Below are 72,089 nucleotides of genomic sequence, written 5' to 3'. Positions count from 1 at the left end.
TTACGTGGATTGCACCCATGAAAATTTTGGTGATTTATGTTTGCTCTTATTTTCTTGTTTGTTACCCTTTCCAGGACCAGCTCAGAACTTCTTCTCAATCCTGTAAGTTCATGTCATTATTGAGCATTCCGCCTTTACAATTTAGCTGGTTTTGGGGGGGGGGGGGGGGGTGGTAGTGGAGGGTGGAGGCATGTTGGGCAAAACTTGTGGAAAACATCAAGCACTTAATTTCTTCAATTTGCAGATTAGAATTGGGAAACTGTTAATGTCCCCATTGGAACGCATTTTATCTACTGTGGCATGTCAGCGCCAGCTCCTATGCATAATTTTCTAGTGATCCTTTTTTCCTTCCCTCGTTTTATTTTTTTCAATTGGAGATTCATGTTCATGCTAAAAGAGCATCCTTGGGAGTTGGGAGTAGTTGGGGAATGACTTTTATATATTTATTCAAGGACACATGTGATCTTGCTACATTATATTGCTCTTGCAGATCTTAATATGTAGAAATGAGTCAGAGAAGTGTTTGATTGAGACATCTATAAACTCTCTCCGTATCAGTCTCAAGGTAATTTTATTCTCTTTGTTTTAATTTGATGCATTACAGGCATATGTACTACATATAAGAGGGGGAGGTGTTCTTCCATAGACTGCCTGAAAAGGAGAGACTCCTAATGAACGCTGGTATGTTGTATTATACCAGTACTTCACCCAATGAATCCACTTGACCCATTCTCTCGGCCGTTCACCACAAAAACATCGCAAATAGGCTTCCATTGAATGGTTAACCACTTCAGTCTGCCCATCCGTTTGAGGATGGTAGGCTGTACTTCTGTTCCACTTTGTTCCAACCAACCGAAATAATTCTTTCCAGAAGTTGCTTAAAAATATTTTGTCCTCGTCTGAGACAATCGATTGTGGAAAACCATGTAATCTAACCACTTCCTTAACAAACAGTTCAGCCACAACCTTAGCATCAAAAAGATGTTTAAGAGTTAAGAAATGGGCATACTTACGAAAGCGATCCACAACCACAAGAATTACTTCGAACCCCGCAGATTTAGGCAGCCCTTCAATGAAGTCCACCGAAATATCATCCCATATTTTGGTTGGAATCTCCAAGGGAGTTAATAAGCTGGCTCGTGATAGTGACAAAGTCTTATTCCTTTGGCAAACAGTACATTCTTCAAAGTGTTTCTGTACATCACCCTTTATTCCATGCCAAAATAACTCTCTAGTCAGTCTTTTATATGACCGAAGGAACCCAGAATGTCGTCCAAAAATGGAATTGTGATAAGTATGCAGGATGGCTGATCAGGAACCCAGAATGTCGTCCAAAAATGGAATTGTGATAAGTATGCAGGATGGCTGGGATCAGCGTTGACTTGTTGGCAACTATCAACCTTCCCTTATACTTTAACATTTCTTGTTCCAAAGCATGATTCTGCATCTCTTCACCACTTTGTAGCTTCATCAAAATCTCTTTAAACTGTTCATCTTTTTCAACTTCTTCTTTAATGATTTTAAGATCAATAAGTGCTGGAGCTGTCAACTGATTGAGATAAACAGAGGAAGGCACCCTAGACAAAGCATCAGCTGCTTTATTCTCTAAACTAGGCTTGTAGACCACCTCAAATGAATACCCTACGAGTTTTGCAATCCACTTTTGATACTGTGGTTGAATAACTTTTTGTTCTAGCAGGAACTTAAGGGACTTTTGATCTGTTTTCACTACAAACTTCCTCCCTAACAAGTATGGCCTCCAACGTTGGACTGCTAACACCACTGCCATAAGTTCTCTCTCATTTACAGGCTTGGCACGATCTCTTAAAGCTAGTGTGTGACTGAAGAAGGCAATTGGCCTCTTGTTCTGCATTAACACAACCCCCACACCATATCCCGAAGCATCTGTCTCTACTTCAAATGGCATATCAAAATCAGGCAGTGTTAATACGGAAAGTGTCATCATAGTTCTTGCAACCGATTAAAAGCCAATTGAGCCTCATCATTCCACTTAAATGCTCCCAATTTCAGCATCTGAGTCAAAGGTGCTGCAATGGATCCATAGTTCTGCACAAATCTTCTATAATAACCGGTGAGCCCTAGGGATCCACGGACTTCTCCCGCATTCTTCAGCACAGGCCATTGCTTAATCGATCTGATCTTTTCAGGATCAACCTCCACACCTTTTCCTGAGACAATATGGCCGAGATATTCTACTTTCTGATAAGCAAAGTTGCACTTTTTCTTGTTTGCATATAGTTTATGTTCACGCAGCACTTCAAGCACAAGTTCTAAATGATATGCATGTTCCTCCATACCCCTACTGTATATCAATATATAATCAAAGAAAACCAGAACAAATTTTCTCAAATAAAATCGAAAAACAGAGTTCACGAGGGACTGAAATGTAGCTGGAGCATTCGTTAACCCAAAGGGCATTACTAAAAATTCGTAGTGTCCCTCATGGGTCCTGAAGGCTGTCTTTTCAATATCCTCCTTATGCATTCTAATCTGGTGATAACCAGCCTTTAAGTCGATCTTAGAAAATAGATTAGCTCCATTCAATTCATCAAATAATTCCTCAATAACAGGAATAGGAAACTTATCTGGCACAGTAGCATTATTGAGGGCACGATAGTTCATGCAGAATCTCCAGCTCCCATCTGTTTTCTTCACTAGTAACACTAGACTGGAGTATGGACTGTTATCGGGCTGTATGATTCCTGAAGACATCATCTCATCTACAAGTTTTTCCATCTCAGCTTTTTGTTGAAATGCATACCAGTAGGGTCTTACATTCACTGGTTCAGTCCCTGTCTTCAAGTGTATATGATGCTCTATAGCTCTCCTTGGAGGTAGTGTCTCCGACCATTCAAATACATCATTATACTTGGCCAATATCTTCTGTACTTCTTCGGGTGCATTGTTATTTTCTTCAACAGTTGTTTCTTCAAGCAATAGTACACCTGCTTCCAATGCTCTGCACTCCACCAAATACCCCTGATCAGAGTCAGTCCAAGATTTCATTAATGTTTTCTACCTTACTCGAGTCTTTGTTAAATTGGGATCACCCTTGATCGTCACCTTATTTTCTCCATGAAAGAAGGTCATCATCAAATTCTTCCAATCCATTTTCGTAACCCCCAATGAGTATGCCATTGCATACCCAATATTACATCAACTCCACCCAATTCCAGCGGTAAGAAATCAGTCGTAACATTCCAGTCATTCAATAGGAGCTCCACATTTTCGCAAACACCTTTTCCTTTAATTGCAATACTTGACCCTAGAATAACCCCATAATGAGAGGTCTCCTTGGTCGATAACTTCAAATCATTCACCACCTTATTGGATATGAAAGTGTGGGTAGCTCCACGATCTATCAACACAACCACTTCTTCTCCAAATATTTTGCCTCTCACCTTCCCACCACTGAGTTGATTGATAATTCTACCACGACATTCACCACCTTCCATCTCAAACATACTCAACTCTTTCTATTCATAATATTCTTCCTCTATGATCTCCTCTCTCACATTATCAGCACGTACCACAAACATCCTTAACTCTCTTTGTTCAAGTTCTTTACATTTATGCCCCGAGTAATACTTCTCATCACATTTAAAACATAGGCCCTTCTCCCTTTTCGCCTTAAACTCAGCATCAGATAGGCGTTTGCTCGACCCTTCCTTCTTCACTTCTCCACCAGCTGTGCTTCTTAATATAATTGTTCGCATTGGTGTAGTTGCTCTTGCCTTCCCTTCATTCGAATTTGCACCATTATTCGATTTGTTATAGTTAGCCGGATTATACAGATACTTCCCCCTTGAATATCCATAAAGATTGGCCTCCCTCCTGATTAGCTCCCTGACTTCTGCTTTTTGGGCCAAATGCATCGTTTGAGGTAATCCAACTAGTTTGGAAAATTCAACCTCATCTCCAATCCATGGAAACAAACCATTCATGAATGTTTCCTCCAAGACTTTATTCGAAAGATCGGTTAATGGCTTTACCAATCGATCAAACAAATTCATATATTCATCTACCGTGGAAGTCTGTTTAATCGCAAAAGTCTTCCATATATTGAGCCTTCTTGGATGGATCTAAACCGCTCTAACAACCTCCTTTTCAAATCCGCTCAACCAGTAAATTTTTCCCGCTCTTCTTGGGATCGATACCAGTCAAGTGCTGGTCCGTCGAAACTAATAACAGATATGGTCATTTTCTCTGATTCGGTCAGTTTGTGGATCTGAAAGTAACGATTGGCTCTAAACAACCACGAATCCAGATCATTTCCATTAAAAACAGGCATCTTAACTTTCTTAAATTTATTTTGTTCGACGATCTTATCTTCCTCTTCCTTCATGTTCGCTTTTGTTTCTTCTATCACATTATCACTTATCGTTATTCCTTCTACCTTTTTTCCTTCATTTTCCTTCGTTCTACTGGACGATCCTTCCGTATCGGAAGTCGTTACCGATTTTTCATTAACCATACTTTTAATGTATTTCATAAGTACTTGGTGCTGCTGTTATCGGCTTTCGAACTCAACCGATCCAAGTTTTTCATCAATGCTTGTTGATGTTGCTGTTGTTTTTCATTCTACACATTCAGGCGTTCGATGTTCTTCATAATCGTCGATAACTTCTCTTCCATCATCGGCAACTTCTATAAGACAACCTTTATCTTTGATACTTCCTGTTCCAGCGATTCGAATCTTTCCTCGTGCTTCTTGGCCATCTTCTTTGGTTCCCCAAGTTTGTACTCTGATACCAATATGTTGGATCTCAAATCCAACACAGAATTCTCAAAATCCAACACAGAATTCTCAAGAAGAGAATCAAAGAATCTTCATTAAATCTCAAAGAATCTATTACAATATAGAATGAAAATTGATTTGCAAGATGCAATTCGATAATGGAACTCTCTCTCCCTACCGTAACCCTATCTCTTCAGAGTTTACAGTGAAGACTTCAACAAAAAAACTAACTGACTACTTTCTCTCTCATTCTCCTATTTATATTCCTAATATGTGGTCCCCACTCCTAACCGACTTCACTCACAATTATATACATTCTATTCTTTTCTTTATTCTTCTCTCTCCTTCTATACTGAAGTATAACAGGGGGTCTAACATACTACCATAAATTTTTTCTGTTCATTCCTTTGATCCACTTACCGGATGAAACACTGCTGAATGTGTACGATTATTATCATAGATTGACATCCACTTGTTCACAATAATTTTATTTGAATTTTTTCTTGTGCTCAGGTTAGGCAGACAGATGAACTAGAGAATATCCTAACTAAAAAGTTCCTTCGATTTCTGTCAATGAGGGCAGAAGCTTTCCAGGTGTTGAGAAGAAAACCTGTACAGGTACCACGATAATGTCTAATCACGACGTTAGCTTTGTGCTTTAGTTTAAGATGATATATTACAGCGACTGTGAACTATTCTTCTAAAAACTTTCAACTATTGGAGATTATTTATGACTAATCACTTAAAAATACTTGGGAACTATACTACTAAGATGATTATGTCTTCTGAATCCTCAAGTTTCCACGAGGTCATATTTTATTTTTCTTGGAGGGCATGATACTGAAACTGGTCTACCTCCTATTGAGAGAGAACTGAAAGACGAGTTCTAGGTTCATTTGTCTTATTCATCTTTTTTGAAAAGATAAGAGACATTCGCCAATTTCATTTATTTTATTCTCTTATTGCCCGACTGAACAGTAAAAAAACTGAATCTATAGGCTATGAGATTGAGATGCTATTTAGCGACAACGATTTGTGTCTGCATAGCTAGTTTGTCTTGGTTTTGGGATGACCTAAAAATAATCTGATTAATTGATTTTGTACAGTTTACCTTATATTTTTTCTGGAGAATATATATATATATATATATCTTAACAAGCAATATATTATTCAAATGCAAGAAATTGGAAACGTTGACTAAGAAATGGTGACACAAAATAATGTTGTATGTGAAATTGCTGTGTCCAAATATATGTTGTCGTATTAAACCTTTATAACCATGCATGGCTTGTCTTGAAGAGTCAAGGATTCTGGATTAATTGTCTCCTGTTTTTTTCTCTTCCCCTTCCATATAACTAAAAATAATTATTATAAGCGACAAGCCTCTAATCGTAATCCATCCTGGTCCATTGTTTTTCTACAAAGGAACTAAGTTTTCTTTTCCGATATGAACTACTTCCTCCGTAATCTTTTATCTTTTTTACCTATTCTAGACAATATTCCAGATTTGCTATTTTGTTTGCAAAACATATGTAGTGTTCTTCAGAATTCATCTCTTATTTCTTTCTGGCTTCGTTTTACAGGGATACGACATTAGCTTTCTTATAACGAACTATCATTGTGAGGACATGCAGAAGCAAAAACTCATTGATTTTATTGTACAGTTTATGGAGGCAAGATAACACCACCTCAATCAATTTGTAGTTATTTACTTCATTTCATTCTCTTCTGCTTAATTATCTCTTTGCTTTTCTTTTCTCATCAACTGAGTTTTCTGTATGCTTTTATCTTATCAAGTCCAGCAATGAAGATACAGTATTTCAAAAACTTTCTTGAACTTGTCTAGGAGTTCATAATTGAATATTTCTTTTACCTAAAAATCCTTCTGTCAATTGACTTTCACAACTTCAAACTGTTCTGCACAAATTTAAGAGCTAACATTTCTAATTCCCTTTTGTGGAATTGTTTATGTAATTATCAAAGAGAAGTTTATTGAACCGAGAGCTTGTTGAATAATCCTTTTATTTCCCCACATTTGTGCAGGATATTGATAAAGAGATTAGTGAACTTAAAATGTCCGTGAACACTCGAGGAAGGCTTGTAGCAACAGAGTTTCTAAAGCAATTCCTATGATGTCTCTTTCTCTATCTAGGTAAATTCCCCTTTCTCCTAATTTTTCTTCGAGATTATTCTATTGCTGATTGTTAATTATATATAATATATATATATATATATATATAATTCCTTGTACCTCATTTAACAAGATTTGATCCTTTTATATTTTAATTTTATGCTACCTATTATTGGGTTTAGGATTTGATCCAAAATAAATCGTTGATGAATAAAGCTATATGGTCGGTAACACCAGAAAACTTGACCACAGTGTCATGAAAAATTTGTGCCTTCCTCAATTTCCAGTCCTTTTCAAATCAAGATTTGATCTTAACCTCTGTTTTCTGCTATTAATTATGATCACCAACCTTTTAAACTTCACCCCTTGGGCTTTTTGTACGTAAGTGCCATTTTCATTCATACAGGGTTGAGGAGAATTCAAGATCTATACTTGGGTTTGGCGTTGTAAATCCAATGTCCAAAAAAATTATCTAGAAGAGCTTTTTGAAGGATAAATGGATTCATACACGAGAGAACTAAAAACAGATAAAGCATAGGACCGCTTGTCTGGATAACTTCCCATAAAAAATTCTGATCTCTATTAGGGTGACCACCGACGGATTTAGTATAGGCCCAGAGACGAGCCTTCCCTCAACTTTGTCGTTTTGTATTATATATATAAATGAAAATTATTTAATTTTTAATATTTGTAGGTAGTTTAATGGTTACTCTATTTGTCAGCTCCGCCCAACCTAGACTTGAATCTTAACTAGGTAATTTATTTTCCAAATTTTTCTTTTTTTTCAAATTACAACTCTTCAATTTCTACCCAATAAATAATAATTATACACCATTGTTCACCTAAATTAAAGCTACTAGACTATCCAATTTCATTTATTTTTTTATTTTTACAAAACTTCAACTTAATTTTTTATAGCTTTTTTATCTTTTAACTTTTTCTGGTTCTTCAACATTTTCTTATAGGTTGTGAGGTAAATTTTTATTTATTTATTTATCTTTTTCTTTTTAAGTTTGTTATTTTATTTATATGTATTCGTTTTAATATTTAAAATCATTCTTATTTTCTGTTTTAGTTTTTAAAATTTATTCAACTTCTTCTTGACTTTTCTATCAACTTTATCTCCTAATTTAAAAAACAATTTGCATTTGGTTTTCATATTTTAAATCATTCTTATTTTTTTATTAGTTCATTTGTTTTATAACTATTTTATTGATTCTTGATATAATTTATGGATCTTAAGTAAATTTGTTGGGTTGTTTAAGTTATGATATTGTTGTTATATGTCAATATCTTTTTGATTTATTCTCATTACAATGTTATGTTATTGTAGATTTAATTTAAAATCTAAATGGAGAAATATTTTAAAAGAAAATTGATGGGGCCATCATCCATCTCCTTTGAAGAAAAATAATAATAGTTATGAGAGGTATAAAATTAGACGATTTACCAGCAAATCCTGGTCTAATAATTAGAATTCTTGATTACAATTGTAATATTCGAGACGAAGTTCATAGAGCATATCTATGAAAAGGACCATGCCAACCTCGAAATCCTACTTTTTCGTTGAAAAAATTTGGGTCACAGTCAAGAAGGTTTAATTCAACTTGGTTCAATGAATACCCTAATTGGTTGGGAATATAGGATTTCAAAAGATGCTGCTTATTATTTATGTTGTTATTTATTCGAACAAGATGTTGGAGAACAATCAGTACGTGATCATTTTGTTAGTGAAGGATTTTCAAATTGGAAGAAATAAGAGAAATTGAAAACTCATGTTGGAGGACCAAATAGTGCACGTAACCAAGCTTGGGGCAAATATGGAGCTCTTTTAAATCAAAAACAACAAATTGCAACATTCTTTAACAAAATGTTTGATTAAGCAAGAATTGACTATCGAATTCAATTAGGTGCAACAATTGATTGTATTCGGTTTTTGTTACAATAAGGTCTTCCATTTCGTGGGCATGATGAAACTGAAGTTCCAAAAAATCAAGGTAATTTTCTTGAACCCAACAATATCAAGAATTAATAAAATAGGTATAAAACAAATGAACTAATGCAAAAAAAAAAAAAAAAAGAATGACTTGAAATATGAAAACCAAATGCATAAAAATAAAATAAAAAACTTGAAAAGAGGAGAAAATAAATCACAAAATTTACCTCATAAATTAGGAGATAAAGTTGAAGAAGAAGCCAAGAAGAAGTTGAAGAAGAAATTTTAAAAACTAAAACAAAAAAATAAGAATGATTTTAAATATTAACATGAATACATATAAATAAAATAACAAACTTAAAAAGAAAAAATAAAAATAAAAACTTACCTCACAAGCTCTGAGAAGATGTCGAAGAAAAGAAAAAAAAATAGAAAACTAAAAGTAGAAAAAAATCAAAAATCTAAAAGAAATTAAGTTGAAGTTTTATAAAAATAAAAGAAAATAATAAAATGAATGAAGTTGAATAGTCTAGTAGTTTTAATTTCGGTGGGGAAGAGTGTATAATTATTATTTCTTGGGTGAAAATCGAGGGATTGTAATTTGGGAAAAAAGAAAAATCTGGAAAATAAATTACATAAGTAGATTTGAATTTGAGTTGGAAGGGGTTGACAAACGTAGAAGCACGGACACGAATATGATAGGACATGGCGATATGCCAATTTCCAAAATAATAGGATACGGACACGTTGAGGATACGTTATTTTTTAAAATTATTTTTTTTATATAATATATGTAAATTTGTCACAAAATACTAAATTTTCTTCATTTCCTCAACAAAAAAAAAAAAAACATATTAGGTATATTCAACATGGAAAGTGATTTTCTATACAAAAGAATAAAATATTAGAGACTAATGAAAAACTATCCTCTCAAATCTCAATTACATCTTCATCCTTATCAACACCATCCTCCTTAGTATTTTCAGCCTCCACTCTGGATCATCTAAAGATAAATTAGCTACTTCAAGCGAATCAAAAGCATTTTCCTCGATATCCCATGCTTTGGTTTCTCCTTTTGAATATTCTGGAGTTTTTCTAGACAAAAGACGAAGGTTGCTGTGGATAAATACCAAATCCTTTGCACGTTGAGACGTCATTTTATCCCTTTTGATGGAGTTAATAAAAGAATATGTGCTTCAATTTCTTTCTCAACATGAAGAGGATGATGGTTGTCTTAAAACTTTAAATGCAATCTTCTAAAGCGTTGGTGCATAAGTCCCATGAGTTGCCCACCAACTTATAGGATCTATGAATCTTTCGCATAGAATTATAATCATCAAAATCTCCAATTTTTGTAGAAAATTGAGCAAATTCTACACTCACTTTTGCACAATCCTCAGGGCTACTAAAATACCTCTTCATACCGTTCATTCTCTCTCTAGTTAGTTCCACGTCTTGATGTGGAGCAACTCGTTTAGGATCTTTTGTAAGCTATTCTTCACTATAGTATTTATATAAAAAGTTTTAAAAACTGTTAAACTTGAAAAGATTAATTCAGAATCAGCACAGAATGTTATGTACTATAATAAAATTAATTAAATACCTTGGATTCAAAGAATGTGCTAAAGAGTGAAGTGGAGTACTATTCTTATTCCAACGATCAATGAGAATGTTATACACCACGTCATAGAAAGAAGAGAATTCAGTTGGTCGCAATCCTTCATGTTTATATATCGACATCTTCACCCTTTCAATCATTGTATCCCACATGTCATACACCAAATGTAAACAAGGTATGTTTGTATCACAAGCTCTTAGCATGTCGTATATATGGGTGAAGTGAATGACAAAATATAATTAATTTTGTCCCACCAAATGTCATCGAGCACCAACTCCTTTACTTGCCTTGCCTTGACCACATCATCTTCTCTATAATTTTCCCATTTATCACTGATGACCATACTTGTAAGTCGCTTTTAATAAGCTTAAACCTATTGAGCATGATAATAACTGATGCAAAACAAGTTTCAGCTATTGAAAGGAATTTAAGAGGCACAAATTCATTAAATATCACGAGTCTCATGGAATGGTTCATGACAAAAATTTTCAATACCATGACATCCCTAGCAATATCAGAAATCCAACTGCACTCTCCATAAATGATTTGATTATTTTCAACATTCTTGGCAGCACAAATGGTTTTCAAGTTAAGATTTAGTGTATGAACTACGCATGGTGTCCATATAATCGTTGGAAATTGTGCTTCAATAATTTGTCCTGCCCTTTGCAATTGGGAGCATTATTCGTTATCCTTGAACAACATTCTCATGACCGACTTCATTAATCACTTCCTTCATCAAACTTGCTATGGAGTACTTATCCTTAATCTCACCGGAGCAATCCACCGATTTTAGAAACATTGACTTACCTCTAGAAATGGCCATGAAGTTTATCAACGACTTTCTTTGTGAGTCACTCCAACCATCACTCACAATGCTCACTCCATTTTTATGCCATTCACCTTTAATAGGTATCAATAGTCTTTTAATATTGTCTTTTCCTTTACAGTAGACTATTCCTCAACATAGCTTGTATCCCAAACAACGGATTGTTTGTGGCATGAGTAAAACACCGATAAAATGGGGGTTCTTCGCTAAACGAAATGGCTAACCTGCTGAATAAAACAGAATACTCAAAAGTGTCCCCAACGTGTCCGGACGAATTCATGTCCCCCAAGTGTGCGACATCGATACTAGCTCTAATATGAAGTATCCGTGCTTCTTCGCAAACAGAGTAACCACTAAGCTACCTACAAGTATTAAAAATTAAATAGAAAATTAAATAGTTTTCTTTATATATATTATACAAAGACGATAAACTTGAATGGGGTTCGAACTAAATTCATTGGTGCTTTGATATGGTCACTATTCGAAGCAGCAAGAACCATGGCTTGAGAATTAATGACCCTCAAGGATGCCAGCTTCAAGTTGCAAAGAACACGTACCTTCCGGTTCCTACAACTGAAAATTTCTTGGATTTAGTTTTGAAAAAACCTAACATTTACAATTTAAGTGAAAACAAAAAGGGATAGCTTTTATTTTCTCTAAACAAAAACCTATATCTCTTCAATTGGTATGTACTTGACTAATCCGCTCACAACAGTTCGAGGTTGCGATCTCCCACATCAATTTCTTCACATATAGGGAATCAGCATCAGGATGCTTCTGAGCTTTTGTAATTAACCCAACACGCCCAGTCTTGTAATTGTAATTTCTGGTTCCACAGCAGCTTTTGGTTTGCCACCTGTGTAGATTTTTTGCCTGTTGCTTTTTTCCACTGCCTTTAAGAAACAATGGAATATAACTATTTGGAAAAACATTCATGACAGGAATTACTTGCCCTTTGTAGATGAGCTTGTTTTAGTAGAAATTGACTAGGTGTAACAGATGATCCAGCAGATAACGGTCTTTCGATCTGACCTTCCTCTCGAGATTTAAATGAACCTAGTCCAATGCGATCAAGCCCAGATAGAAACTCGGAACAAAATTCAACAACTTCCTCACATATGTGTGCTTCTACGATCAACCCTTCCGGACGATTTCTATGTTTGCTTGTTCCCATTGGACTAGGTTCATTTAAATCTCGAGAGGAAGGTTAGATCGAAAGACCATTATCTGCTGGATCATCTGTTACACCTAGTCAATTTCTACTAAAACAAGCCCATCTACACATACTAGAAAACATTGAAGAAGTTCAGTCATACAAAGAGTACGATTCATTACAATTGACATGTCATTTTTCTCTTATATACATTCTTTTAAATAAATGGTACTTACTACTTTGATGTCGACTGACCTTACATATACGACATATGGAAATCGTAAAATCTTCCAACCCACAAAGGGCAAGAAATGAGAAATGGTTGCGAGATGAGCACAATCGATCATTCCCTAATTGGATACAAGACACGATATGTTGTTTTAAATGTACTTTCATGTTATTGACACATAATAGAAAGTATGAACAACCGTGACTAATTATGGTCGCCATAATAGGTCATGCGTGAGATCCTGGAAGGTCAAGTCGTGAGCACGACGATCAGATGGATTGCACATGGCCCACATCCCGTTGTGATGATATATGAGGGATACAAAGTAAATGGAATTTGCTACAACACAAAGCCCCGTGATGACACCAGAACGGTTCAAAACAGTAGGGTTATATTCGTTGCATTAACAATGCATGTGGCTAATGGTAAAGACAAAAACCCGATAATTGCTCACATGTTCTTCTATGGTGTGGTTCAAGGAATATGAGAAGTCAGTTATAACACTTTTAGGGTTACACGTTCAGATGTGACTGGGTCGATACGAAGAATGGAGTACGAGTAGACGATCTTGGATTCACACTAGTTGACCTCAATCGTATAGGTCACTATTCAGATTCATTCGTAGTAGCATCACAAGCAAGACAAAGTGTTCAATGTTAAAGATCCTAGTGATGGCAGATGGTCCGTCCTTGTGAAACCATAAGAAAAAGATTTTGTTGATAATATTTACAACGACGAGCTAGGCGATGCATCTCTTCATTGTTCGACGATTTTAGAATATCCAACAGGCATGACTAGAGTAGATGAAGAGATCCCATATATCAGGGTCGACTGTGAAGGCACTTGAGTAAACACATAAACATTTGGTAATATAATGTTCCTCCAAAATTTCCCATCATTCATTCTTGTCATTGAAAAACATTCGTTTTAAGCCTAATAAATATTGTTATTGTTTCTTTCTTTGCAGGACACTTTTAATTCTAGGCTTGAAGACAAAATCTTCAATTTTGATGTTCATTTTAGAATTAGTGGGTTTGGCGCATAGAGTATTTTTTGAAAGAATAAAATGGAAGATTTTATTTCATAAATCTTTTCGTTTCTTACTCATATAGTATTCTATTTACTCTCTCCATTTGTACCTATTGTACTCGTTCATCGAAAAAATAATAAAAACTAAAATAGACAAGTTTTTCTCCTAGTTCTCGGGTTTCAACGTAAGCCTCGTGTTTGTGTTAATTGTTTTAAATAGTCTACTTGGCAGTTCTTATCTCTGTTTTTTAGTATTTCTATTGAGTGATTAGTGATAGTTGTAAACATTTTCTTTTACGTCTTGTAACAAACTTATCAAATCTTCATGTATGTTGATCTATATGTTCTGTCAACTTTCTAATGGATCTCACTAATAGATTATTGTTTATGATTATTGCTTTCTATTTTTATTCTGCTTAAATAATTGATATGTGGATCAATAGTGTACTATACTGAAAATTATATTAGTGTCATTTCATGCAAGTGGACCATCACTTATCAAACAATGACACTTGAAAAACAAGCTAGATTGGAAGTTGGTTGCTCGAGTGTACCGAGTACCGAGGGAGTCATTAATAAAGGTAAATGTACACGTGGACCTACGGAATGTCTGAGATTATACAGGTTAGTTGTGATGGACACAAGAGAGTGATTGAATACAATGAGCTCGATTAGCCCATTGGTGAAACACAACCAAGTTAAAGAGTTTCATTGGAACAACCGTGCGAGTTCATGTTTCGATCAGTTACCAACTCTGGAAGTGTACCTACAGAGCTCAAAGATAAAATTTACGAACTAATCGAGGTAATTTTCTCACCCTTAGTTAGTAACGTTGTTCGTATTTTGTCACTAACGTTCATTATATAATGCCATGTAATAGGATGGCTTCGTAGTAGACCCCATATCCAAAAAAAAAATATTTTACAGAATGCAAGTGTATGTTTTCGAAACTTCAAGTCGTCGCTAACTACAAAACATGTATTACCATATAAGGAAGATTTAGAGAAACTGAAAAACCCACCAACAGAATACTCTTTCATCGATCGTGAGCATTAGAACATATTTGTCGCTTTCAGACTAACTGAACGATTTGAGGTAACTATAATTACCATTCCCTTCACTCGTATATGACAGTAATTATACTAAAATGTAGTTTATGTGTGAAGACGGTTAGCAACAAGGGTCGTGAGCGAAGAAAGAACAACAAGTACAACCACTAAATGTCGCAGAAAGGTTATGCAAAGAAACCTTGCTGAAGAGATGGTACGCAAGGAATAGTATATATAAGTTCGAATAATGCAACATGTAATGCATTATAACTAATCACAATGTTCTTTCCTTTTACAAAAAGCAAGCACATCTAGTGGTGGGTTAAATTATCGTTCTTTAGTATGGAAGAAAGCACGAATAACTAAAGATGGAGAGATTCCGAACACAAACATAAAGGAGGTGACCAATAAAATCGTAAGTACTTTCCTCTTGTATGAGTGTTTTTTTTTACTTACTAAAGATACTATAACCTTTCAATGATAGGATAACATACTTGTTTCAAAACGTGCGACTCATTCAATGGACAACGTAACTTGTGACATATTATCGCAAGCCATTGGAGGTAATGATCCACCAGAAAGGATTTGAGGGTGGGTCAATACGTCACATAGAGTAAATACTTCCACATTGCAAGAGAGAAATGAAAGAAGGTCAGTAAAGTTATGTTGAAGAGCGAGCGAGAATGGAACTTCTTGTCGACTTGCGAATGAGACCAAGGACAATGTCGTCGGTGCTGGAACTATTTTCGACTACGACATGGACGATGACAACGTGAAGGTATCAGTGGACATGGTTGCCAATGGTAATTGCTTCATCCCTGTTCCAACAAAAGAAGGTAGGACTATGCTTTCCCAAGAAGTCAGTTCATTGTTGTTATGGCCTCGCCATTTAGTCATTCCTCTAGATGAGAAGGTAATGTATTTTTCACAGATGGATTTGGTTTAAATATATTTCTTATGGATGACATTTTATGTTTGTGGCAGATGAAAAGGGTGTACCAAGCAGATCTGCAGTTACCATCATTGACACTAAATAAAAAGAGAGCACTAGTTACACAACGATTATTGCTGTAGAAACTTGATTATATTGGGTCAAAGATTCAAATTCACGTACCTGCTAAAGTTTTTGGGTATTAAGGAAAATGTTGCATATTCCTCGAGGCACTCCAAGAATTTTGTCAAATGCAGCCTATATCAACCCAATGCATTGATGCATTCATGTTGTAAGTTACCTCTACAACAATTACATAGTATAATAACATGTACCACGCATTAAATTCTATTATGTTGTTCATATTTGTAGTCACCTCTACAAAGTGATAGAAGAGAAAGGAACGTTGGGATCCTACAAGTTTGCAAATGCAGGCTCTGTTTCAGTTGGAATAAGTAAAGAAGATTGAGCACAGGTCCTGAATGCTAGATTGCTTGGGACCGACCATCGTCAGATTTTGATGTTTTCATACAATTCGGGGTATGTGCAAAACTTTTTTCAGCTAATGCACCTAATAAACTATATGACCTTCATTCTAAGTTTAACTCACACTTACCTGTCAATATAGAAATCATTGGTGTCTAGTTGCCATCGATTTTATAAGGGGCACTGCATATTGGATGGATCCTTTGAGAAACCGAATTAACAATGATGTCTTTGATGTCATCCGGATGTATGTTGGAACTTTTATTTATGATAAAACAATAATGAGTTAATATGTTGCATACGAGACAATGATTGTATAACTTACGTAGTTTGCTATGCATTCTTAGGGCTTTCGACATTTCGAGTAGGAAGAAGCCTGTTTGGAGGATAATCAAGGTATGGGGGGGGGGGGGGGGGGGGTAGGAATTTAGTAGAAGAAAGAGGTAAACATGCTTTATGTTTTGCAACTGTAACATAGGTATTTTGTTCTTTTTCTCTAATGGATAGTGTCTGAAGCAAGGTGACATTATGGAGTGCAGGTATTATGTCATGCGTGATATAATATTGTCAAGCAACAGGACAATAATTGAAGTATTAAGTATTTCATTTTACCTTTTTGAATCACTTATGTTATTTACAATTGTTGCATATTAAATCCTTTTTAAATGATGAATAGATGGAAGGATCAACCTCGACATACTCACAGGATGATTTAAATGTCATAAGAACGAAATGGGCTGAATACGTAAACCAATATCTTTTTTGTTCTCAATCTCAAAGGTAAAATTTGTAAAAGAGAACTTTATATGTTTTTTCGTGTAGATTTGATTACATAACGTGTTATTGCGTTGACTATCATGAAATTATGGTAGTTATTGAAAGGCTCTTTTGTTCGATCATTTTAGACATATGTTTTAGGAATCATGTTGACATGTACTTAGGATCTATTAAGCTAGCTATGGTAGTCATTGATAAGCTTATGGTAGTCATAGTTGCGTTGATTATCCTGCAGTTATGGTAGTCATTGATAAGCTAGCTATTTTGTTCAATCCGCTTACACATATGTTTTAGGAATCGTGTTGACATTGTTTTTTCTGTTAATTTCTCGTTGACTTTGTTTACTTGTAAAGTTTCAACTCAATGCAAATCAAAACATTGTTGGGTCTGTAAAGAATGAAAAACTTACTATGCTTATGGTTATGAAGTCGGTGTTTTTATTTCTCTTTTCCGTCCCTTATGGATCTTTTACTAAGAAACGTGGTTATATGACTTAGGTGGAAGGGGGGTGATACATTTATTTTTAATAATGACCTTTGAAGGATGAGTGAGATGCTAAGTTTATGCTTAAGTTTATAAATGACTTAGAAGGGGGGCTAAGGATACGTGTATGCTTAAGTTTTAACTTTAAATCAGAACATTGTTAGATTTGTAAAGATTGAATCGAAACTTACATTTGCAACTATGTTTATTAAAAACTTGATTGTATGACTAGTGGGGGAGGGAGTGATATGTTTATGTTTAATAATGACCTTTGATGGAGGGAGAAAAAATAATTAAATATTTTAGTGAAACATATCATATGTGTATATTTTATTTAATTACTTTATAGGAAAATTACATCAAATGATTAAAAAAATTAGAAAAAAAAAACAACCCATAGAATCTCTTTTGCATATTTCAAATATGACAAATATGATAAATAATTAGATATGTCATATGACTATCAGAGGGCTATCAAATGACTATCAGACAACTATTAGAAGCCTATCAGATGGCTATCTGCTTTTAAATTTGTTATTTTGGCAATTTAGAAAAAGTAGTGATATGAGCCCTATTATCATAAATTGTTTTGTTATTTTTGCAAATGCCTCTATTTTATATTTGAATATTTAGTTAATTCTAATATTTCTAAACAATTTTGAAAATGTTCAAAAAGATAATAACTAAAATATAAAAAGATCTAATTATCAAAATTGATTTGAACATTTACTAAATCAACCATAATTAATTTATGGTAATCTAGACAAAAAAACTAATTTCAACCCATTGAGGCTCGCATTGAGTTATGCAAGCAAGTTGTGATGTTTTTGTTATAAAAATAAATTAGGCTCAAACTCATATGTACTCTGTCATATATCTATATATATATATATATATATATATATATATATATATATATATAGATATTATTCTTAATTACATATTATAAATTTATGTATTATTTCTTAATATATTTCTATATTACATTATTTTTTTCTCTCTTTTTGGTTGACATTTTTTTTATCCTCTAGCTTCTCTCAAATCTTTATTTTACTCTAACATTAAGAATATATATATACTCTTAGGGGACATTTAGAGGAAGGGTTGAGTTATGGAAAGGTTAGTGTTATGATAAAACATGTTAAAACTAGTTTTATCATAACCCTTGTTTGGGGGAACGATTTAGAAAAGTAGTTTTATGATAGGAGGTGTTTGTGGGAAGGGTTATGAATAAGATGTGATTGGGGGAAGGGTTACATGGATAAGTTTATGGGAATTTTATGATAAGATATGTTTGGGGGAAGGGTTATGTAGGTAGGATTATGAATCTGTTTTTTTACTTATTAATTTTTTTTCCAATTCACATTGTAGATGTAAAAACTTATTGCATATTGTTTTATTATGAAAGAGCCGAAAATTTGTTGTGACATTTTGGCTTACTCTCTCAAACGGTTACGTCCATCTCTAATGTTATTAAATTAGTAAATACAGTTAACCAATTTCCAAATCATTTCTCAACAAATTCTACTAATCTTATTCTAAGTCATTTTTTACAAATAAAAATTAGTTATTGTGTATTTGTAATTATCGATCGCGTCATACATTTATTTATAACATATTTGATTATGTGCTGTAATGCATACGTCCATATTTATATTGGTGAATTCAATTACTTATTACATAGCATTTAAACGCCATATTTTCTGAATTTTTACACATATACTGTACAGATTGACTTAATTTCAACCAAACTTCTTAAACCAAAATTCGATACTAGAAAAAAAAAGATGCATAAAATAGTAGAAATCATATACACATCGAACTGCCGTACATACGAAAAAAGTTTCATAAAATAAAATTACAAACACTACAAATCATAGTCAAAGTGAAGTAAGAAAACATTAAGTAAGCCAGCGAAGGAAGGACAAAAACTATCTTGAGGCATCTCGTAGGAGGACTCTACAGAAGTTCTTCCTCTCTTCTCAGTCATCTCTACGAAACCTCGCATGTCGTCCATACTGCGCATGAGTTTCATTTGGCACATCACCCTGTACAAACTGCTTAGGTCGGGCATCTCACGCAATAGACGTAAGAATTTCTGGTGAGTAAATGTGTCATTGGCAAGGATGCACATCGGTCACTCGACAATGGTCCTTAGTTGGTCATTCACACACTCGGGGATCATATGTATCATCTCAATCTTATTCTCTCGTTGGCTTCCCCTTTTTCGCTTGGAGCTGCTCAATCTAGGCCTAGCGTCTGATGCACGAGAAGGTCGTGATGCGCATACATCATCCTGGGACATGTAAATCCCTTGGCTGTACATGGATAGAAACTCCATATCGTTTCCATTTGGCATGTCAAACCCCTCATACCCGACAAGGTCATTAGACCCAATGTTGGTGAACATCTTTGAAAAGCGACTCGCTACCCTATCCCTCTCGAACACATATGCAAGTTCATCGTAATAGAGAAAGGGTTTGTTAAGGAGGCCTTTCGCTGTAGGTTGCGACTGCATAAAAAACAAGAGCACTTTAGTGTCTTAATTCTGCAATCTCGACAATGATACTGTTCGCTGTAGGTCGAACAGTTCCTTCTCGGCAATGATACATTTTGCCTCATCTTTCCATCTGAACCCACTGTACATTGGCCCACGCATTTCTACGATAGGCTGGAATTCTACTTTAGTGTCTTAATTCTGCAATCTATTACCATGGTGGTTCGAACACGACATCCATACAACTTTTTTGCCATCATCTGGACAAGTTGGGCCAAGTAACCTGGTCGGAACGTACCATTGTTTGACTTTCATTTGTCGGTTGATACCAACTCCTTTAAACACTCGACAAGAGTGTCCCCTCCTCATTCGTCCATACATGTTTGGGGGCACGAAACGAGGTTGCCATACTGACAATGAAAAAAGACAACAAGTACATGAAATGTGTTAGCAATTTTGAATTTCCACATTCAAGAGACACAATAAATGCCAAACAATATTATGACATACGATTATAATTTCTATTTTCTCATTGCTATAAAGCATGCACGCATTCTTTCGATATTTAAATAAAAAAGTATAGGTATTTTAAATTGGCATACAACTGAAAGGTTCTAATTTTAAATGGTTTTAGCCATGCGTTATGCAACTGCCATTCTATGAACATCGTTTCAGTTAATTCATTCTACCACTGAGATCACTCATTCATGGTCTCAATATACTGAATGTCGTCTCCTGTAGTGGTCATCGCATACACAGTATCTCGCTCGTTAACGTCGTTTATGTCTTCGCAATTTATCATTTCTCTGTTAATCAAATTGTGTAGCAGGCAACATGTTAGAATGGTGCGACACTGCACTTGGAGGGGATAGTACGACTTCCCACGAAGTATTGTTCATTGAGCCTTTAGAAGAAGAACGCGCGCTCAATGACATTTCTTGTGGATGGGTGTTTCATGTTGAAGTATTCCTTTGCAGTGGTTGGTGCATTTCTAGCGCCACGCACTCTTGCAAGTGGTACTTCTTACCTTTGTATGGGACGAGAAATCAATCCGCATTTGGATAACCTGCATAGCACATATAGAAATCAATCGTAGGGCGATCGATTGCGGGCACGTTCACTTTTATATACGTCCCATCCAACGCCCCAAGACAGTTATGTAGGTTTAAACAAAGGAGCATACATTAGTAAGACGTACTGATACGTGACATACAGATGATTTCGACTAGACGCACCTCGAAATACTTCCATTGTGGATCTGCGCAATTGTTTGTTATTGGAATTGGTTTCTTTATCAACTCGTCGTGCAGTCGTACCACAACCAACAAGACAAGCTTGAAATGTCGAGATACAATCTCACCGGACCGTACAAATTATTTCTTTTGAATAATGCGGTTCTTCACGTCATGGGCATGGACGTGCAAGAACATGGCAACCACTTCCTTAACATCGACAATCTCTGTCGACAAAAGGCTAGCGACAGTCCTAAGTAAATGGCATAGAATAGCTAATGTTCATCTGTCTATTCGCGTGCTTTGTTGACTCACTAGATCTTGTGTATCATGCGAAAGTATGTGAGCTGCCTAATTCTATGCCTAGTATCGTACGATGATTGTGGGAGGCGTATATTGTCATTCAGGAGTGCCTCCAACATTAGCAGCATCTGACGTTAGGACATTGTAAACGCATTTAGGACTCCAACAAGGATTTGTGGATCCATTTCAACGTACGAAATTTTCCTAAAAATGATTAAGTGTGTTATTACAATGTCCATATACAGGGTGAAAAAATCTTTATTCATCATAAAGTTAGTACATGGAAACTACACTACAACTATTTAAAAAAAAATATATTAAAACAATGGCCACTTGTGTTACATGTCATGTTTCAAAGAATAAACATACTTTTTTTCTTTTGAAAAATGTTTTTTTTAGTGAAAAATTATAGAAATTAAAACTTGTAAAAACAAATGAAAATTGTTTTACTTTTGGTTAGTAATTTATTTTAATATAAGACAAAAAGTTATACTAAAACTTGTTTTAAAAGGTTTAGCGGTGAAATTTTAAAAAAATGTTACTATAGTTGTACAAGTATGTGTCGTAATGAATAAAATATTTTAAAAATAGAATGTGGTACAATTACAACTTTACTATGTTTCTAATCGTCGAAGTTCGATTTTCTTCACAACTTATGACAATTAGTTAAAATGTGTGAAATTTGAAGTATATTACATCTTAAATGTTGTTAATTTAATTAGTTGAACAACTTAGAGACATCTTTTGAAAACAACCGTTTCAAATTTTTTAACTTTTAAAAAAGTGTGAGGTTCTAATTTCTATTCTGTTTCAATTAATGAAATTCACATTTGACTCCTATGATTGTTATGATAAGGTATTAGGGAAGTTTTTTTAAAAAAATTTATTGTCAAATATTTTGTTACACTAATGTGAGTCGTACTAGTGAAATTCTTTACATTGGAATGGTAATTTTCGAAAGAAAATGTAAAGCTTGTGCATGTCAAAAAATACAAAAATTTCAAACTTTGTAAGCATAGAATAAAAAAAATAATACAAAATTTATTAAATAGGTCAAATGTCCGTAGAAAACAAAAAATTATAAAATTACAAAACCGAAAGTTTGTCCCCTACAAATAAAATTAAATTATACAATTTTAATTCTAATGAAACAAAAGCACTACAAATCGAACTTTGAATCTACAAATGGTTAATTAGTAGTATCTCTTATAAGGGTGAGATGACCGTAAACATTCTGCATAAAAAAGTAAAGAAGTTAGGAAACGACAAACGCCAAAAACACGAGAAGTATTTTAAATGCAGTAGAAATGAAGAAATAAAAAACAGAAAAAAAGAACGATTACAAACCTTGTACGTAGAAGAAAGGACTCGAAATGAAGATTCTAAAAAGTAAGACGTTAAAAAAAACAACATTCAAACGTAAAAAGGATTTTTCGAAAAAGATGTTAAGGAGCCTTAGAGTTTAGAAATCAATTCAATAAGTTGAAACAAATTTCACTGTAGTGGAAACATCAATTAAGAGGGAAAAAAACAAACAACAAAGCATATGAAAAGACAAAGTAAAAGGTACAGATGACACACAAGACATCAAAGAAAATGAATCACAGTAAGTAAAGTTGTCTAACAACATTAACACGAGATTCATAACGGTCGAAACATCACTGAAAATATTTCAAAATAGGTAAGGTACACTAATATGGAAAGAAACATACATTAGAGGAGAAGGAAAGAAAAAAATTACATAAGACAGAAGAAAATAGGTAAGATACACTAACATGAAAAGAAATATACATTAGAAGAGAAGGAAAGAAAAAAATACATATGACGGAAGAATCGTATAAGGAAATATGAAAATATGGAATGTACTTAGAAAACAAGGCAGAAACACAAAACATACGTGAGTACCACAAAGAAAATATGGAATGTACCTAGAGAACAAGGCAGAAACAAACAACTAAGACAAAGTATGGAAATAGCAAAATAATTTACCTACGAATGAGAAAACACGAAAACAAAGGAAGAAGATAGTCAATCACAAATGCAAGTGGTAAATAAAAAAAGGAAATGAGGTTGATATAGGGGAGATGGGGGAGTAAATAATGACATAAATGACCACACCAGAAAAGGTAGAGGGAATCTCTACCTCTCTGCAAAATCAGGATAAAGGAATAGATAAGTCCAAGCATAGTCAAAGGATAGCTAAGTCCAAGCATAGTTAAATGATAGCTATTTGGAAGCTACACAAAAAGTACAGCAGGAAAAGGTAATCAAATATGTTGAAGGGATAAAACAGTCTGCACATTTAAAATGACTTTTTCCTAATGAGATTAGTGAGTAAAGAAAACTTGGAAAGAAATTTTTCTATGATAGTGAAGCAACCAGGACAATTCATGGTCAATCAATTTTAAGAGCAAACAAAGTAGTTCTACAAGGGACTAAATCACCCAACAAAAATATTACAAATAAATTATTAAATGAAGTGCATAAAGAAAAGATGAATGACAACGAGGGATACGCAAACTACCAAAATCAATAGACCAAAATATAAAAGAAATCAGTCAATGGAGGAAAACAATCGAAATAAGTAGACAAAACTAGAAAAAAAATCAGTGAATGGAAAACATCCGAAATCAATAGACCAAATAGAGCAATAAATCAATTAATCGAAAACTACCGAAGTCAGTAAATTGAAAAAAACAAAACAATTACATATATATAACAAAACGATTTAGTTGTAATGGAAAACATAGAAATATCATTGGCTTGTGTTTGAAAATAATAGGATTAAAACGGAAGAATACCTTCCAACCATGCTCGATTTTGATCCATTGCTAGGCAAGGTTGTGAAGTACCTATTCTACATTAGTGAAGGACAACCCAAGACAACAACTTTAACATCGAGCGACAAGGGAGTTTTATCAAGTGGCAAGGAAACCATTCAAGGGGGAAAATGAACATGCATGTTCACAAAGAACACCCCAAAAAAGAGAAAATCGAAAAGAGTTTGGAGGCAATACCGGTGGAGGGCCACCTTTAACAAACTCACATTCGGTCTTCGAGGAGTGAGAGAGACGAATGAGAGAGATTAGATCAACATTGGGCATCACTGTAGGAAACCCCTTTTTCATGGAAACGGGGGAATGAATTTTTCGGCGTAAAAATTGTCAACAGTCGAATCTCAAACATGAATGGAGGCAAAACGAAAATGGAAGAGAATAGGGAGAAGAAACCACAGAAATCGAAAGTGGAAGAAGAAGACGAATTAAAAATTTTCAACACGGATTGAGGGAAGAATTCAACACGGGTTGAAGAGAAAAAAATGGGAGAGAAATTCGACAAAGTGGAAATGAAGGGTTAGGGATAAAACGGGTATTATGGAAACCCTAAAACTAGGGTTTTCATAATCCTTGTTCCAAACGAGGGTTAGGGTTGGGATAACCTAACCCCACAGTGATTATCCTACACCCAAACAATCCCTTACAGTTTAGACTTTAAAGTCATAATTGTATTAATTTAAACTCTCATTTTGGAAGTTGTATCAATTTAAACCTCAAACTAATAGTTGTAGTCTATATTTTAAAACATTTTTAAAAAAATATTGAAGATAATTTCCAAAAATTAATATTTGTTTTGATAAAATGAAAAACATTATTGAATAGGGACATTTTTTTGGCAATTAATAATATGAACCTTTTTGTCCTTTCTAACTTCTCGTATATTATAAATATATAAATTATATACCCTCACTTATATACATATGATGGATCATTACCCTCTAATTAATGAAGGACTTGGATAAAATTCTTAAAAGTACGATCATATCGATTTCATTTTCAAGTATTCGAAATTCAACCCAATGAAAGTTGAAACAAGTTATCAATAAGTATTAAAATTGAAAACATAAAATATTCTTAAGAAACTAAATTAAATAAATAGACCTGACTAGATAAAAAAAATTTAGGAGTAGTATATTGCTTTTCATTGCCAAAATTGAGAGAGAAGAAATTAATTACACTAAAATTCATTGATTATAAATTGAACTCAACTCTTAACCAAATTCATATATACATTACTCAGTAATTCGAATTCAATTGTAAACAAAATGAGGAAATTATTTTCAGAAAAAAGTTCGGATGATACTGCTTCTTCTACACCTTCAATTTTGTTTGTCCATAACAGCAACTTGCATCAAAAAGGAGCTTGAAGCTCTTCTTCAATTCAAGAATAGTTTTCAAAATGATCTTTACAATCATCGCTTTGCTTCACGGAATGGTACTGATTGCTGTAATTGGAAAGGAGTGACTTGCAATCAAATTACTGGACATGTTACCATCATTGATCTTCGATGGGATATTTATCTGGTCAACTACTACTCATCACCTTTGTTTAGCAATAATTTCATTGATTCTAGTTTGCTTAGGTTGAAATACTTAAATTATTTGGATTTAAGTGGGAACGACTTCAACTATACTCAAGTCCAAAGTTTGTAGGTTCAATGATTGAATTAGTATATCTTAATCTTTCTCATGCATCCTTTTCAGACTGTTCCTCCTCATTTAGAAAATCTTATTAAATTGGATGCTCTTGATTATCATTAAATTATCAAATGCAAACCAATAATGATGGTGATGTTGAATGGATATCTCACCTTTCATCCTTACGGCTTTTTTGGTTGAGTGGAATGAACTTCTCCCATGCTTCAAATTTTATGAAAGTGTTAAGTTCTCTTCCTTTATTGTCGTCCTTAGGATTGGGTATTGTAGCCTCTGAAACATCTATTTCTCTTTGGTTTCCTTAAATTATTCTCCATTTCTTTCTATGATTCAACTTCTAAACTTAGTGATCTTACAATGAGTTGAATGGTCCAATTTCTATGTTTTTTCACAATATGACTTGGAATTAATTACTAAGCCTCTCAACAAATCAATTTACAACTATTCATCACTCTCTTTTTTCATTAGAAATAAATGTGACCTAGAAGTATTTGATTTTTCATATAACTCTTACTTTGATAGACATGTGTTTGGAAGTAGTTGTGAGAATGGATCTATGGGTTGTAGCAATTATCATCTTCAAGTGCTTAAATTACGATCTACATCTATATGAACCAAAATTCCAAATGAAAAGTTCAAAAACTAAAGTCCCTTAACCTTTATAACAGTAGCATTCATGGCCCAATTCCTAATTGGCTTAGAAATTTATCAAGCCTTGAATATTTACATTTTCCAGATAATGCTTTAACTAGAGCAATTCGAATCTCATTTGGAAGATTATTGAACTTGAGAAAATTGTATCTTATAAATATTAGATTGGAGGGAGTGAGTGAGGAATGTTTTACCCAATTTGAAAATTTGGAGTTGTTAGACATATCAAAAAACTTGTTCATCAAAGGCGTCCTTACAGAAGCTGGTTTTGCAAATCTTTCCCACTTAGATACCTTAATGATCGACCAAAATGAGCATCTTTCATTGGACATGAACCCTAACTGAATTCTACCTTTTCAATTAAATTGCTTGTTGCAGACTCATGTATTGGCTGTTTTGGAAGTGGATTCCCTCCATGGATTCAAAACCAAAAATCATTGCATAGTTTACTTTTTTCTGATATGAGTATCTTAAGTGTTATACTAACATGGTTGGCACCACAAAATCTCACCAGTTTGGATCTTTCCCACAACAAAATGACAGCCCCACTTTTTACCAAAATTGTTGATCAAATGCCCAAATTGAAAGAGTTATTTCTTAGTAATAATCTTATCATTGATTCTTTGTTATCTTCACCCTGTCAATTGAAGAATATGTACCTTTTGGATACTTCAAATAATAGGTTATCTTGAATTGTTCAAGGTTGTTTGTTGACTTCAAATTTGAGATATTTGGATTTGTCTTCAAACAACTTTTTTGGGACCTTTCCATATTCACAAGATCATCTTTCTGATATTCAATGACAGTACTTGAGAAACAATTATTTTGAGGAGTCCATGTCAATTGTATTGAAGAATTCTAAATTTTTGGATACATTAAATCTTGAAGAAAGAAAAGTTCTTTGGAAATATCCACACATGGGTAGGCAATAATCTTGGAAGTTTGCAATTGCTAATACTATGAGATAATTTGTTTAGTGGTTCTATTCCTTTAACTCTATGCACACTCAATACCTTGAAATTAATGGACGATCTTCCACACAATCAATTAGAATGAGGCATTCCATCAAATCTCGGCAACTTGGATGTAATGATAGGAAAAGTAACATATCGTAATTACTTCTTTTGTAGAAGTAGTTTACTCTGTGATGGTAGTGACACAAAATATCTAGTACAACACATCAAATTAAGGGATTTAAATTATTCCATGATATAACTAAAAACATTTTTGGTAAATATAGACCTCTCCGAAAACCATTGGTTGGTTTCATTCCAAGTGAGATAATTCTCCTTGAATTAAAGGATTATATTTGGATTGAATTTGTCCCACAATAATCTAACCAGGACAATAATACCTGCAGAAATAGGAGAAATAGGGGTACCAAAATCAAAGAGAGGATAAATGGGAGAAGGGGTTGTTTTACATAATGATAATACTTAGATATATATAACTGGGTTTTGGGGAGTTATTGTTGGAAGTTTAATATTGAAGAAGAGTTGGAGATATATAGATATTTCAAGTTTGTGGAGGATGCTTCTTACAAAGTTGATGCAGCAACTTGGAGGAGCATAAAATTGCTTAAACAACGAATCTGCATGCAAAATGAGTTAGGTAATCACTTTTTTTTTTTTTTTTTTTGTTAATCTTTTTCTTTTCTAATCAATATGCACATTAATTATAAAATATAATTTCTTAGCAAAGCTTGATCTCGTCGATATGTGATTTGAACAAATAATATTGGTAACTAGAGAGAACTTAGTGATCAAAGATTCAATTATAGTAAAATGATGTTCATTGTTAGTTTTCTTACATTAATGAACCTTAGCTTACAATTCTCTTACAACTCAAATCTAATCCGGATCCGTATTGAATTTCATTTTCTTTTCATAGTCCAACAGCTTTAAAAGCCTAAAATCTTTGGGAGTTGATATCTAAAGAAGATCCGGAGGTCTCAAGATCTTAAAGAGGTGTTGAAGTTTAAAAAGAAGAGACCCAATATGATTCTTGTTCCTCTCTTTCATAATGATCGGTATGATATGTTGGATATATGATTACATAAAATATATTAAAAAGTATAGTTTAGTTAAGTTGACTGAAAAGTAAAGTCTTCAAAATCGACACTTCAACAAAGTCTTTCTCTCACATGTTTTTTTTTTTTTAACGTCTTTTTGGTTACATTTTCTTTAAATTACACTTCTTATTATTGAATTAAGCTTCGGAGACTTGAATACTATATTAATTAGTTAATCTTTTTAGAAAAATATATTCTAGTAAGAGAAAATAAAAGGAAATAAAAGAAAAAGTAGAGTAGTCAAATAAAGATTACATAAAATATATATATAAAAAATATAGTTCAAATTGAATTGATTTACTTTCATTTTTGGACAAAACATCTTTCTCTTTCATATTTTTCTTTCTTTTAACGTCTTATTTGGTTGCATAAAATGTAATTACAAATCTTTTTTCTTTTTTCATGTCATATCATTTGATTGAATCCCACAAACAATGTATTAGTTTATATTTTTAGAAAAAACATAATTTGTATTTAATACGGAATTACATTCTATAAAAAGAATTTAAATGTAAAAGAAGTGGATGCAACTTTACTATTATGAAATTTAAATAAATTATTTAAATTTAAGTTATAGTTAATAAAAGATTAAAAAAATGAAATAATTTAAATTTTTGTTTAAAGAAATTAACTTTCATGGCCTAATTGACTGTAATTACAAAGTCCATGTAGTCTTTTGTTAGCTCCAATTATTATATTCCAATATTCTAAATCACTACCGTTGGTTTAGGGTTTGTTTAAAAAAAAAAAAATTCTTTTAGAAAATATTCATTTTCATTGACTGAAATTAAATGGAAATATAAACAAGAAGTAGAATAATCAAATAAATATGACAAAATATAATAAAAAATATCCATTGGCTGGAAAATAGAAGTCTTTGATTATTCCACAAAATGTTTTTCACATTTGTTTATAAAAAAATTTTAGTTAATTAAAAATTGAGTTAGCACTTATAATTAAGTCTTTGATAGGGAATTCACATTTGTTTTGAAAAGTCTTCGATAGTTACATAAAATACATTTAAAAATATTCATTGACTCAAAATTTTCTTTGCCAAAGTTTTTCTTTCTAATTTTGAAATTATCTTATTAAGTATAATTTAGATGGGAAAACTTAAATCTGGAACTTCTTTTTCTTGAAAATATGCATTTGCCAATTACTTTAAATTAAATTTAAACTATATCATCGTTAAATTTAAATGTTTTATCATTTCTAATCTCATTTCAACTAAATGTTTTAGTTGACTTGACTGAATAAAGAACCTAATTGAAGCGTTAAATTTAAAGAAATAATTTTCACTAAAAAAATTAATTATAAAATTAAAGATGGTTTATTATTTGGAAAGGTAGATAATAAAAAATTTTAAATGTTCAAAATTATAAATAATTGAAATTACAAATTGTAAATGTATAAATTGCATTTTCATCGTACTCATGGACTTTTGTTTTCTTTTAATTATTTTATACGATTTAAATATTTTCGTATTTGAAAAAAAAAACCTTAATATTTTGTAAGATTTTTATTCAAAGAATACCTCTTACAACTCTTTATTAATTTATAATTAATTTAAAATGATTGGAAATTAATATAACATACTTTTCCTGTTCAAGTTAAAATTATTTTGAAATTAATACAACTTATATTATTTTATATGTAACCTTTATCAACAAAAAATAATATAATAATATACTAGAATTATTTTAGACTTTGTTATAAACTAAATACTTTTTTTAAAGGTATCTTTTCAAAATATAAAGAGTGGCAAAATATTACAATTTATAAAATAATTTTGAAAATAGAAAAAGCCTAGAGGCCTACTGTGTAAAATACAAAAAATGTCATGTCAACAACGTGAGCGTAATATATTTGCGATTGTTTAGATTTGGTTATTATTTGGTATGCGATCGTTTAGATATGGCTACAATTTATCTTTTGGTATACGATCGTTTAGATATGACTACAATTTATGTTTTCAATTCCATCGTTTAATTTTGTTACACGATTGTTTAATTTGGTTATCATTTAGATTTGATCGTTTAGATTTGGGGACCCAAATCTAAATGATCTTTTTGAAAAAAAATTGGTACACGATTTTTTTAATTCTTTTGTTACACGATCGTTTAAATTTCTCTAAACGATCATTTATGTTTTTTACATAAATGATCGTTTACATTTGACTACTCCAATCTAAATGACTTTTTTTAAAGATTCTTTATACACAAATCTTTTATTTTTTTTACACAATCGTTTACTTTTTTTACACCACAATCGTTTACATTTGGCTACTCCAATCTAAATGATTCTTTTTCAAGATTCTTTATACACGATCATTTAGATTTTGTTATTTTTTTATACATAGTCACGAGTAGAAAAATGGCCTACGATGATAGTTAAATGTTGTCATTAAAAGCTTTCGTGACAGTTTTTTGTAGTCATTGATGCAGCAGTCATTGAAAGTATTTTATGATAGTTCTCCAAACTGTCACGAATTCAATATCTTATGACAGATTATAACTGTCATTATTTATTTTTTATGGTAGTTAATAACTATCATTGTTTATATTTTATGACATTGAATAACTGTCATTGTTTACATTTTATGACAGCGAATAATTGTCATTGCTAATATTGCATGACATATATTAAATGTCACTATTTATCTTTTATGACACTTATTAACTGTAACGGTAATTTATTTTAATTATCTTAAGTTTAATTTTAATTAGTGTTGAAATTAATTTGGGTGCTAATGGAATTTTGATTAAAGTTGTTTGTTTAATGAGATTTGTATTTGGGAGAAATTTGATTAATTATATGTGATTATGTAATTAATTAACTTTGAAGTTGGAATAATTATATCATGTAGATAATATGGTCATGTAAGGATATTTGTTTTGGAGAAAGATATTTTGTGGAGAGAGAAAGAAATTTAAAATAATAATTATATAATGGAAAATATAATTATTATTTAGTAAAAGATAATTATGATATTTTATTTGGAGAAAGGTTAATGTGATTTGGTGGAATGATTAGTTTAAAGAGGAGATTTGGTGGGTTTTAAATGAAGAGAGAGAAGAGATTTGTTTTATTTGGATGAGTTTGAGGAGAGAGGAAAAGGAAAAGGAAAAGAAAAATAATAATTAATATTATTATTTCCGTTTAAATGTGACATGGGAAGTTGTGCCACCTTCTTCATTGGGGAAAAAGAAAGAAAAGAGAGGAAACCCTAACCCTAATCCCGCCGCCACCTTCTCCACCGTCGTTGTGTTCTCCGTCAGCCGCTGCCCCTACCCGAACCCGCGTGAGTCCGCGTTGTGCAGCCAACCCGAGTCATCTTCGCCTCTCTCCATCTCCGTCTGCCGCATCGTCTACCAAGAATCCTCACGCTCCGTCAACGTCTTTCGAAGCTAGCGCCAGCCAGCCGTTTCAGTCGCGTCGGTCGTCGTCCATCAGCATTCGTCCGAACCGCACAGGTCGACAGAGCAGCCGCATCTTTGCGAAAGGAGTCGTGCGCCGTTCTTGCACCGCTCGACCTAAGCCACCCTTCTCAGTCTGATTCGTCGTCGCAAACCCAAACCCGATCCACGTGTGCGTAAGCCCCCACTCGTGCGAGTCGCGTGCCTACCTTACCCGAGTCGAGCCGCGCGCGTGTCCTTCAGTCGAGCCAGTCCCTGTCTTCCAAGGCAAGAGCCACCTAGCCTAGTTTGGTCCTTTTCACCTGCTTTGGTAAGTTTTGATTGGGTTTTTGGCATACCCAACAAAGATTTAACATTGGACCTTAAATAATTCAATTTTGGAGTAAATTAAATTATTCTTTCTTAAAGGGCCGTTTGGATCGTTTAGAAGTGGAACTGAGGAATTCGCCCAGTTAAGGCTAAGTTAATCTCAACCTTGATCTTGGGTAAGTTACTTCGAATGGATTTTTGGACCTTTAATTCTTTGAGGGTTAAGTTATTAAATTTTGGTGTTTTCTAACTATTTAGGACTTCACTGCTTGGAAAGTGTGATTTTTTTTACTGTTAGAATTCGATTAAGCTAATCTCCAGGTAAGAGATTATACTACTAGACCTTCGACTGAAATTAAGAGGCCGCATGTATTTATGGTTATGCTTGGATGATAGCTAAATTGCATAACTCAGTGATATTGATGATGACTAATACTGTATTGATGATTGATGTCATGAACTGATGTTATGTTATGACTAGCAGTACGTTGATGAGGATGACTACATTATGTTCATGTTTATGTTGTTGGTTATGTATGCTATGATTGTTATGATATGTCATGTTTATGAAAATGTTATGACATGTTACATGCTACGGATAGGGTGTGCTATTAGCTTTGTCTCTTAGAGTCGTACCCACATGGGTGCCCCTCGGGATCACCACCTTTTTATGACTACATATTCCAACGGGATCACCAGTCCAGTATTACATTGACATTAACATAGACATGATTATGAGTGATTCGACAGAGTCACTCACAGTCTGATTGTCTTAGTGTTTCCTTCGGGTACACTACAAACCAGTTTGTCCTAGGTGTTTCCTTTGGGTCATCGAAGACCAGATATGTTCTTACGGGATCACAGATTGTACGTGTTCGGGAACATGCCAGTTCAGGGGTACCACTTTACAGAACTCTAATAGAAAATTAATAGGCACCTAGCGGGACTAGTAGTGGATCCCTTACTGAGTATATTTTTTTATACTCACTCTTTTTTGTTTAATTTTTCAAGCAGAGGTAGAGGTAAGGGCAAGCTGGCGACTGACAAGAAGTGGTCATGGCTAGCCATAGAGACCATTTTGCTTCCGCTTTACGTCATTGTTCGGATTCCAGTATTTGCACTTTTATTTTATTCTTTTATTCTATTTTATTTCTTTAAAACGGGCCCAAGTTAAGATTTTACTTTTAAAATTATTTTCATATACATTTGTTTATGCTTTTAATGAGAAATTCGAGGTTCTGTTTCATTTTTCTATTTTAAATTTATAAACTTTATTTATCTTTTAAATTAGTAATGATTTCGGCTTAGTATAAGGAGTTAGGTCGTTACATTAACTGTCATCATTTCACTTTCTATGATATTAATTAACTGTCAATAAAACTTTTTCGATGACAGCTTTTTTCTACATTTAAATGTCATAATTTTGTTTTTAGTCACTGTTTTTCGTGCACTATTATATGGTTTGTTACGAACAAGCTATTTAAAGAACTACACTTAAACCAGAAATTTTCCTACCAAACCTACAAAAATGCCTATACATCAATGAATTGTCGCAAATATGGCTTCGTTGCTCCAATGGATACTAACAAAACCTAGTAAGACAATAAAATGAAACAAAATTGATTCAATAATACAACACACAAACTCAGCTAAATGAATTACAAAACTTCACACAAAGTCCGAAACAAAATATATTACAGGCAACACATAAATACAAAACGCCTACAGAAAACACACGCATGATCCATAAACACCTACTATATTATGATTTCTATATTATAATACAAAACGCCTACCTTACCGCATAAATTTCTCCTGCTTCAATACATCAACAAAACTCCATTTATATGGTGTTTGTATCATTCAACACTTTAGTTCTCAAATGAAGCACTAGAAAAAACTCCAAATACTCCCAAAAAAAACTTGATAAAAAGTTTTAAACTACTAGAAAAAGAAAAGAAAAACGTTGAAATAAAATTGATACCTCCGAAGATATAGCACGATGAATGAGATGTGCATTGCTATGAAGAAAGTTTAAAGACTCTGCTAGTTGAAGCAAACCATGTTTTATTTCAAGTAATCTCATTTCCTGTAAAATTTCAATAAGGAACAAGCCGATGAGAATAGAGAAGTTTTTATGAAAACTACAAGCATCACATGATTAGTGATCCAAACAAAAAAATCATAAGTATGACACATATGAGAAGTATATATATGTCAGAATTCATTTTCTAAATTAACGAATGAAAAGGTCTATAAACAGAATTTCCCAACAAACTTATCAGAAATACTAAAAATGCTTTCATCTAAAACACTTCCACAAAACATTTACATTTACAAATGACAACCCTACAACCAGGCTAACAGTTATAGATGCAGTGAATTTATCAAGTTAATTTGAAGAAAGCAACCAAGAAATAAATAAAACTCCCGCTTAATAAAATCCAAAAATTATAAACCGAGATTGAAAAACGAAAAAAATGAGAAGCAAATGAAGCAAACAAAAAAATATTTGATCCATAACATTCCACCACATGGAAGCAAATTTAAATCAATTGAAACTTCAACTCCCCAATTCACCCTACAAATCAAATTTCAAGTTGAGCATTCGCATCCGAAACAAGAAGCAATTTTCAACCAAGATAAATATAAACACTTGTTGATTTTCTCTTTCAGATTGGATCACCATCGGGTTCAGTTCCATGTTCTTTACCACAATTAGTGTAAACTCGATCTAATATTCCATTTCCTAATCTTAAAATATTATTAATCAACTTTCAAATAATAGCAACCCAAAACTACTCAAAACAGCATAAATTTTTACCACTTTTTACAACTAATGTCCCAACTTTCTACATCAAAGATCGGAATGTCCCAATACCCCAAGAAGCATTCTATCCAAACTCATTAATCCAAAAACCTAATTAAATTCAACTAAAACGCTAAAACCCAATAACATAAATTTAGGGCAATGTTATACGTCGTATTTCAATGCACACTGTAATACGACACTCCAAAGATTTTCTAACCACTCCAAATGATATATCTTGCTAGCATACAACAAAAATTAATTACAAGAAATTGTATTGAACAGCAGAATTAAGGGCAAAATATGACAATCATAAATAGTAAAACAAGATTATGTTAACAAAACTTACAGCCTAGTAATTTCGATTGGCAATGTCCCAGCGACTTTCATACCTCTTTTAAGACAAAAGCACTCATTTCCAAAACTTAAAGTTTTACTAAGGCATAAATCTTCCATAATTAATTTTTCACCTTTCTCAACCCTTCCCTTGAACAACTTCTTGAAAAAGAATATATTCAAGACCAAGCACCATAAGGCAACAAAGATCGATCAGCCCTGTTAAACAGTCAATGATAATGCACTGAAAAAAGAACCACAAAACAAAAAAAAAATCATTCAAACATGAGTAACATAATTAACAACATTGAATGAAGCATTACAACATCCAAAAATTGACCACATTTTGTAGGAAGAAACACCGGATATAATTAAGTGGAACACAAAGTGAGAGCACGGGTTTCTATGGCTGCTTGTTACGTGAAGTTCTCATATACATTGAGACTAACAAATTAGGTAGGAGAAGAAAAAGAGGGTTTCAAGAAAATATGAACACAGATAAATTGCTTCCTTGGCGGCAAATAATAATTCAGTGCCCAGAGTTGTATTAATTTAACAGGGCAGTAGCCAACATTTTAGGCCACAAAGTAATGAACCTGAGACTTTTTTGTTTAACCCAAAACATTAATTATACACTAGCTCTAAACATTACTCTCTCATGTAATGTAGGAATTTTCCTTAGTATCCATGGTATTCTCGCGGCATTATGAGTGTTATTAAGGCTCAAAATAGAAACTTGGGGTAAATATACCAAGTATCCTCCATAATGGTTCTTAAACATAAATAAAAACTAAAATGGATCAGGAAAATCTACTATGCATTACCAGTCACCACAAGCAAAGAGCTTTATATTTAGTGTATTACCTATACCAGCCGCATCTAGCTTGTGCAATGCAGCAATGTGTCCATCAGCTAAATCAACAACGTGAATATAATCACGTACCTGCAGAGGACAATAGATCTTTTAATGGAAGAGAAAATTATTGGAAGCCTCGGACTAAGCAAATTAAGCACAGCAAGAAAAACGAGCAATCAAGCAAAAGGGCATGATGAACTTACGATAAACTTACTCCAGTTCCATCTTTTGTTGAATAGTCAGTTCCAAAGACTGTCAAGGCAGGACGCTTGCCGACAGCAACTTGCTATACAAAGGGCATGAGGTTGTTTGGGATTCCACGGAGATCCTCACCAGTATAGCCACTGGGGTTCAAGTTCAACATAAACAAATAGCAAAGCACACAAGTTAAATGTTCGTGTGACTAAACCCAAATTTAGTAGAACCAAACTTTTATCATTATAAATTCATTCTATGCGATCTCATCTCATCACAAGAAATAACTGAAACTCTCTAATTTAATTATTCTAAACATGAACTCGATTATACTAAAACTGTATTGCATTTACAAAATGCATTCAACATATAACGTACAAAAGGCAACACAATAGTTAAGAAAACAAAACACAAATCAATTCAACAAAATGGATGGACAAACAAATAGAAAAGTCTAAAAGAAACACAGCCCAATATCAATAATCAACCACGAATAGAATCAACCATAATCCAACACTATCTTGATGAAGATGAATCTAATTGATGTTTGTTTACTTTTGGATTTTATGGCTTCAAAGAATTCATAGAACATTTTTAATGAGATGGGCAATTGTTTTCTGTTTTGCAGGATCATATTGCTCTTTCTCACTCTTTCTTGATCCATCCGGACCTTCCGTAACCATGATTTTCTTCTCTCTGGAATGGAAAGGTTTTAATTGCAGCTTCCAAAACTCAAGTTGAAGCTTTCCTCGCCCGTATTTTGTTTAATTCAGCGAAATAGTTTCTTCTCAAAATAAAGTAATATACATGCTTTAGAGACAAAACAACTACAGTCGTGAGGACAACAAAATTACAAGTAATTAGAAATGAAATCAACAAATGTCAAGGCCAGACATTTACATTCAAGCAAGAAGCAAATCCAATAAGAAGCATTAGCAAAGCAGTATGACAAGAGAATTCAAGAATTTTGAAAAAATACCATGTCCTAGAAATAACATATGTTCCATTTGGATAATTTCTGAAAGTGCACTTAACGCAATTTCTTTCATTAATATTCTCTGGTACCTGTAGCTGTAAGCACAAACAATATTTTGAGCACCAGCGATAAGGTAGTCCATACAAATATCTTCATTTGTCAGTTTTGGGTCCCTACCATGCTAAATTTCAAGAATGCAAAAACAGTAGTCAGTCATATGAAAAATATGAATTTAGAGCTAAAAAGAACGTCGAGAACAATTTAAGTACAAAGTAGCGCACAATGATGAAATCCTAATTAAGACCATGTAGAAATATACCGATCAATAGAATTCTATAAAGAATAATTGAAGCATATACCTTGGAGGATAGTTTATTCCAAGCCTTCATGAACAATCTCTTTATGATGGTTACCTTTGATATTGGAACTTGTTACCCCAATAACCCCTCCTAACAGGGATCACCGACAACTACACTTAACTCTCAATCCAACATGGCCATTACCGTTGCTAACAACAACGAAGGCCTTAAACCTAGTTCTTCATTCGGTACTTAAAGCAAACACTCAGTATACGTTCGATAAAAAAGAAAGAAATAAAAAAAAAAAGAGAAAAATAAGGAAGACAGATTAAATAAAGAATTGAAAAATAATAAAGATGATGGAAAGAAATCGAAGAAAAAAAATAGAAGAAAGAAGAAACACGATGAAAGAAATCGTAGGAGAAAGATGATTTTATCGATGAAAGGGAAACCTGAAATATTTAAAAAATAGCTAATTTTATATGTTTTGTTATACAAACGTAAATAGTTTGGTATTTTGTTACATTTACTAAAGTTTCCCTTTTTAAAATTTAAATTGGAGTATTTTTTTGCTAAAAAAATAAAAACCGAGTACAAGTGGTGCTAAAGCAATATGAAAATTGATTTTTTGAACCAATTAAAACATCGTTAATTAATTACATTCATATTTTGAATTATGTGAAAGCAAAATTACTCCAAGATTTGGCTGATGAAATTAAAGTTGATTATGAATTTTACAAAATTGACGTTGAAGGAAGTGGAAATGAATTTATCTCTCTCTCTTTTTGGATATAAATCTTACAATATTGTTAGATATTGGTTGAGTAGCTAATATACATATATACATATATAATTTTAATTTATTCAAACTTTCTTGCAAATAATAACTTTTTAGGTACAGTAAGTTCCATATCTATTATATCCTTTAAACATTAGGCTATTACAGTAGAAGATTATCGTAAAATATAGCAAATTTTATTTTATTAACGAAACATAGATATTAATGGACTTCCATTGATAGAGTTTGAAATTTTTTAATATTATATATATTTCGATTCATTTTGTTATATTTAAAACTGTTCCAATTTAAAAGAAAATTTAGAGAAAAGTGGGTTGAGGGATATGATGTAAACTTTAATAGCAAAACCCTTCATCAACGACTTACATATCTTATTTACTTTCAGTAAATTAGAAAGAGACTGTTAATTAATTAACTCATCTTGTTTTTCCTATTGATAATGGAGTTGTCATCGGACTCCATTTTCTTCACATGTAATTAACTAAAAGGGATAGTTGCAAATTTAGCAATTATATTCAAAATAATTAAGTATATAGCAACATTTTAAAAAAATTGCAAATATAGCAAAATCTGTCAAAATCTATCGATGATAGGAGTCTATCACCGATAGACTATGTAGCAAATATTGGTCTATCACTGATAAACCATAAGAGTCTATCAATGATAGAAGTGTATCACTGATAGATTTTGCTATATTTGCAATTTTTTAAAAATATTGCTACATACTTAATAACTATTCTAAAAATTGCTACCTATTATAATTACCCTAACTAAAAAGTCGTCTTACCTCCACGTTATTATTATTTCCATCCTTTCCCCATCCGTAGCGTTGGTTGAAAAGTCTTCTTTTTCTTTTTTTTTTAATAATTTAACACCAAAATAAAACAATTCTAAAAATGGAAAAAGCTTACAGCTCTGCAATAAAAAATACAAAAATACTTCGTCAATAACGCGTGTAATATATTTGGTACAACGCGTATTTGATACATGATCATTTAGATTTGGCTATTGTTTGGTACACGATCGTTTAGATTTATTCATTTAAATTTGGATAGCCAAATTTAACGATTTATTTTTTCAATTCTATCGTTTAATTTGGTTACAGTATCGTTTAAACCAAATCTAAACGATTTGTTTTCAAAATTTGGTAGACGATCATTTAAATTTGGCTAAATGATTTTTTTCAATGTAGATTTGTTTACATAATCGTTTATTTTTTTTATTGGCTAAACGATTTATTTTAATTCTTTTGGAACGATTTTTTTCAAGATTCTTTTTACACACTATCTTTTAGATTTGGTTGCCCCAAATTTAAACAACATGAAGAGAAAAAGAAAGACGAAGCAAGTAGGAAAAAAAAGAAGAAAAAAGATGATAGACATAAAAAAAAAGAAAAGGAAAAGAACAAAGATGATGGAAGCAGCGAAAAAAAGAGAAAAATAAGAAAGAGGATAAAAATAAATCAGATTTGGGACGTAAAAAAAGAAGAGGACAAGAATAAAAACAATTCGTAATGGAAAAAAAATTGTTACCTTTATAGACTTTGTTACACGGACCGTAAATATTTTAATAGTTTGTTATATTTATGAAAATTTCCTTTTTTTTTTTTTGTTGTCCGTAAAATTCTATCTATTCATTTTAAGAAAAGAATTTTCAAATCCGACCACTATCGTTTATTTATTAATAATTCAAGTATGAAAACGTATATTCTTGATCTGGTTTTACTTGAATTCATCAGTAAACACATGAACTGTTTAGGATTATCTCAAGTTTTAGAGCTAAATAACACTTACAAAGGAGAGTTATCACACTCCAAACTACATAATTAAGTTACTGTTGGTCTAAAAATAATTTTAGCTCGATATTTTTTAATAAATGCAGTTATCTGGTTGTGGGGTGGAAGATGTTAAGTATGTGTTAATTAAGTTGAAATGTTTTGGTGCATCAAGTCTCATCTCCATCCTTTATGTATTTTGTTGAAAAAGATTAATTTGCTTTAAGTTATTATTTACTTTTGATTATATTATACAATATAAAATCTTTTTGATATTGTATAAATATAATTATATTTTAAAGTTACAAATATTTAAAATCAAATAAGGTCTTGCAATTAATTGAAACGATTGAGATTGGTAAATGAAATTAAATAATCAAGTTTACTTGGTCTCATTTTTATAAACCCATTTGAATTATAGTACTTATTTACATTTGCATATATTTATTAGATGGTGAAGTTTCAAGATCTAAAGAGGTATAGAAGTTTTTTCATCCATTGTATTCTTTGTATTTTTCATCCAATATATTTTCTGTGAATGAGCTGCTGAAAATCAACAAGAGTGACTAAGTGGATGTAGACATGCTTTTGGTGGAACCAACTTCAATACTAAGTGGATCTTATTTCTCTCAATACTTTTCTAAACCCAATATGGAATTTTGTTCTTCCCAACTCCTAACAATAAAAATATTGGAGAGGGTGTTGGTTTTAGCTAAAAACTAGGTCAGTCCACCCTCTACTACCTATCTTAACATTTGAGAAGATTATTATTATAACTATTGTAGAGAAAGAATATCAGTGTTAGGTGTAACTTCACCACCGACTGAAATGTTTTTCTTTTCCTAACTTAAATAACTAAAAAAACTAAAACGAGAATTTTAAAACATAATTAAGTAAGATATAATTGAAACCGAATCCTAAAATTGGTACACGTTTATATACTTTACCCTAGACTTGAAAGTATATTGGAATTACTTGGAGAGTTGGAATATAATCAGAATTACTGAAAATTAAAAAATCGTTCGAAAAGTGTGAGCAATCGAAAACGGAACGAAAATGAAATCGTCAAATGTGAAAACATCGAAAAAGATGGTCGGTTGAAACAAAATGAGCTAGATCATGTTACAAATCTGGACATATAATTACATTACATAAGTTTTGTTATTACACTACATTACAATACGGACATATAATTACATTTAATTATAAAATATTTGAGTCTAATCCTCTATTATTGCAAATATAGTAATTAAATTTAAAATATTAAGACATATAAACATTTTAAAATAAATATAGCAAAATATGCTAAAGTGCGTTTAGAAGTCTTGATAGAACATGAGAGTCTATTAACGATAGAAGTCTATCACCGATAAACTCTATTATATTTATAAATTTTAAAAAATGTTGCAATATATTTAATTATTATTCCTAAAATTGCTACCCAATATAGTTGATCAAATAACTTTAAAGCACATCTATTTTTTGTCCATAAAAGTTTTAAATAAGACTTATGTTAATCTCTAACTTATTAACTTGTAAAAAGAAAATAGATTTTATCTCTATTTTTAAGAAAATTAACAAAAGTAGTGCATTTTTAGTTTTTGATTTCAAAAGTAGCTCATTTTTAAAAAAAAACTCTCAAAATTGTTTTTCTCGATCCATCTCGGACAAAATTGACCACCAAGATTTTCTAAAATATTTAAAGAAATTCAACTTATCAATTATTTTGGTTGTTTTTTTGTTTTCCCGGTGCATGCATTAGACCGAGATTCTACTTTTTTTTTTTTCAAATGTTCCCAAATCTTTTTTATTTTTTTAAATCTTTTTAAAAAAAATATTCAAACAAATCTTACACCAAAGCTTAATTAATATTTTTTATCTTTTCAAAGAAATTATGGATCTCGATTGATCTGGGTAAAATTGTACTGAGAAAGCCTATAAAATTGATAATTTTGGACTTTATCGGTATAATTTTATCCGGAATGAACCGAAATCAACCAAATCTTTTACCCAACCCTTGTCAAATTTTATATTATAATCTTCCTAAATTTTTATATAAAATGGTTGTTGTAAATAAGATTTCTATGATAATTTTGTTAACATAATTATGGAACACATAAATTAGTTTAAATACTTTGAGAAATTGTATAAAAAAATCAGTATAAACAAATTAGATCAGGATAAAATTATTTAAGATTCGGTGCAAGATTGAGAAAAATTCTAGAAAAAATTCGTTATTTATAAATTTAAAAATTTCGCATTAATTTATGTTTACAAATTTCACGAATAAAAAAAAAATTCACGAATGTAAAAAGTTAGTTAAGATTTGGGAAGATTTGAAAATTTGTTAATTAATCTCGGTCTATATTATCAAGAAGCACCGAAAGACCCAAACACAATCGATAAGTTGAAAAACTTTTAATATTTAAGAGAAATCTTGATGTCGAGTTTGGCATAGACGTCTAAAAAAAATAATTTTACGAGTTTCAAAAAATGTGCTTGTTCACCCAAGATTTCAAGAGAAATATGATTCGTGGAATTGAACTTTGTATATTGATTTGGTGTCGTGGATACAGTCTTTAATATTTACTCTTTTGATACTTTCTCTTAAATACAAATTAAGACTTAGAAGTTTTTTATCTTCAATTTTGATCAAGAAATTGTAGTTTTAAGTCAGGAGATGATGCACGTCTTAAGAGCTTTTTAAAGTTTGTCGTTAATTCTTCATAACTTCAATTTTTCCTTAAACCAAAAGTTCTCAAAATGAACGGAAAGGTCTCTATTTATAGAGATTTTTTATGGACTTTAGGTTGATTGGAGCCTATTTGCTTGTTGAGTTTGGGCTTAAGCACATTTATCCAGCAGCATGGGCTTGGGCTTATTTGCTTAATGAGCTTAGGCTCGAACCCACTTGTTTGGCGAGTTTGAGTCTATTATTTCTTAGTCTTGGGTTGGATATGAGAAAATTTGAATACCCAAATCTAATCAAATTATAATCATTACAATTTTATTATAATAACGTAGTACGATTTAATTGGTCAAAATTTATTATTTAACGATGCTACTTTTAAAAATAAAAACTCTCTTTGTGACAATTTCCCCCATTTTTATTGTTCAATTATTTAATACACAGATTATGTGGGCCTCGAACGAGTGTGTTGTCATGTGTGTTGTTCTAATTGGCAAAGGAAGGTGATCAATTACAAGTTAGAATGAGAATGCATATATTGAATTTTGTGGTTGTATCGTTGAGTGGGCCCCATGTTGGGTAGAAGTTTATAATTATTTATTAATTTACAATTAATTTAATAGGATTTAACTTATATAACATATTTAAGATGAAAATAAAAACAAGTAAAATTATCAAATAAATAATACATAAAATATATTAAAAATATTCATCGACCAAAAAATGGAAGTGTTTGATGATTCCACATAATGTTTCTCACATTTGTCTTTGAAAAATGTGAGTTGATTGGTTAATTTTCATAAATATAACAAACCACTAAAATATTTATCGTCCATGTAACAAAATTTCGTGAAGTTAGTTATTTTTAAATATTTTAGGTTTATCTTTCTTCTCCTATTCGCTGCGATTTTTCTCTATCGTTTTTCTTCTTTTCTCCTTCTTTTCATTTCATTGCGATTTCTTTCTATCGTCTTTCTTTTTTTCCTTTTTTTTTCCATTGCGATTTCTTTTTATCGTCTTTCTTCTTTTCCTTTTCATTTTTTACGTCGTTTAAAATAAGCATCTTTCATTGGACACCTTAATTGGTTTCTTCCTTTTAATTAAAATTGTTTGATGTTGACTCATATATTGGTTGTTTTGGAAGTGAGTTCCTTCTGTGGCTTCAAAACCAAAAATCATTGTGTGGTTTATTTTTGTCCAATAATATGAGTATCTCAAGTGCTATACCAACATGGTTGGCATCACAAAATCTCACCACTTTGGATCTTTCCCACAACAAAATGACAAGCTTGCTTTTTACCACAATATTGTAGATCAAATGCCCAATTTGGACATGTTATTTCTTAATGATAATCTTATCAATGATTCTTTATTACCATCACTATGCCAATTGAAAAATCTGTACCTTTTGGATCTTTCAACTAATAGGTTAATTGGAGTTGTTCAAGGTTGTTTGTTGACTCCAAATTTACATTATTTGGAATTGTCCTCAAACAATTTTTTTGGGACCTTTCCATATTCACAGGATGATCTCACTTATATTGAACAACTATACTTGAGGAACAATAATTTTGAGGGGTATATGCCAATTGTATTGAAGAATTCTCGAAGTTTGGATACATTAGATCTTGAAGGAAACAAGTTCTCTGGAAATATCCCCACATGGGTAGGCAATAATCTTGGAAGTTTGCAATTATTAATACTACGAGGTAATTTGTTCAATGACACTATTCCTTCAACTCTCTGCAAACTCATTAAATTGAAGATATTGGACCTTGCACACAATCAATTAGAAGGAGGTATCCCACCAAATCTTAGCAACTTTGATGTAATGACAAGAAAACATTCTACAGATCATCATGACTACTACTATGAATATTTAGATGGTGAAATGTGCTATCATGGTGAAAAATATGTAGTACAATGCACCAAATCAAGTGAGTTAAATTACTCCACGAAACAACTAAAAACATTTTTGGTAAATATAGACCTCTCCAAAAATCATTTGGTTGGTTCCATTCCATGTGAGATTATTATGCTTAAAGGATTATTTGGATTGAATTTGTCCTATAATAATTTAGTCAGGTCAATTCTTACTAAAATAGGAAAAATTGAGGTGCTAGAATCACTCGGCTTGTCTTTCAACCAATTTTCTAGACCAATTTCAAGGAGTATCAAAACTAATTTCATTAGGCGTGTTGATGTTATCTCACAACAATCAATATCTATGCGGAGATCCACTTCCAACAAAATGTGCAATTGAGAATTCATCCGAGCCACAATTAAAAGGTATGGACAATCTGGATGAAGAAGAGGATAAATGGGAGAAGTGGTTGCTTTACATTATAATAAAACTTGGATTTATAGTTGGATTTTGGGCAGTTGTGGGCAGTTGTGGGAAGTTTAAGCTTGAACAAGAGTTGGAGATATAAATATTTCAAGTTTGTGGATGAGGCTTATTACCAAGCTTCATGCAACTGAGCATAGAATGGCTTAAAGGAATCTGCATTCGCAAATGATCAGTTAGGTAATAAAAAAATAAAATTATTTGTTTTATCTTCTTTTTTTTTTCTTTTTTCTTATTCTAATTATGGTATGCACATTATAAATTATAATTTCTTAGCTTCTCCAGTGATCAATACATTTCATTTGAACAAATAATAGTAAAATGAATGTTTAATAATATTTTTGAAAAGCTAAGGGTGGTCTCGTAAGGACCCTTCTAAATTAAATTTGGCTTCATTTGCTTATGCTTTGCTTACCTTCCAATTTGCAACACAGAGTCAAATTCGATTCAAACTCTACCAATTTGATAATGATTTTAATATGGTTAAATCATGAATATCTATAATTTTTTAAAATTTTAAAAAGGCTCTTAAACATTAAAAAAAATGTTAAAAAAAATTCCTCATTAAAGTTTTGTTTTGAAAAATAACTATGAAATATTGAAACATTTCGTACATACGTTTAGACTAAGGAAAAGATTAAAAAACAAACTATCTTAAATTTAAATTTAAGTTGATCGTACTAACAAATTGAATCTATCTTTAATGCAGATGCAATTAAATAAATAATCAATCTATCTAAGAGAAGTGTAGGTCTCTTTCATTTTTTCTAACATAACCTGGGATTATCAGAGTTTAGGGTTAAAATCATTTTGCAAAAGATAAGTTTCAATGGAAATATTTGAAAAATAGGGTGAACTTTTTGTTTTGCTCGGTTCAGACTTCACAATTATTAATATCAGTATTTTCTGAAGATGAAACGTTCTTTTTTTATATATATTTTTATTATTTTTATGCAACTCAATAAATTTAATACTCTTTTTTATTTATTTTCAGCTTTCTTTTCATTTCTATAAGTCTGTTTTTTAGAATTCAATTAACTTTTTCTATACTATATGTACGACATGAAACTGTTTTTGACATTTAAATTAACAATAAAACTTTTAATTAATTTATTTTAAATAGTGATTTTTTTTACAAAATTGAATATTTATCAATTTTAGAAATTTAATAAACATTTGAATCAATTAAATATAAATATAAATTTATAACATTAAACGTCGTTTCATTACCATGAATAACATTCCTAACAACTCGTTAGAAAGACATCCATATCTATATTATATATAAAAGTCTCAATGTGGAGAAATTTTTTCTCTCCATTATACCATTGAGTTTATTCTATGTTTCAAATCTCTCTTTCGTAAGTTTATTTTAAATTTTATTTTTTTAATATATATATAAAAGACACACCATCTCTCACTACTTTTCAAATTAATTATACTTAAGTTTAGTAGAATTGAAGTATGCATGATGTGAAAAATTGAATGCAAATGGTTTTTCATTTATCCACTACTTTTTTAATTAATTATACTTAAGTTTAGTGGAATTAAAGTATGCATGATGTGAAAAGTTGGAATGCAGATAGTTTTTCATTTACATTTTAGAGATTAATTAAAAATTAAAGATCTTATTGATCCTAATTAAAAACACAAATTTAAATATTGGAAAGTTGAAAAGTTTTTGTAACATTTTTTTCTACTATATAAAAGACTTCCTTGATTTTTTTTTCTACAAACATTGTTATTGAGAAATTTGGATCCATCTAATGGATTGTGTAATGAGACAAGATTGATATGTCAATCATTTAGCAAAAATATTATACATGGATGAAATAGCAATGGGTGATCATGTAGGAAAACAAGTTTTTTGTAACACCTCAAATTAAGGTAATTTAATTTTAATTATCTTAAGTGTAATTTTGAAAATTTTGGATGTAATTTTCTTTCAATTGTTGGAATATTTGATTTGTGGAGTTTGGAATTTATTAGATATTTTGGAAATTATCTAATTAAATAAAGTTGGAATTTTGATTAAAGTTGTTTGTTTTGGTTGTTTTAAGAGATTTGTATATGTGGAGAAGTTTTATTAATTATCTATGATTATGTAATTAATTAAAGTTGAAGTTGAAATAATTATATTATGTAGATAATATAATTATGTAAGGATACTTATTTTGGGAAAGATAAAAGTGATTGATTGGAGAGAGAGAGAGAGATTTGAGTTTAAAAAGTAGATTTGATGAGTTTCAATGAAGAAAGGGAGAGAGTTGTTTTATTGGGAATAAAATAAATAAAGGATAAAAGAAAAATAATAATAATAATCTATTATTATTTCATTAAATAGCCCTTGGAAAACGTGGAAACCCTAATTCCTCATCTTCTTCCTCATCACAAGAAAACCCTAAAGAAACCCTAATCTCAAACCCCATTCAACCCGCCACCGCCGTCAACCTCCTCTGTTTAGTAGTCACTGTAAACCGTTGTGTTCAGCCGTCTCTGTCTCAGCCAACCATCTCCGTCAACGCCTCTGATCGTGCTTCTTCCGTCGAGTTGACGGACGTCCGTCAATCGATCGTCGCAAACGCCCAAGCTTCTCTTCACTTGAGCCTTCATCAAGCCATCTCCGCCGCCCGCCTGTAGCCGAGTCATTTACCCATCAGCGTCTTCGTCGTAAAACACCGATCATCCGCTTGCCGCTCTGGTACGTCATTCGTCGTCACAACTGGTTGCCTCCCAGTCGCGTCCCCAGCCATCCGAGTCGAGTGCGTGTTTGTGAGTCGCCTCCCCAGCCATCTGAGTTGCGCGCGTGTACGCAAGGCGTCCTTTCCCTTCAGCCACACGTCAGCCATCTGAACAACTCTCAACCTCAACCCGAGCCGATTCCCTCCTTCAGCCGAGCCACCTAGCCAGATTTTCCTCTAGCCAAGCCATTTTAAGCCACAAAGTTTATTTTTTTTCTTTTTACTTATTTTTGAAAAGTTTTGGTTACTGGCCAACAAAGATTTATTTTTGGACTCTAATTAATGTAATTTTGGATGTTGAATTAAATTGGTTAGATTTAATTGGAAGCTGAACTGGGAATTTGTCCAACTAAGTGCAATCGAATTCAACCTTGACTTTGGGTAAGTTAAATCAACTGGATTTTGGATCCTTGATCTACTGCGAGTTAAGTTATTGAACTTAATAAATTGCCTTTACTGTTTATGATTTATTATATGGAAGCTTGACCTTGCTGTCAGGATTACATTTGGTTAAGCTAATCTCCAGGTAAGAGATTCTCCTACTAGACCTACGAATTGAAGTCAGAACTTGCATATAACTCTTCCATTATGCACTGACGTAGCCAATATGCATAATGCATTTATGCTTATATGATAATTGCTAGTCATGACTAGTCTAGGTTATGATGACTAATAGATCCGACTGAGTTATGTTTATGATGATGATATTTGATGTTGTTGATGCTTATGCATGAACTATTAATCTCATGATTAAGGACGTTTCGATTAATGCTTATTCCATGTTTATGATGATGTTATGTTATGTTGCATGCTATAGATAGGGTGTACTGTTAGCTTTTTCTATTAGAGTCGTACCCACATGGGTGTCCCTCAGGATCACCACCTTTTTTTACTGTATAATCTGATGAGATCACTAGTCTAGTATGAGATGATATGTTTACGAGTAGCTCGACTGAGTCACCACAGCCTAATTGTCTTAGTGTTTTCTTTCGAGACTCACAAAAGACCAGTTTGTCCTAAGTGTTCCTTGTGTTCACTGAAGATCAGTTTTGTCCTAGGTGTTCCTTTGGGTTCACCGAAGATCAGAGATGTTCTTACAGGATCACAGATTGCACGTGTTTGGGAACGTGCCAGTTAGGGGTACCACTTTACAGGACTTTAATAGGAAGTTAACAGCCATCTAGCGGGACTAATAGTAGGTCTCTTACTGAATATATGTTTATACTCACTCTCTTATGTTTAATTTTTCAGGCAAAGGTAGAGGTAAGAGCAGAGGAAAGCTGGTGAATGACAAGAAGTGACTGTGGCATGCCATAGAGGACCACTTTTGCTTCCGCCTTACGTTATTCGTTTTGATTTCAGTATTTATGCACTTTTATTTATTTTACTCTTTTAAAACTAGATAGGGCTCGAGTTAAGAACTTACTTTTGGATTTATTTCCACTTACTTTAGTTATTTGTTATTTTAATGAATATTTGAGTTTTTAAATTACGAAAAGTTGATATTTTCTATTTTAATTGAAGTATTTTTATGTTCATTTAAGTAGTAACGACATCAGCTTAGTATAAAAAATTGGATCGCTACAGTTGGTATCAGAGCCTAAGTTTTAGGTTCTGCAGACTGATTTACGATGTAAGTTTTTATTTTTGTTTTTACCCTATGGCTAATACGGTCATTTGTCACTCGCGAGGTATATTTTATGATTTGTGATAATGTTATGATTGCATTATGAAAACTTCTGCAGGTGGAATTTAGGAAAAATGCCGCCACGTAGAGGTGCACGCAGACGTGGTAGGGGAGGCAAAGGAGTTGGACATATCTAGCCTGAAGAGCAACCTGTTGTACAAGCTGCAAACCCTACTGCAGCCATCACTCAAGCAGACCTCGTTGCTTGGAGAAGAGGTACCAAGATATGCTAAGAGATGATTGGCATCGTTGCATGCTGCCTAACAAACCCAGCCAGCCCCTGCTCAGACTCTAGTGGAACCCCAGCCGTGTCAGACCGACTATCAGCAGAGGCGAAGCATCTGAGAGACTTTAGGAAGTATAACCTCATGACGTTTGACAGGTCCATAGATGACCCCACCAAGGCCCAGATGTGGTTGACTTCTATAGAGACCATATTTCGGTACATGAAGTGCCTTAATGGCCAGAAATTTCAGTGCGTATTCTTCTTCCTGGAAGATAGAGGTACCGCTTGGTGGGAGACTGCTGAGAGGATGTTGGGTGGTGATGTCAACCAAATAACCTAGGAGCAGTTCAAGGAGAGCTTCTATGCAAAATTCTTCTCTACCAACCTAAGCTATGCTAAGCAGCAAGAATTCTTGAACCTCGAGCAAGGCAACATGACTGTGGAGCAGTATGACGCAGAGTTTGATATGCTATCCCGTTTTGCTCCCGATGTAGTAAAGGATGAGGCTGCCAGGATCGAGAAGTTCGTTAGAGGTCTCAGACTAGACCTACAAGGTTTCGTTCAAGCCTTCAGGCCAACCACCCATGTTAATGCACTACGCCTGGCAGTGGATATGAGTTGGCATGAGAGAGCTAACTCGTCCAAGGCTGTAGGAAGAGGGTCAACCCCAGGTTAGAAGAGGAAGGCTGAGTTGCGGCCTACTATAGCGCCATAGAGGAATCTGAGGTCCGGAGTTGTTTTCCAGTGGCATCGCCAAGAGCTTACTGCTACAGGAAAGACTTTGACAGAGCTACCTGTCTGTCGTAGTTGTGGGAGATCTCATAGAGGACGTTGCTTAGCAGGAAGTGGAGTTTGTTACAAGTGCAAGCAACCAGGGAATATAGTTGACTTTTGTCCTCAGAAACTGCTTGAGACTACTTCGAACCAGACTCCTACTCCCCAGCAGGGAAGAGTATTTTCCATTACTCGTCAGGAGGCCGAGCAAGCTGGTACTGTGGCGACAGGTATGCTCCCAATCTTGGGGCACTTCACATTTGTGTTGTTTGACTCTGGGTAATCTCATTCTTTCATGTCTTCAGTTTTTGTTCGGCATATGTGTTTAGAAGTATAACCTTTGGGTAGTATACTATTTGTTTCTACTCCATCGGGAGAAGTTATGTTATCTAAAAGAAAGATAAAAGCATGTCAGGTAGAGATAGCGAACCATTTGTTAGATGTAACCTTGCTAGTTTTAGACATGAGAGATTTTGATGTAATCTTAGGTATGGATTGGCTATCTACCAACCATGCAAGTATAGACTGTTTTCGCAATGAGGTAGTTTTTAACCCTTGTTCAGCAGCTAGTTTCAAGTTTAAGGAGGCAGGGACTATGGTCCTACCTAAAGTTATTTCAACTATGAAAGTCGGTAAGGTACTCAACCAAGAAAATTACAATATATCTCGCCTAAATTTGCCTATAAAAAGGTCTCCATCTTCACCAAGTAAAGGGGGCCCAAATAGGCCAAGAACATCAGTTATGTGAAGAGCCAAATGTTTGTGTAAATCGACCAAAAACTAGAGAGTGGTGGAAAGGAATAGCTTTTCCACCGTTTATAAAGCATTTCTTCATCTTCTCTGGTCAACCAATGAATGAAAGCTTAAGGTATGAGTGAAGAAGATCTCATTCCCCATCTCCCCTAACTTATAATGTCATTTCTATTCTTTCCATCTTTTTATTTCATTATAATGTTTTTGTTCATATTGTACAGTGGCCTAAGGCTTATATTCTTTAATACATTTCATATTTATACATTTTCAATCTATCATATCTTTATTGTTCACCTGTCCTTGTGCTATTTGTAGTTTAAGATCTATGATAAGTTCTTGATAAGAAGGTTAGCTTTCTCACGTTAGTTGAGCTATAGTCATCACTTGGCTAGTGTTTATCGCCAAGTGCCCGAGAGGGCAAGTAGCAAGGATATGGCTAACGCGCGCAAGTAGAAGTTTGGAGACAAACTCTACCTTGACAAGATAACTTCCATCATTTGTGTCCCAAAAGGAGAACAAGTATGGGTATATGGCGCCGAGAGATTGTCACCCTTAAAAGAGAAGCTCTATAAGTCTTTTAACTGAAACATTCTAGATATATCTTGTTTAAATAAGCTTAGTCATTTGGATCTCGAGAGGTGAGCAAGTGTGGCATTTAAAGACACCAAGAGGTGCTCGCCTTAATCACAAGCTAGTTAATTGAGTTATATCGCATCAAGGTTCTTTGATTACTTATTCGACTAGTAATACATAAACTTTCTTTCACCCCTTCTTTTATGCAAGTTAGTTCACTATCTCATCTCACATCATCTTAATCCCCCTTTTACAGACTCTCAAGTGTAGATAAGTAGATATAGTTTAAACTTATACTTTCTCATACTGTATAGATAACTCTTTTATACAACCTGAATGAAGAATGAACCCTAGAACTAAGTTTTGATATCAATTTCCTGTGTTTAACTGGGATTGCCCAGGAAACCTATTGTTTCACTTATACTTGGGCAAGCGATAAGAAAACTGGTACTCAACGAGGACTTAGTAATTACATGAGAACGCGAGACATATAGAGCATAAAGCATGCCATGACCATGTCTCATTGCATAGAATAAGATACACAACACACAATAACACTAAACTCTGATTTGAATCTTCTCTCAAGTATTTGTTTGAATATTTTGACTATATTGCAGTGATGGTAGTTATAGCTTAGTTATTGTGTACGGTTTGTATTGTTTATGCATTTTATCAAATGAATTTGGGTTTTTGGTAGGTTCCAATTTCATATGTTTGTATTCATCTTTCTAGAGTTAATTCTTAGTTTCTATTTTCAAGTTCAAGACAAGATTTCTCTAAAATTATTTTGTTGATCTTGAGAGCTTGTTAATTTTTAGAGAAGATAAAAGTCTAATGAAGTTATATTGAAAAAATTCCAAACAAAAGTAGAAAGAAACTTGAGTTCAAGTTGGGTGAGGTGAAATTGATGATAGAACTGCCTGAAACTTAAAAAGTCAATTATTTATGGTCAAAAGTAGGTCTAAGAATCTTGTACTTATTATAGCTACCAATTCCGTTTATTTTTGGAAGTTGAATATAGCTTGTAGACAGACGAATAATTATATTACTTTTGTTGAAGTGAATTAGTTAATTGGTTGGTTCGTTGAAAGTTAAGCTGTGTATACAAATATCATATGTTAAATTGAATATTATTTTTTTATTCATAAAATATTTTTAAAGGCGCTTACGTATGTTGCAAAACATACATGCTAAAGTCATTGATCCACTTTTAGTAACTTAGATGTTACTAAAACTATCCACTTTTAGTAACTTAGATGTTACTAAAACTTAAATTTTAGTGACAGACTTGCACCGTCACTGTATAAGACAAACAATGTGTTGCTAAAAATGAGTTTTAGTAACACATATGCATTGGTAAAAGTTGTCCTTTAGTACTAGTGCATGGTGAATATGTCACTAAAACCTTTGGCTAGACGGCTATAGTAGCATTCTTAGTGACATGTGTCTCTGTGTTGCTATTACTTTTAGTGGCTCATTTCGACTTATAGCAACGCGTCTTTTTGCACAATTGAAAGTGGTTTTTCTTGTAGGTGACATATAAAAGTAAGTTTCCTTCGTTTGAAACTTTTCCATTTGCAAGTCAAAAACCAAACAGTCGACAAGGAGAAAATTTTTCAATCGGTAAGGTTTCTACTGATATTTGGTGGCCATATTTGGAAATAAAACTCCTATATATTCTGTATATATTACTTTTTTTATAGGAGTGTTTAGGGTCAATATACTTAATGTAATCTCGGATTCTTCCTTGTATGTTGTCCTCGCTGAATATTCTTTTGATAAATGTTTATGAACTTTGAAAACCTAAGGCTATGGTTACATTTTTTTATATATTTTGTTTTGAGCTAAAGAAATCAAATTGTGACATGGAAATTATATGTAGGTTATACTCATTCTGAAACATATAATGTAGTTATATGTGTATTATATATAAGAAAATTTGTTATATCAAATGGATCCAAATAATATTTTATCTTATTTTGTGTTTTGGTAAACTTAAATTAAAAAATATTTATAAAAATAATTTTCTTCAAAAAGATAATCAAAATAGTTTCCAAAACATACTAATTAAGAGATACCAGTACATCATGCATAGCGTTGTGTAACACTTTAAAGTTAAAACTAACTCATTCATATTTAACTTCAAAGGTATAAACATAAGTTATTATACATAAATTATCATTTTTGAAATAAGGAATTGTTATGGATAGTAAAAAAAAAAAAAAAGAAAGAAACTATTTACAAAATATAGCAAAAAAACAAATTTAATAAATTATAGAAAATTAAATTTTATTATACTTTGTAAATAGTTTCAATATATTTTGCTACTTTTTAAAAGGCTCCCTCCCGAGACAGAAGAAAATGGAAAAACTACTAATACAATTTGATATGTATCCGTAATTTTTAATAAGATCCAACTGCGTTGAAGAAAAATAAAATATAATATAAATTCAAATGGTAAACTCAATCACAGAAATAGAATTAATTCATAATATTTGTCTTTTAAAAAAATGAAGAATTTGATATATATATATATGGGGTCTTCTCAAAAATATAACAAAACGGTAAAACATTTACTCTGTATAGAACAATTCTGAAAACGGAAAAAGTCCAGAGGCTCACCGTGTAAAATACCAAAAATACCTCGTCAACAACGCGTGCGTAATATATTTGCGATCATTTAGATTTGATTATTGTTTGATATGCAATCGTTTAGATACAACTACAATTTATTTGATTCTATAATTTAATTTTGTTACACAATCGTTTAATTTGGCTATGTTCAAATTTGGTTACAAGATTGTTTAGATTTGGGGACCCAAATCTAAATAATTTTTTTTTTTAAATTTGGTACACTATTCTTTTAATTCTTTTAGTACACGATCGTTTAGATTTCTATAAACGATAATTTATTTTTTTACACGATCGTTTACTTTTTTTTATATGTGATTGTTTATATTTGGCTAGTCCAATCTAAATAATTTTTTTCAAGATTCTTTATACATAATCTTTTATTTTTTTTATACGATCGTTTACTTTTTTTACTCCAATCTAATCTAAATGATTTTTTTCAAGATTCTTTATACACGATCTTTTATTGTTTTTACACAATCATTTACTTTTTTACACAATCGTTTATATTTGGCTACTCCAATCTAAATAATTTTTTTCAAAATTCTTTATACACGATCTTTTAGATTTTGCTACTTTTTGTATACGATTGTTTAGATTTTGTTACCTAAATTTAAATGATGTAAAAAAAAAAAGGAAAAGAAGAAAGACAATAGAAATAAATCACAGCGAAAAAAAAAGAGGAAAAGAAGAAATTTGATGGCATGATTAAACAACGTAAAATAATCAGAAAAAAGAAATACGATGTAAAGAAATCGCAACAAAAAAGAGAAAAAAAAGAAAGACGAAGGAAAGAAAATCACAGTAGAAAAAAAGAAAGAAGAAAGACGATGAAAGAAATCGTAAGGAAGAGAAGAAAAATGGAAAGACAAACCTAAAATATTTAAAAAATGACTAACTTTATACACTTTGTTATATGGATCGTAAATAATTTGATATTTTGTTAGATTTACGAAATCGTTATATATATATATATATATAAACTAGGTAGAGAATATTTGAGATAGGAGTTTCCTCATTCAGAGTAGAATAGGACAAAACATGACATACCATGAACAAGAGCAATATGTCATCACTGCTCATGCTCACCAAATTTATCCAAAAAAGAAATAAAAGTAATGTATTATGTTATAACAAATTCATATAAAAAGCGAAAATATCCATAAAACTATCTCTCTTTTTGGTTAATTTAGCCGTTTAGAATAAAAATATTTACGATCGGTAAATCTTTTTAATAAATTTTAGATTTTTTCTTCCAGAATTTCTTTCTCTTCTTCCAAAATTTCCTCTTCTCGTCTACGGCATTATCTTTTTCGTAGAGACAATATTTCTTTCTCTTTTTTAATTATTAATTATTGTATCCTTCGTTTCTTTTTCTTTTTTCACTGCATGATTGTGTACCAAAATTTAAACAATCAGAGACAAAAATCAGTACAAATGTACAAGATCATTTAGACTAAGTACAAGACTGTTTTTTTCTTTTTGCAAGTGTGTGGCTGATTAATCACAAGATATTTTTATTATTTCATGTAGTGGGATTGTGAGTTTTTTCCTTCTTTAAAATTATTCTATACTGTGTAAATATTTTCAAATTTTGTTCTATGTTCGAAAAAAACCCCTTTTCTTCTAATAAAAGCAAAAGAAAAAAAAACTTCTAAAATATTTTCATTTTTCCAAAATTGCTTATAATTGGATCGATGGTTTTAATTTTGTTTCTCGAGCAATTGTATTTTACTTTTCTCTTTTTAATAATAATATAGAAAAAAAATCATTTTCGAAAATATACAAACATTTATTTATTAAATTTTTTTAAAATGACAATACTTCTAATGTTACATCAACAATATATGATAGACTATTATAAACTGTGATATTTTACTATATTTTGTAAATATTTTGATTCATTTTTATTATATTTGAAAACAACCCTAATTAATGTTATTGAGTATTATTAGTACTATTTGTTTAAATTTAAAATAAGAGCGAAAAAGAAATAGATAAGGAAACGAAGCATGACGTTTTAGTTATGATATAGAAAAAGATTGGTATGCATAAAAAATGAAAATTGAAAGAGAAAATCATCATGGAAGATTAAAGTATATATCAAATTACATTGTGGCCTTATTGGACCACATGCTTATGTTAGGGTGTCTCATAGGATATCTCATAAAAGATATGTATAGCTCAACTGAATATGTTACTTTGAGAGCAAATAATTAATTGGTACCTAAAATCTAAAGAGTGGTTTAGTAATTGTTTGGTATTCAATTCAAATTATCTAACTTAAATTTTTATAATCTTTTGTTTTCAAATTTTATTTTTTTAAATTACCTACCAAACCAAGACTTAGTGTTTTGTTATTTATCATATTTAGTGCAATTGCAATTTTCGTTTCCATAGAATTATATTCCATCCTTCAATGATTAGTTATGTTGTATGGTCTAACATTTTTCCTTGTTGTTCTAAGTGTCTTGGAGCTTCTATTGAGATACTTAATGTTTGTTCAACTTTAGAAACATTTTTTAGGTTGTACGTGTTTTTTCCTTTTGGAAAGGTTGGAAAGGAGTCCACCCAATGACCAAACTGCTAAGATGAAAGATTTAATTGTAAGTAGTGCAAAACACACCTACTCTCCACTACCTTTCTTAAGATCATTAGGCGCACTTTATATTCATCCAATGGCTCCATCTATCATTTCTAACTTGACAATTATATATATACAAATCTTATGGTTCTAATTAATTTCCTATGGACCATTTACATTTTATAGCATGCTCTATAAATGTAGGTGTAGAAGTTAGCAAATCATTTCTTGTACACTTCTAAAAGAAAGAAGTGCAAGTCAAAATAAAAAAAAAAAACTGAACATGTGACTCCAAATATTTACAATATAAAATTGATATTGGCATAGTAGACTAATAGATATAAAGTAGCTAGAGACAAAGATTTGACTAGAAAATGGACAACTTTTCCACTATTCTCATGACTTGAAGTAATTCTTATTTACATTTGCGTTGAGTAAGAATAGTATAAGTCAGAGTCAATGTTTTTTTGTTAACTTAAGAGGCAATGTAAGGATCAATCGAAATATAGTTAAATGTAGTTTTAGTAGTAAGTGTTCTTTTGATGGTTCAATATGAGTCTTTGGAAGTCTATCTCACGAATAAGGACTTTGATTTATTATGGAGGAGGCTTTGTCCTTAGCTAAGTTTGTAGATGTTTTTTTGTTTTGTCAATTAATTTCCATAGCCTACAATTTAGTAGTTTTAGTTTTCTATTTAGAATCTTAGAAAGAGATATTTCCTCTTGTCGTTGTTTCCCTCTCACTTGAAGAGGGTTAGAACTTTAATTGTTGGTTTCAAATTTTATATATTTTTGCTCAAAACAACGTAGTTCAAGTGGTTAGATATTATTGTTTTTATCTGTTATTTGCTAGTTCACATTTTCTCCAACTTATTTCTATTATAATATTCTTATTTAGAAGAAAAAAATGTGGGAGAACCCGAAATGGTAGAACTTTGAAAGTGAAGTATCATTCCAATTCTAACAAAGTCAATTCAGTCTACAATCTTAAGGCTCTAATGAATTTCCATGGACATCATTTTGCTTTTCATGACATGTCGACATTTTGTAGGTGTAGATGTAAGCATATCATTCCTTATACACTTTTAAAAGGAAGAGTGAATCCATCCAAGTAATGAGTACAGGTTGAAAACATTTAAATAATAATAATATTGAATTGAAATCATTTTGAACTTTACAATTCTAAGCTATAACATGACCCAAGTGTTGTTAATATAAAATTGACATTTGCATAGTGGATTAAAAAGAATACGTGACTTAGAAAAATGGACCAGCATGCTTGCGCCTACTTTACATTTATACATATAAATTCAATAAAATCAGTGGACATTTCATTATTTAGATAGTTCGGGAGGCCGTGTTCAAAAATGATCCAAACTTAATTCAAATATAGTTAGATATGACTGTCTCTTCCTATCATTATTAATAAGTTTAAATTTTAGATCTTCTCCTCTTTATATAATGTTATAATCTTCTTTTCAAAAAAGAAAATATATATCAACCATTGTAATCTTTCTAAGTTTATATCTAATTAATCTAAATTTTTTTAAAAATTATGTACCAAATTCCTATACTTTCAAAAAGGTCTAATAAATTACTAGGCCATCTAATAAATTTCTTGTGCATTCTAAAGTTTGAAAATTAGACTAATCTATCATATTCAAATTTGAATTTTATAATGGATGAAACCTTCAATTTAACCTGTTATAAAAGAAAAAAAATAGTAAATTTATTAGACACAGTTAGAATTTATTAAACACTTGTAAAACATGAGTTCAGAAAATAAAAAACACCCCCACATTCAATATAAAACCACAAAGGAAAAACGTAATTGGCCAATTACCTACCACATTTTATAGTGTCCGAGTCCAAATTCAATCACTATCATAAAAATGTTATCATTTTTGTACCCATAAAAGAAAGAGCCTCGTAAACCCTCTATATAAATCCTACCAAATCCTCCTCTCATTATCATTATCCTCCTTCCAGTTCCCTCTCTTATTGCCTAATTATGCAATTCATTCTCACCACTCTCCTCCTCCTCACCCACTTCCTCTATGTATGCTCAACCAGATGTCCCCCACCACCACCACTACCGCCACCACCTGAATCCCCACCACCGTTACCACCACCGCCACCACCAGAAACTTGTCAATGCCAACAGGACCTCAGATTCTTAGACCAAAGACTGGCAGTGGTGTACCCCATTATTCAGACCTTCAAAGCCCTCATCACTTCTGATCCATTAAACGTCACACAAACTTGGGTTGGCTCTGATATCTGTAAGTACCAAGGCTTCTACTGTGACAACCCCCCAGACAACAAATCTGCTGTTGCCATTGCAGGTATCGATTTCAACGGCTTCCAACTGACCGCCTCAACGCTTGATGGCTTCATCGACAGCCTCCCTGACCTTGCTATCTTCCATGCCAACTCCAACAACTTCTCTGGAACAATCACCCCCAAAATTGCATCACTCCAATATCTCTATGAGCTCGATTTAAGCAACAACCAACTGTCGGGTACTTTCCCAGTTGCCATATTGAGTGTCACCGATCTGTCGTTCTTTGATATCAGATTCAATTTCTTCACAGGGTTTGTTCCTCAGCAGCTTTTTGTAAAGAGTTTCGACTTCTTATTCCTCAATAACAACAATTTTGGGATGAAATTACCCATTAACTTTGGCTCTACAACCACGTCTTATATCACTTTAGCTAACAACAAATTCACTGGTCCGATTCCGAGAAGCATTGGAAAGGCTTCTGCCAGTTTGACTGAAATCTTGTTACTCAACAATCAGCTAACTGGGTGCATTCCATACGAAGTGGGATTCTTGAAAACAGCCATCGTTTTCGATGCTGGCGAAAACTTGCTAACCGGCCCATTGCCTTGCTCACTCGGCTGCCTGGAGAAGATTGAGCAGCTAAACTTTGCCGGAAACTTCCTTTACGGCCAGGTCCCGGAGGTGGTTTGTGAACTGGGAAATTTGCAGAATCTCTCACTTTCAGATAATTACCTCACCAAAATCGGGCCATCGTGTAGGAAACTGGTGAGAAATGGTGTCCTTGATTTGAGAAAAAATTGCATAAGGGGACTACCTGATCAGAGATCCCCATTGGATTGCTTTTTTTCTTCTTTGTTTCGATATCCTTGTCCATTTCCGGCAACTTATGGCTTTGTTCCTTGTCAGAAGTCTAAAAGTATCCATTTTTTTGGTTCTGGCCAACAGAAAAGAAGCTATATTCCCATTGCCAATGATGGTATTTCCACACAAAAACCATAACTATGTTGGAGCAGAAAAGCATTATAATAAATATATGTATGTATACACATACTTCAAAATCAAATCTAATCGTAGAAAAAAAACTAGACATTGATTTCTGTGGTAGTTGTACAATGTATATGTCGAAGATGGAGCTCAAATTAACATAAATTTGAGTGTTTATGTATGGAGATGTATATTGTATTATATCTGGTAAATGGTAATAGAACAAGAGGGGATTAATGACCCACGTTGACTGAACCATTATAGATTGTTAAAGACTCAAGACCCCACAAATGGCTCCCAACATGCCTCAAATGCTCCTAGTAATCTTCATATGTATAGATATTTCTGGTTAAGGAATCACCAGTTATTCATCTAACCCTTCAATTACTGTAAGGATATAATAAGAAGATTCAGAAACTTCCTTGCACACATTTTTGAACGAAAACTTTCAAACCCGAGACCTCAGATCTTCAAAGAAAGCATTCAAATCAGAGGAAGATGATCCGCCTTCTTTGATGGCTTTCCTTGCCTGAATTCCAAGTGCTTTTGCTCTGCTTCTCATTCCTTCAGCTTCTTCACCCACCATAACTCGGTTGACTGCCTTCTCTATAGCCTCACTCTTTATCTCATCTTTCCCAGCTCTGCCCCAATACAAAGCACCAACACCGACCCCAATTTGCAGGACATCAGTTAGCAGCTTCTCATTGTAGAATTGTTCAGCAGAATTTGGCCATGTGACCATCGGCACGCCAGCAGTGACTCCCTCCAAAGCAGAGTTCCAGCCACAGTGAGTCACAAACCCACCAATAGACCGGTGATCAAGAATCAGAACTTGCGGTGCCCAGCCTCTGATGATCAGTCCTTTCCCTTCTACTCTCTTCTCAAATCCTTCAGGCAACCACTCTTCTTCATCGCCTTTTGCTTTCTTCACAACCCAAATGAAGTTTTGCCCTGTAGCTTCAAGGCCCTTGGCAATTTCCAGCAGCTGAGAATTGGTTAAACTGGCAAGAGAACCAAAACTTACATAGAGAACCGAATCAGGGTTCTTAGAATCCAACCATTTTAAGCATTGATCCTCATCAATGGAGGAAGAAGATCCCCTCTGTACATTATCTTCCTCAAAGTCACTGTACAGCGAAAGGGGACCAATATGCCAAGCCCTTCTCCCTAGAACACTCCTGTAATAATCAGCATAAGCTGGTTCAAGCTCATAGAAACTATTGATAAGAAACCCATAACATCTGGATTCAACTTCTTTACTCGCCCAATAAAGCTTAATGAAATCCGTTTCAACCTCTTCTTTCAAAAACCCCGGCACTTGACTACGAGTCAACTTGATTTCATCAGGCAAACCAGGGATTACAAAAGGTTCTAAATCCGATGATACCTTCTGGTAAGGCCGATTCGCGATTAAACTCGCCGCCGCACACAGAGCAAAAAAACAAGTTCCATGAAACACAACCCTAGGAATCCCGTACTTTGCAGCCAAATCAGTCGTCCATGGAAAGAATGTATCGGCAACGAGGCAGTGAGGACGATGATGATCGAGAATCTGATCGATTTGAGGCTCCAACATGGTGGTTGCCCTAAAAAAACTCTGGAACATTTCCGGTGACCTAGCTAAATCGAGACTCTCACAACCGTCCGGCAATCCGACAGCCACGGAAGGGAAATCGATGATCAGAAGCTCGATTTTCCGGCCTGGACGATCAAATTTGTTGATTGATTTAGCGATTAGAGGGGCGTTGACACGGGTTGTGATAATGGCGACATCGGCACCGCGAGAGGCGAATAACTTCGCCATGTCTATGGCGGGGATTGTGTGGCCTTGAGCCATGAAGGGGAAGAAGAAGATTCGGAGTTGGGTGTTTTTGGGGTCCATTGAAGAGGAAAAACAGGAATCGAAGGTAGCGGGAAAATGTGAATAATTATGGTTGAACAATCATGGAATTTTATAGTGCAATTTGGAGAAGGAAAAGATTTGTGAACAAGATGAACTTACGATTGTTGATACCTGTGGAAGAAAATTGAAACACTCGAGTCCCGTAGTCAAGTCTTCCGCTGAAAAATCGGTACCGCCGTCGCTATCACCGCCACCCATTTCTCTCTTTTTATTACTTAAAATTTTAAGTTTAAGATTTCAAAACATTCCATTCATACGTTTCTAGAAGTTCTTAAAAAAAGAACTATACTCTGCATATTTGTTTTTAAGGGTTATTTTTGGTAGTTGAGATATAGAGATTCATAACATTCCTTGATTTAATCTAATTCGTCCCCGAATGTTCCACAAACAAACTGTTACACCTCTTCTCAAATCACCTACTCTGAATTTGAAAGACAACGTAAAGTCAATCGACATCGAACTCGAGAGATGACGTGAAGTCAATCGACATTGTTCCCGTCTGAATGGCACCAACTGACCTTTAAATAAACGCAAGCAAAAAATAATAACATAACTAGTATACAAAACTGCAATGCAGCCCATTTATTTAACAAACTTTACAAAAGCTTTACATAGACATTTATGAGAAACCTTATTTACACGAAAACAAACTCCAACTCTAACCAAAGTCTTGTTATGAAAATTATCAACACAACAAAACAGGAAAACATATATGTATATAGATCTGAGCTCAACGAATTCACATTGTTTCCTTAAGACAAATTTACTTACCCTAGTACTTGAGTTTTGAGAGCAATTGTCTCCTAGGATAGAACATATCACCTTTATTCTAAGAGTAGCACCCCGTCTAGAAGATTAGCGAACAAAACTTTGTGGATCTACCGAACGTGAAGATTGTGGATAATGGATAGAAAATCTTTTTAGAAGAAGACAAATGATTATTGAAACCAAATAGAAAATGATCGTATTTATAGACTTATTTGTGGTCATTCGAAAAGTCATATCCTTTTTCTATAATACTTTTTCATGAAGTGATCATCCACTCATGATGCATCCATTCATGAAAAAACACAAATAATTATTAGTTTTCATGAAGTGATGCATCCCTTCATGATATATCCATTCATGAAGAAACACGAACAATAACCATTTATTCCAACAATCCCCTCCATAAATGGTAAGTTGACAAATGGAAGAAAATAAGTGTTCGGTATTTTCTAAAGGAGAACCTGCATGAGGATAAGTAGTATAAAGTTTGAACTTTCCCTAGTGAACATCAATTAAGTTTACTTGGTTGATCAGTAGACATGATGCCTTGAACTGTCACCCGTTCTAAAGTAAACTAAAACAATAGATATCACACAGCTTCTCATTATAACAAAGTTTGTTCTCATGATTGTGTTCGTTTTGGCCTTGAACACTGCCTAGTTTCATGAATGTTTTAGAGAATTCGCCTTAAAATTTGCACAGAAGCAGCCTCTTCACACTCACATAGGTGATTTCTGTACATAACATCGTATATGCTCTTTTTTATTAATAATTATCACTCACAGAAATCATTAAAAGCACGATGCTTACCCTAAAACCATATTATAGGCTTTAATCTCATTCTGTTTTATGAACTTTCAACCAACTCTCTAGTTAGGCCTTTCGTAAGTGGATCCGTAATATTATCTTTTGACCTCACAAAGTCAATTGTGATAATTCCACTAGAGAGTAGTTGCTTGATTGTATTATGTCTCTGTCGTATATATCGAGACTTACCACTATACATAATATTACGTCCCCTTCCAAGAGATGTCTGGCTATCACTATGTATACATATTGCAGGCATTGGTTTAGACCAGTTGGGAATATCTTCCAAAAAATTACGAAGTCATTCTGCTTCTTCTTCAGCCTTGTCTAGAGCTATAAATTCAGATTCCATTATAGATCGTGCTATACATGTTTGTTCCACCACCAAGGATAAAAATGTAACCACTTGTGGATTTGGAGTCTTTAGTGCTCAATATCCAGTTGGCATCACTATAACCTTCAAGTACAGCAAGATAGTGAGTACAGTGTAATCCATAATTTTTAGTATGCTTTAAGTATCCCAAAATTCTCAAGATAGTTTTCCAATGATCTTGACCTGGATTATTTGTATAACAACTTAACTTGCTTACAACATCCGCTATATTAGAACGTGTACAACTCATGATGTACATTAAACTACCAATGATGCGAGAGTATTCTAATTGTGCTATACTATGTCCATTATTTTTACTTAAATGGAGACTAGCATTAATTGGGGTCTTTGCAATCATAATGTCATGTTTTTTATATTTCTTCAATATTGTATCAACATAATGTGATTGAGATAGCACTAACCCTTGTGAGGTTCTAGAAATTTTAATACCTAGAATAACATTTGCGACACTCATGTCTTTCATCTCAAATTTATTGGCCAACATTTGTTTGGTAGTCTTACTAATGTTGAGATTGCTACCTATAATTAGCATATCATCAACAACATACAGGCACACAATGACATGGTCATTCTCATTGCTTTTGACATATACACATTTGTCACATTCATTGATTTTAAATCCATTTTTCACAAGAAATTTCCTATGTTTTCATATAGGAAATCCTCATACAATATATAACTAACCTTCAAACATGGAAAGACATATCACAAAATGTGTCATATCACAAATTTAGAATCATTCATTTAAAATATCATAAAATTTTCAACAATAAACTTGATTGTTGTGACATTTTCTTTCGTATGTGTGTTCGTATGTGTGTGTATGTGTGTGTATATATAGCATTAATGATTCCCATAAATTCTTGTCAAATACACCACAATAATCATTATACAGTGTGTTATCTAATCCACTCCAAATGTGATTGTTGCATATTTTTATGCCTCAAATGCAAGCAACTTTGCTTTATTGGCTTCTCCTTCAACATTGCAATAGCATGAATTTTCAATATTAAAGTCAAAGAATAACATTTCTTATGGCCATCAATTGCAATTATTGCCATTAAATTTCTCATATAAACTTCCATGATTTCCACCAACAACAATTTTTAAATTGTTGATAACATTTATATGAAATTAATCACCAAACATTTGTGAAACAAAGTAAATAACTTTACCATCTCACAAACCAAAATCAAATAAAGCACAACAAATAAAATTGAAGACATTATTTCATTAGGTTTGAAATGTAATGTCTTGAGAACATAAGGTTTAACACCCAATATGCATACACAATATACAAAAATAAGCCAATAATGACATAAATAATACAATACTTATGACTTATTATCAAATACACACACATGTATTAATACAAAACTAGTGCAGAACATCAAAAATAATCCACTGCACATATGCCAAATGGCGAACTCATGCCAAAATTATATAAGTGGCAAAAGAAAATTATTAAAATCTTGCCAAAGGGAAAATCTCAAAAGTCATTTGCCTAAGAGTAAAGTACATAACAATCCACTAAAATTTAGAATCATTTAAAACTCTTCATGCAAATATTAATTGAATGAAAACTAACGATACTTTTCATGTTTTGCATAGAGAACACCATTGTGAAATAATATACAATGTACAGAATTCTAAAAATAATTTTCATGATTTGCACACAAAACACCTTCGTGGAATAATATGTATATATGAAATTCTAAGATAGAATCTCAACATGATTCAACAACAAATCAATATATGTGCCTAAAGAACGTAGGTCAAAGCTTAATTCAAAAGTCAATCCATGTACGTTTGTTGGTTATGGTGATGGATAGTTTGATTATGGGATTTATGATTCATAAAAGAAGAAGACATCGAAAAACAAAGACGTGGTATTCTTTGAGACAGGTGTAGATCTTCTAAGCATAAGGTACAGTTATAATATAAAGTTCATTTTCTAATACCACTAATGATTCTACTTCTACTTCTTTTGATGTTCAGCCAACAAATGAGAATGTTAATGATGTACATGATGATGTTGGTGAAATATAACTTGATGCATTATACCATATCATGTCAATGATGATGATATTGATGAATCTTCATCTGATGAAGAAATGCATGAGGAAGTTGAACGTGATCGAATGTTATTCATGAAAAACTCCATAAGTAGGGGGAGCAACCTATCCCTCAAATAGAGGATATACAGGTTGGAAGATCAATTAGAAAGCATAAACCTCCAACAAGGTATCCAAACCCAAACTTCATTCTAGTCAGTGAAGATGGAGGGCTAAAAAACTATCGAAAAGTCTTATCTTGTGATGAAAAAGAACAATGACTTAATGCTATGAAGGAGGAGATGAATTCTCTTGAAAAGAATGAGACCTGTGAGCTAGTGAAGCCTTCAAAGGGCAAGAAAGTCTTGAAAAACAAATGGGTTTTTAAGTACAAAAAAGATGGTGAGAAGATAATGAAGTACAAAGTCAGATTAGTGGTTAAGGAATTTAACCAGAAAAAAAAAACATTGACTTTGATGAGATCTTCTCCCCAGTGGTCAAAATGAAATCTATCAGACAAGTGTTGGATTTAGCAACAAATCTTGATCTTAAAATAGAGAGGTTTGACATAAAAACTAGATTTTTACGTGGTAACTTGCATGAAGAAATCTCTACATGGAGCAATAAGAAAAAAGGAAAGATAAATTTGATTGCAAGTTGAAGAAAAGTCTTCATGGGCTTAGGTCAGAACTAAGGCATTGGTACAAGAAATTTGATTTGTTTATGATAAACCATGGTTATAAATAAACTCAGCTGATTCTTGTGTGTATTTCAAAAAGTTCCCTATAAGTAACTTCCTCACTCTTCTTTTATATGTAGATGATGTTGATAGTTGGATAAGGTATGGAAATGATTTGAAATTTGAAAGAAAAATGTGTCCTAGTCATTTGACATGAAAGATTTAGGTTCTGCAAAACGAAATCTTAGGCATGGAGATTGTTTGTGACAAGAAAATTAGAAAATTGTGATCATCCCAAGAGAAGTACATCAAACATGTGCTTGAAAGGTTCATATGAAACCTGTAAGTACACCACTAGCAACTCATTTCAAGCTAAGAACAAAAGTCTTTCCTACAACAGAGAAAGAGACAGAACCTATGTCATCCATCCTTTACTCTTATAGTGTTTTTTCTTTGATGCATTCTGTGGTGTGTACTAGACTTGATATAACGCATGCAGTCAATTTAGTGAGTCGTTTCTTATCAAATACAGGCAAGGCACACTGAGAAGTATTAAAGTGAATCTTCAATTACTTGTGAAGTACCTCTAAATTGAGTTTGTGTTATGGAAGTGACAAACCTATGCTTGAAGGCTACACTGATAAAGGTATTGCAGGTGATATTGATAACAGAAAGTCTACCTCATGTTATGTGTTTAAATTTTCAAGGAGAGCTATCTCATGGAAATCTAAGCTACAAAAATGTGTAACATTGTCCACAACTGAGGCAGGATATATTGCAACGGTGGAAGAAAGCAAAGAGATGTTATGACTTAAAAGATTCCTTCAAGAGTTGGGTTTGAAAAAAAATGAGTATGTAATATTCTGTGATAGTCATAGTGTTATGGATTTAAGCAAAAATCCAAATGTATGTACTCATACCAAACACATTGACACTATGTAGTATTGGTTACGAAATGCTATTAAAGAAATGAAATTGAATTTGAAGAAAGTCCACAACGACAAGAACAATGTATATATGTTGACTATGGTAGTTTCTGAAAACAAGGTTGAGTTTTGTAGTAAGTTCGTCGAGATGAGGTTCAAGTGATCATGAATGTTGGGGGGGACTCAAATGATTTTTTTAAATTTGCGCTTTTTTCTCTTCTTTGTTGATAAATGAAAATGAAGAGAAACGATGATTGTGAGGAGTTGAAAAATCATTAAAAAAAAAAAAGACAAAAGCAAAAGAGAGAGAATAACATAAAGAAAGATTTTTTATGGATGAACGTATTGGTCGATTGTGAATCTTTGTATGACTAATTTGGATTCTTTTTCTTCAATTTTAGCATAATAAGAGAAGGTTATAAGGGTGAACTCAACACAAGTTCCGTGCTTTTTAGTCTTCACATCGAAGGTGTCACGCCTCGCCCTGCATGGGTCCTAAACCTTGTCGTGCATAATGAAACACACAACTTGAGTAATCCTAACATCTCTAATGCGAAATGCAAGAAGGCTGGCTTAAGTCCTTTGACACCACTAAATAGTAAAGAACACAACCACAATGCAGCAGAAAACAACACAACTTCGCTTTTATTAACTTAACAACATAGCTTAACCTTTATTAGCTTAAACTCATGCCTTCTACAATCACTATAATACAAACACTCTTAATACAAGATCTCAACAAAGAAATGCTAAACGTCCTCACAGTCTTTAACCTCCAACAATCGCTTAGCTCTTCAATCTGATCCCTTAGCTCCTTGACCAATCGCTTAGCTCCTTGACTAATCACTTAGCTTTGATCGCTTACCTTTTTAACTTGATCGATTAGCTCTTTCAACAATCACTTACCTTTTTAACTTGATTGCTTAGCTCCTTCAACGATTGCTTACCTTTTTAACCCGACCTTGGCCTCAATGCCTGAATCATGGGGTAGGAAAAATAGTGAGTGATACTTTAAAATAAAATTGGAGAATACAATTCAATGAATAAATCATTTTCTCTTAAAAAAATATAGGCTCATCGCCTCAATTCATAAAACATATACAGTTTTCTAAATACTTTTCATAAACCTTTTTAAACAATATTTCATAAATCTTTTAAACAATAACATCAATGCTTAAACTTGATATAACCTTTAGGAAACGGTAACTTAAATTCTTGTTTTTTTTCTATTCGAATCCCAAGTATCTACTCCTACAAGGTGGTAGAGGTTACTCAATGTTAGCTCTAAATTTCAGAGATGGGCATTCTCAATCCCTGTTCCTACGAGGTAGGCGTCCCCTAGTTTGATTCTGAAGATAAGTGTCCTTACCTCTCCTTGGCGCCCCTTATCCTACCCTATTAGGGTTGTTTTGAGATATCTTGGTTCTAAGAAAACATTTAAAAAACTATAAGCTTCAAATTATTCAAGAATCCTTTTTCAATAAAACAAACATTTAAACATAACCATTAAACTCTTTTAAGAATCTTTTTGTTTAAAGCAAACCTTTAAATATAATAATACTTTGATAAATTCTTTTTTTCTTATAAACCTTAAACATTTCTCAATAAACATGCTTGAAATAAATACATTTAATGATATCATATGCTTTGAAAACTATTCACAAAAAAACTTAAACATTTAACTTAAATCATTCATAAACAATAGCTTGAGAACATGCTTTGAAATTACTTACTTTTACCTAACAACATGAACTTAGAAGAAAAGATTTTAAATCATTAAACAATTTTTACAAAAACCATTCACAAACTTGAAGTTTCCTCCTTTAGCTTGAACTCGTCCTTTCTCCACCCACATAAAACCTTAACAAAACTTTTTTAGAATTTTAAAAGATATGAATAACTTATGAACTTCACCTTTGATTTTTCTTTTTATCGAACCCTCTGCATAACCAATTTGTGACACTTAATTCATATTTTCTATTCAACTTTCACCTTTTATTTCTGAGCTTACACCTTCTACTTGCCAAAATTTAAGTTTCTGCATGGCTAAATACCTGGAATCCAACTCCACTGATCTGATTATTATAAAGCTTTTGATCGACATAATCTTGAAGACTTCTTTAAAATTTTCTTTTCTACCTACATCCTCATACATGACCGTTTAGCTTTCTACATGATCATTCAACCTCTTACACGATTGTTTTAGCTTTTTATACGACCATTTATCCTTTTACACGATCATTTAGCTTCCTATACGATCGTTTACCCTCTTTACATGATCGTTTAGCTTTCTATAAGATCGTTTACCCTCTTACACGATCATTTAGCTTCATATACGATCGCTTAGCTTCTTACATAATGGTTTAGCTTTCCAACACAATTGCTTAGCTTAAATCTTCAAACGATCGTTCAGCTTTCAACTCAATCACTCAACTCCTTACACGATCATTTAACAAAATACTCCTTCAAAACTCTTGTTACTAACAATGACCTTTAACTTTAAAACTCATGTTAAACTTCTTACATGATCGTTCAGCTTTTCACATGATCGTTTAGCTTTCTTACACAATTCAACAAAATACTTCTTCAATAACCTTCTTCAAAACTCATGTTTACCAAAAAACAAAACCCCTTCTATTCAAGCATGGGTCTCACACAAGGGGTTTTCCACGTATAAATCATATGTTTCTTGATTTTAAGCTTCTACTAATCATCTCTCGTTGCTGTTCATTTTGGTTAGTTCCTTGATGGTTATTTGGTGATCTATTTGTGGGGTTTGGATTAAAATTATATATTCTTTAGAACTTAGAGTGCATTTGCAATATATGTTTTTTTTTTCGGAGAAGGAACATTTCATTGAATAAATGAAATAAAGGAGAAATCCTCAAGCACTTATAGGTGATTATAGAAGAGATTTCCCATGTGCTTTCTTATTTCTTGCTATGATTATAAGTAATTCAATGTATGTCTCTTTTGTTGGCATTCGTTGAAGTTAATTTTACAAGCGTGCTTTCTTATTTGCTATATTGCAGGTGCCTATTACTTTGTTTTGAGGGTTTGGAAACTATGCCTCTGCTTTATATCTAGCTATAGTATAGGCAATCGGGTAGCTAGAAAGTTAAGCAATCATTGAAGGTTGAAGACTGTGAAGGCGTTTATGATTTCTTATTTAAGTATTGTATTAGGATCTTGTTCCACGTACTACTAGAATTGTATATATAAACACAATATTAAGATTTCATTTTGTATATACACATGTAAAAGAGAAATACTATAGTTTCTAAAAGAATATTAATTTTATTGATTCGTTGGCGTAACAAAAAAATATTTATCTACATGGATCCATAATGTCGGTTTTTAACTATTTGGCATCATAAAAAATGGACAATAATGCAACAAATTAATAAAAATAAATTTTTAAAAATGGACTCAAAAACATGGTTTTAAACTAACATTATTAGGGATCAATAATGTCGAATTTAAACCAACATTGATGTCCTCTTTAATGTCGGTTTTAAACCGACATCAAAGTCTAACCGACATTAAAGGGCTTTAATAACACTATCAAAGATGTCGGTTGAAAACCGACATTGAAGGTCTTTAATATCAGTTCTAAGTTTTAAACCGGCATTGAAACCTAACCAACATTAAAGAACTTTAATAACACTATCAAAGATATTGGTTTTAAACCGATATTAAAATCCAATTTTGTATTAGTAATGGTCTTGGAAGAGATTCTGGTGAGTGTTGATATATTGTTTGGGTTCTTTAAAAAAACCTTCAATTTTTGAGTGGTCACTACCATTTCACCAGTGATGAGTGTTGACAACATTTTCTCCAAACCCTTTAGCTAATAACAC

General features: G+C 32.6%; 4 protein-coding genes and 1 long non-coding RNA gene across 17 annotated transcripts in view; 3 read left to right on the top strand and 2 right to left on the bottom strand.

Annotated features, from left to right (window-relative positions):
* Window positions 1–17,049, top strand: part of LOC103496175 (actin-related protein 2/3 complex subunit 4-like) — a 19,547-nt gene extending 2,498 nt beyond the window's left edge. The window contains exons 4-9 of one of the 7 annotated variants that reach the window (XM_051085768.1): window positions 75–102; window positions 491–565; window positions 5,273–5,377; window positions 6,343–6,432; window positions 6,803–6,911; window positions 16,827–17,049. In XM_051085768.1, coding sequence (XP_050941725.1) covers window positions 75–102; window positions 491–565; window positions 5,273–5,377; window positions 6,343–6,432; window positions 6,803–6,892 — 388 coding nt within the window. In that variant the 3' untranslated portion in view covers window positions 6,893–6,911; window positions 16,827–17,049. The other 6 variants (XM_051085770.1, XM_051085772.1, XM_051085771.1 and 3 more) reach the window with 6 other exon arrangements.
* Window positions 17,050–34,344: 17,295 nt separating this feature from the next.
* On the bottom strand, window positions 34,345–37,859 carry LOC107991467 (uncharacterized). 2 transcript variants are annotated; one of them, XR_007821502.1, is made up of 5 exons: window positions 37,644–37,859; window positions 36,587–36,727; window positions 36,392–36,470; window positions 35,662–35,771; window positions 34,345–34,471 (listed from the first exon to the last, which is right to left on the bottom strand). It is a non-coding gene; the product is annotated as an uncharacterized LOC107991467 (long non-coding RNA). The 2 variants fall into 2 exon arrangements; XR_007821501.1 differs by lacking the exon at window positions 34,345–34,471 and having other exon boundaries at window positions 35,614–35,771; window positions 37,644–37,857.
* A 2,953-nt stretch (window positions 37,860–40,812) lies between these two features.
* Window positions 40,813–52,420, top strand: LOC127149796 (receptor-like protein EIX2). 6 transcript variants are annotated; one of them, XM_051085764.1, is made up of 5 exons: window positions 40,813–45,404; window positions 45,508–45,642; window positions 48,519–48,584; window positions 48,702–48,729; window positions 49,455–52,420. In XM_051085764.1, exon 1 carries the CDS (start codon window positions 44,347–44,349, stop codon window positions 45,376–45,378), a length of 1,032 nt encoding a protein of 343 aa, XP_050941721.1. In that variant the 5' UTR covers window positions 40,813–44,346; the 3' UTR covers window positions 45,379–45,404; window positions 45,508–45,642; window positions 48,519–48,584; window positions 48,702–48,729; window positions 49,455–52,420. The 6 variants fall into 6 exon arrangements, with proteins under 6 accessions (XP_050941721.1, XP_050941720.1, XP_050941723.1 ...); XM_051085763.1 differs by having other exon boundaries at window positions 48,685–48,729; XM_051085766.1 differs by having other exon boundaries at window positions 48,519–48,729; window positions 49,455–49,836; window positions 49,949–52,420.
* Window positions 52,421–59,296: 6,876 nt separating this feature from the next.
* On the top strand, window positions 59,297–61,338 carry LOC103496173 (uncharacterized protein At4g06744-like). The gene has a single exon (XM_008457923.3). The coding sequence runs from the start codon at window positions 59,442–59,444 to the stop codon at window positions 60,711–60,713; it is 1,272 nt and encodes a 423-aa protein (XP_008456145.2). The 5' UTR covers window positions 59,297–59,441; the 3' UTR covers window positions 60,714–61,338.
* LOC103496174 (UDP-glucose flavonoid 3-O-glucosyltransferase 7-like) lies at window positions 60,780–62,580 on the bottom strand. Its single transcript, XM_008457924.3, has one exon. It carries the CDS (start codon window positions 62,578–62,580, stop codon window positions 61,147–61,149), a length of 1,434 nt encoding a protein of 477 aa, XP_008456146.2. The 3' UTR covers window positions 60,780–61,146.
* Window positions 62,581–72,089: the final 9,509 nt, after the last annotated feature.

The sequence above is a fragment of the Cucumis melo genome, chromosome 6 (assembly GCF_025177605.1).
Source record: "Cucumis melo cultivar AY chromosome 6, USDA_Cmelo_AY_1.0, whole genome shotgun sequence".
Taxonomy (NCBI): domain Eukaryota; kingdom Viridiplantae; phylum Streptophyta; class Magnoliopsida; order Cucurbitales; family Cucurbitaceae; genus Cucumis; species Cucumis melo.
The sequence above is the reverse complement of the archived record's forward strand: the minus strand, read 5'-3'. Positions and strand labels throughout refer to the sequence as shown.

What these genes read in the sequence shown, in the direction of transcription:
- LOC127149796 (XM_051085765.1), top strand. Translation starts at nt 44,347, where the DNA reads ATGGTTGGCATCACAAAATCTCACCACTTTGGATCTTTCCCACAACAA.
- LOC103496173 (XM_008457923.3), top strand. Translation starts at nt 59,442, where the DNA reads ATGCAATTCATTCTCACCACTCTCCTCCTCCTCACCCACTTCCTCTAT.
- LOC103496174 (XM_008457924.3), bottom strand. Translation starts at nt 62,580, where the DNA reads ATGGACCCCAAAAACACCCAACTCCGAATCTTCTTCTTCCCCTTCATG.